Source organism: Rhea americana, unplaced genomic scaffold (assembly GCF_003343005.1).
Source record: "Rhea americana isolate MKP2758 unplaced genomic scaffold, rheAme1 scaffold_379, whole genome shotgun sequence".
Classification (NCBI taxonomy): Eukaryota; Metazoa; Chordata; class Aves; order Rheiformes; family Rheidae; genus Rhea; species Rhea americana.
In genome coordinates this window covers 157,369-229,457 of record NW_028186511.1, presented here as the reverse complement: position 1 = coordinate 229,457, position 72,089 = coordinate 157,369, and the positions used below count along the sequence as shown (strand labels likewise).

The window sequence follows — 72,089 nt, the reverse complement described above, 5'->3', positions numbered from 1 at the left end:
GTGTTTGCAGAATAAGTAATTACTAGCTAGACATACCAGGAGCCCAGATAGGACTTATAGGTGAAAAATCATTTGTGATGTGGTAAAAGGCACATCAGGCTCCCTAACTGCTTATATCTCTGCTTATCTTRAGAAAAGAAAAACCTTTACTAGTTCTGATATTTAAGGAGTGACCTTTTTGTATTGGGACAGAAATCAAAGTGAATAACAATCAAAGGGGATGTCAGCCAGAGTTGGCCAAAATATGCCTCCTTTTTCTACTGGAATATTAAAAAATGAAAACAAACAAATGTCCACCAGTTCTCCAATAAGAGTTTTATCACATTACAACCTCTTTTATTCTTCTTCTCCAAATAYGAGGTAGACAGTAGGTAGACAGTAGAGAGGGTCAGAAGAAGACCACCATAGAAGCATCAATCACTGAACAGTAGCACAGTCTTATAGTCACTACCACAGTTTTGTTCAGATTGCACTTCATAGATCTGTAGGATACACAATACTGAGTATGAACAGTTGGTCAAAGTAAAAACTGTAATGTAGCAGACGGAAGAGGAAATTAGATCAAGTAATATCTGTACAACTATAAAAATGCAGGTTATAGCTTTGTAGGGCTGAGCCAAAAGAATAAGAAGAGGACTCAAAAYAGGAAAAAAAAACAGCGTTATGCTGATCCAAAAAGATTATCATTGAGCAGCATATGAAATAGGGTTTGAACCATGACAAAATCTTAGAGGGCACCTTCAGCAGTGCAGGGCTTGTTAAGAGCATGCTGGAGCAGACTGGCCTACCATGAACAGAAGACTATTATCTCCATGAATCTCTGACAAGTCTTCCTGTAGAAAGTGGGCTTCTCTCTCTTTCACTGAAGTGGTTGATTATGCCTCAGTTTGCTTAGGTGGAAGGAAGTTTTGTTTTGGTGGAGTATCTCTCTTGAACAAAACAGGAATGGACAGATGGTCTAGCTGTCTTGAGGACTTACATCATCATTTAAGAATAGCACAGAATGGCTGAGATTCTCACCATCTTTAATGTAGTTACATCAGTGTAACTTAGCATCAGGCTTAGCATTATTCTACTATTTTAGAGGGCAAGCTAAGCCAATTTAGTCCAAGTGCTATATTCTAAAAGAGATTCAGACATTACTGCCCATGAATTCTACGACTTGACGGCTAAGAGCTCTGGGAGCAGAATTCATGAGGCTGAGATAGGTACTGAAACTGAAAACAGCCAGWGGGTAATATGGGAGAGAGGATGGTGGCCAGACACCTGGCTGTCTGCTAGGCTTGGGCATGGACCTTGCATCAGATGCARAAGTGGGATTTACAGTTTGAACTTCCACAGATACCTGCAAAGTGGTGGCAGCCACTTAGGTGTTATGTAACCTGCTATTCTTACTGAAATGTAAGACCTTCCATTCTACGCCAGTCTGAGGCAGGGGACTTATAGGATTTAAAAGCAAAGTGCTTATTTCAGGGAGGAGTCCTTATCCACCAGGATAAGGATGGGTTGTTCTCTCTCCATCTGTTGAAAGTAGGTCAATGGCAACTAAAATGCAAACTAACGTAAGCAATGAGAACTGGCTTCTWTATTCCAGTGAGACAGACAGAATGATGGAGAGGGAAAGAGCAAAGAGAGAAGAGAGACTGTTAAGATTCAGAGAATTTTGTGTTCTGAAGATTAGTTTATGTCTAGCAATGCCTTTGAAGATATGCATCAATAGATTACTAAACAGTAATATGTGTAAAAAATAAAAACYCTGATTTTTTAGCCTGTAGTTTAACTTAGCTTCTCAGCATAAAAGTATAGTTATTAGTAACTGGAGATCTATCCTAACTGTAATGATAATACTTATAAGATCTCACACAGTACTCTCTGCCACCCACGAGTACCATGGACATTAACTCATCTAACACAGTCTAGTGGAAAAACTATATAAAAYATTCAGTGAGAAGTATGGAGAATTTCTGTAACGTTTATACTTTTGTTGTTTTTCCTCATAAGTACTTCAAATAAGTTTTCACCACTTAAAGGAAAAAGATCTTTAAAGAAATTAAAAGCCTTCAGCAATATTTTTGTCTGGAATGTTTTTTATGAACTGCTCAGGAAATTGCTTATCCACATGTAGAAGAGAGATCATTTTTATTTTAAGACACAGAACATTCATCACAGCTTGAACAATATTTTCCTGCAAGAAAGCAAGAAGCAGCTTTTTTAATCTTATCAGTCAAGATGCAAGGCAGTGCATATCCAAAAGGCAGTTAAAGAGTGGACTAGACTGTGTCCCAAAGGAGTAATTCTGCTTCRTGTATGTAAATTGAAATGACAAGATCTTGCAGTATTAAGAAATATTTTTTGCTGAGTSTTCTTGAAAACTCATTATCAAGGTATTATGTTGAAAGACCAGGAAGTGGTAAACTTTGCAGGACAGTTCATTTGCTTTTCATTTAGGATTAGAATCTACCAGGTACAGAAACAGTGAGGTTGGGATGAAGCTACCATCCTCTCGTGACCTATATAAGACAGAGAAGACATTGCAGATCCTGCAATTTAGAAAATAGAATTACATCATCTTCTGCCCCATAATCTTTGGTGCCCTGAACAATACAGGGAAGTACATGAACCTGTGATCCTACACAGTGCCGTGTGTGCCTGTTCTGCTTCTAAAGCTCTAGGATAAATAGTGCTTCAGACATATGTAGGGCACAGCAGGCAAAAAAGAAAAAAAACAAAAACAGAAACCCAAAAACGGTTCACGCTCTGCTTTGCACATATGCTCAGTAGAGCTGTTCAGCTTTTCAAGAGAACATAACTTAAGAAATGACCTATTATGTCAGTCCGGTTTCCAAGATGTCATCTTGTTTCCAAAAGTGGCAGCTGGAGATACTGTTTAAGAAGAGACCATGAACCTGGACACTACCTGCAAGCATTGCCCTTGCACTCTCCTAGCACCCGCAATCTGGGGATTTTAGAGGGTCCATCCATCTCTGCACATTCCTTTCAGAGTCTGACCGTGGGCCATTTTTTCCATGGATTGGCTAATAGCTTTTTGAATGTGCTGAAATTATCAACATCCAAAAACAATTCCAAAGATTTCAAAAGTTCACTACTCTGTATATAAAAAAAAATACTCTTTGATCTGTTTTAAAATTATTTCCAAACAGTTTCAATGCTCCCTATTTATAATAGTACTGAATTTTGTGAATGATAGCTCAACACTCACTTTATCTACAACCTTCTTACTTTGAAGTTGGCCCTGCTTTGAGTAAGAGGTTAGGATAGATGACCTCCAGAGGTCGTCTTTCATATAGTTGATTTTACTTACAACATCAGTCTCCAGCCCTCTCCTCACTAAACTGAAGTCTTAGAGTTTTTAGTTTCTCCTCAAAGGCAACTGCTCCATCCCCTTAATCATTTTAGGTGCTCTTTTCTGTAATTTCTCTAACTCCACTGTATCTTTCTTGAGATGCAGAAACCAGAATTGCATGCCATTCTCAAGACATGGGTGCACCCAAGTTTTATATAGCAGCAAGATGATGCTGTTTTGTTCTCAGTATCCTTCCTTCTGATGCTCTTCATTTTATTATCATATTTAGCTGCTGCTGCATAGAGAAACAATGATATCTGAGAACCATCACTGATGACTTTAATACCTCTTTTCCTTGGTTGCAAAGGCTACACTCCCTAAAGCTATGTAACATGTCTTTCTATGGTTCCATAAATTTTTAAATCCAGTTTTTAAATCTTGGCTTTGACTAGTGTCCTTGATAAACAGATTTCCTGTTTGACATAGGCAGAGCACTGAGACAGGAGTTTGAGGTATCTAGTAAAGAAAGAAAAAAACACATAAAGCAACACCAGCTCTAGGTCTTCCAAATGATCAATATGAAGTGATAGATTTTCTATGTCACAATAATTGCAATGTTTTGGGACTATAAAACATGCCTTTGTCTGATCAAATGTCATACAATCTCTATGGTGTATTTGTTATTATGGTGATTTTGACTGCTTCTGCATATATACAGTTGCTCTGAATTTGTTTTGTAGAGCAGAATTCGATGTCTTTACTATGCTTGTAGAGTGTAGTAATATATTCCAAATCACTGCATTATTCTTTGAACACATAATATATTTTCAGAGATTGCATAAATATGTTTGCTAATTAGTCCATGAATCAGTTTTAATTAAAAATACCTTCTTAAAAGAAAGATGCATTTAGATCTCCTTTTATCTTGAATGATCTTGATAAACAGATAACATGGGTTCTTCAAACATTCCTGAGTTTAAATAGTTATTTTCAATTAAGATAATCATGACTGTCATATACAGTTGTTGTTACTGGAGAATAATAGACAAAATCAGGTCAGTAGCTCCCATTTGCAGAGGTGTGGTCTGACTCCCAGATACAACCCTTTACATCATTCTGACATCAGACCTAACTCAACCAGCTCATTTGTATTCTCAAGGTCTCTTTTTGAAATTAGTCCTTAATGAAAGTTACATCTGGAGTCAAGAATTCTTCTCAGTAGATTAACTTATTTTAATGAAGTTGCATCTTTTTTTTCTTTTTCTTATTTACCAACAGAAGGTTTCTCTTTCCTGAATGAAAATATGTCTTGCATATTTTCATCTCAAGAGAACTAAAAGAACGTAAAAGAACAGCAAAACACTGGTATGTTTGGAAGAGCAATCTAATACTATTAAGCAAGTGGATAGAAAGGCAAATGCAGCTTCTCCATGGAGAGAGGTGATGGTGAAGGGTTGGACCTCACATGCTGTGGCATGCAGATTCAAAAGTGTGCAGCCGGGTGAGTGCTGATACACATTGCAGAAACAGATTGCTTTTCTAAGCATGAGTCTCACCTGCTGCCAGCTGTTGCTTACTGCTCAAGGTGGTCCTTGTATGACATGTGCCATCATTTTCTAAAAATAATATTCTTTAAAGAAAATAGTGAACATACATCTTATAGCATAATATGTCTTATTGCCAAATTTTAGAAATATCCTCACATAGTTATCTGTCTAGAGATTGTAGATAAAGGCTTTAAAATGAAAATTTCTAAAAAATTACTTTTATCTATGGTTCTGTTGTTCTTTCTGTGGTAATTAGTACCTGATCTCTGATATCCTTGCTCTGAAATCATTTCTACTGAATTCAATGTAATTGCATAAAGGACCTCAGCCAGAAATACATGTAATTTTGAATCAAGCCAAGAATAAAACAGTGGTCAGGATGATGATGTGTTGAATTAGTTTGTTGTGCAGAAGAATAAGATCAATGACTAGTTTTGCTAAGAATGAGTCTGGTAACTTATTAAGTTGAAAGCAGTGTTACCATTAAGTTTTCCAGCAATTTGCAACTAAAATTTAACTGCATGGTTAAGAGAGAAAAAAAATAGTTCTAACTGGCCATGCGTCTTCTACACCTGCTATAGAGTGCTTTTCAAGTTGCCTGCACTGGAACTGATTACCCACTGAGAACAGGATGCATTAATGAAGTGAGAGAACACAATTCATTTTAGGAAAAGATGCAGATTAAGAGAAATGTTTTATTTAAAACAGCAATTAAATCTAATTTCATTTCTCCCTTCTATCTCCATATTAATGATAGATTAATTCTTATACCATCTCATTTTAATTACTAAACTGTTTTACTTACTTTATTTTAAATGTTATAAGAATATCTAAAGATTTTATTTGAAATATTTAGATACTATGACAAGGCAATGTAATCATAATCAGCACTGTCTGTGTTGTTCCTCTAATGAAGTATAATTATGATATAAGGAGCTACTTTCATCAGGCTGCAAGGTCCGCCCAATTTTCTTTACACTGTGAGAAACTCAGGATGACTCCATGGAGGCACGACTATCAGTAACATCAGATTATAACCATAGTATTTTAAATTAACACATCAGAAGACAAAGATATTGTCTAAAAATGTTTGCTCTTTATATTCAATTCTTTACCTCTGTCCTGCTTAGAGTGCTCTCACCTTCCTTCTCTTCCCAATGTTAAAAAAGGTTTATCTTTGCAACAGCCAGTGAGGAAGATAATGGCTAATGTCTGCATTTTTACAATGAGATAATGAAGATAGCACTTATCTAGCATAATTTTAAGTAGCTAAAATGTCTAAACCTRAATCTAAATTAGTCATCTTGGGCTGTCTTTATAGTCAGYGGARAGAAACAGGCGCTGTGAGGCATGGTTTGTCTGTCCCTTTTCAAATGTCTGCTTTAGRATGAGACAAATTGCATAATTGTTACTGGCTTGGATATATATGCCTACATAACAGACATACCTTTGCTGAGATGAATTGCTRTGAAGACGCCTGCAAATTGTTTTAGCTAGTTGAACGAATGGCATTTATATTCAATAAAGAGAAACCCAGGTATTCTGAGAGCAATTAATCACCYCTGGAACTGATTATCTAACCAGAGTTGACTTAACTTACTTAGATATTATGAGTTTTAGCCTTTGAAAAGACAAAAACTCCAGYGCATTGGATTCGGGCAGAGAGATGTATTATCTGGCATAGCCCGTATYACTCACCTTACTCTTAATATGAGTTCTGTAGTTTAAATTTCTGATTCTTTATGACAGAAAACAGTATGGGCTTTGTCATTGATGTAGAAGATAATCCCAGTTCCTAAACTTAAAGAGTGAAAGCAAAATCCAAAGTGTTATTTTTCTWGGGTTTGTTTTATTTTTACTGAAGTCTGGTCAGAACATTCAGACTTGAAACTGCTGTACCAAATAACATATGTTCTCACAGCAGAGAATCTCATAGGTTTAGTCAACAGATATTTATATCACAGTAACGATGCATAAGGATACAAATATTTTGCTCAGAAAGCAGAACTAATAGAGCAAGAGGAAGAGTTCTGGAATTCCTCTCTCCTAAGACTAGTACTTTAAAACCTTCAGTCCCACACTGATCGTTAAGTTTACTATTTCTATAGCTACCTTTTTAAAGTTGTTCATCATCATTTTGAGTATGAAAACTTATGCTTTGCGGTGTGAGGAAGCTTCAGTGCTTTAGCCCAATTTGTGCTCTTGTGGATTTGTCTTATAGTAGTTTAATTTGAAGGTAAATGCTGATATTTTCCTTTAGCAGTTCTTACATATCAACTAATTTCAGAAGCCTTGCTCAGAAAAGCTTTAAACGTTGGCTTAAATACATTTGACTATACTAAGCTGCAGGTTGTGCTATGGTATTATTTGAAGTCCTAGTCATCATTTTCTTGTCCCTCCAGATCCTTTGTGGATAAACTCTGTTCTGGCTGACTCACTGGGATTTCTTTCTGGGGTGCAAGAAGAGCCCACAGTTTAGACATAGCCATTTTGGAGCTGTTCGCATCCTGGCACGATGTTCTTTAAACTTTCATGCCCAGTAAGCATTCAGCCTGCTTCTTCAAGGTTATTATTTTASGACAGAACTCTCAGGAGTTCTGATAATCATTATTTTCCAAGAAAAATTCAAAAGGAATGGAACAGCATCCATGCTAAATGATGTTGTTGATCTCACCTAGAGTGAGATCAGAGCTTGAGTCACTGCACATTTCCTTTCAGCCTCACTAAGCTTTTCTTTGCTCTGCCCACTTGCATCCTGAATGCACCTTATGAGATAATGAACTATTAAGTTTTTTCACAATCAGTTTTGAGAGGGCTTAGACCAAATCAAGCAATGTGATCTGCCAGATGTGCACACTCTGCTAAATTTCCTGACTCATCAGCAGTTGCTAATTGATTGATGGACTGTCAGCACTCATATTTTTCATAACACTTTTAAGGAACAATATAATGTGATTATGTCAGTAATGCTATCTATGGGAACTTACTGATGAATGGTTAGGGTTAATGATTTTTCTCTTTTAAGAAGCAATTTAGCTAGAGTTTACCTGGATAAGCTAGTTGAGCCTGGAATTTGATTAGCATTATTTGRCTATTCTTTACAAGAACATACAGTKCCTATCRAGCCATTCAGATCTCTTGGGTAAAGATGTAACAAAGCATTTCTCTAATATAATTCATTATTTAGCTGAAAAATTAGAATGAAGGAAACAAATTAGTAAAAAGTTATATTCTTTTAAAGTCTTTTCCCTTTTTTACAGAAAAATATTCTAATTAAAATTCATATTATCTACTTAGAGTTTATAAAATAGCATAATTAAAATATGCTAATAAGTGGACTATTTTTAAAGCGCAATGTATTTAAAATGTATGTTATGCAATTAGTGGTTTTAAYGTGCACTATTTACCCAATGATATAACTAGGTACAAAGTACTTCAAATAATTACAATCTTTTATAAGAAACATAAATCTTCTACAAGAAACTCTCAYGTACCATCTCACTACCACCCATAATTAGCATTGCATGGATGGTGTGAGAGCAAGCTACTTSCTCAGCCTTGCACGCAAAGGATGAAGTAAGTACTACTAGTGATACCTAGTAGTACCTAGTAATGAAAGTTTCCACACTATTTATTCTATTTAAGTTTTTTTATAATGTGCTCATCAATATAATATCTAACACTTGATATGCTGATACTCATACTATCCTTCAGGGATCCAACAGCCAATTACAGCTGGTGAAAGTAGCAAAAATTWGAGACTTTAAACACAGAAAGTTTGAGGTTCTATATGTGGGATCAGGCATTAACACTTCAGATAGAAATTGTGCTATGGACCAGAATTGAGCACAGGTACAGTGTAAATGATGGGCTCCTGCATCTTATGTGCTGCAGCAGGCAGCAAGGCAGGGAAATGAGTAGGCAGGATGGAAGTGGGAAGAGAGGAAAGGAGAAGGGCTGACCAACAACTTAGAGTTGTCATTCAGCCTCCGTCTGATTGGCGTTAGGTTTACAGGAAAATGAAAACTGCCAGAGCTCTGCAGTGCAAACATAACCTGGGAAAAATCTGCAGAAAGAGCCCAGAGAAAAGGCAAGAAAGTAGCCAGCTGAGGAGAACTGTATTTATTACCTCCAAAAAGGAGGTAGGTTTTACTTTGTTCTGCATAAACCATGAATTATCTCAGACTTTTTCTTTAACCTAAAGTCTTTTTCACTGAAAATACTTAGGGAGCATAAGGACTTCCTTCCTCCTTAATAAGACAATCAGAAATAGAGTCTTCAAAATGCTGAAAAAAAGCTGGACTGAAAAGATTGCCATTCTTTCTGTGGGCAAGAACATGCATACACTGTATGTGTGAGACTGAGCACATTTGTTACACTTGCATTTCTTTTGTTCCGTTTTCTACAAAAGTTGTATATCAGCAGCTGGATCATTGACAGGAATCATGTATTGTTATTATGGAAAGAAAGTGTGAAACCCATTGGCACAGCACCTCTAACATGGGGGGTCAGTGCTTACGCAAGAGCTCACTCTGTTACATGCCCCCAGCTCTGAACCACAAGCAGATTTTTCTATATGTCTGTTTTTCCACAAGTCCTGGGTGACTTTACTAGCAGCTGTAGCATGAGTACCCACCATACCCTGATACTGTGCTAGAGCAGCCACAGTGCAGTTTCAAGGCATGCAAAAGCAGCACCCACAGCATCTGCAAGTCTTTAGCTGTCGTACACAGGTTGGGGGCTGCAAGAGTGGTTTGTGCATTTTGATGGGATCTCACCAAAGAGATACTTCAACCACTAGATGGTAGAAAGCCTTTCAGAGAAATGTGCTGATTAGAGCTGTCATTGTTTTCTATTTCTGATTATTTTGCCTTTGCTGTAAAGTAGTGACACCTCTATTACCCTTGTTACTTCACATTAAATATCAATCCTTTGTCTTTGGAGTGAAGATACATGTTGAGTTAGATGGCTAATTTACCTGTACTGGAGCTACGATCTGAACCAATGCATCCAAGAATTAATGTTATATACATTACTATAAAATATAAAACTGAATATTAAGATTATAAAATAACCCTCAAGATAATTTTTATCAGGAAATTTGGAAGTAATTAAGATTTCCAAAAGATCAAGGCTCTCTGAAACTGTTTTTTGCATTCGTGCCTATATCCACAGATATAGTTACCGTGACTTTTATTTCTCATAGCAGTTCCTTATCTGCTGTACTGAAAACCGTAACGGGAAGCAATTATAATTCCTGCTGTAAGATTTTTAAAGAAAATTGTGTTTATCATATATCATCAATAAAAAGATTCAGCTCAGTGGAATTTCGTGATTAAACAAATGTTATAGAAAGAGCCAATAGGACAGAAAGGTATTTATGACATTATACGGGCATAAAAACGTCATTGTAATGCAGTGACAAAGCTAGATGTCATGTAGTGGCATATTACCATTCATGAAGACATATCATGAAGACATTATTAAATGTAATTCTCTTTCTTCTGCTATCTATTGTTTAATAGAGATCAAAATAGAAGGAGAAATGATTATTCTTTTCTTACAGACTGATCACCTCAGATCTGAAGATTTGTACCAACTTTTCTTATTTCTTTTTTCTTAGCCAGTAGCAGCAACAGGTGGGGACATGGATTGTGGCTCCTCATATTCAAAGGTGAGCATGTCTGTAGAGATGAAAATGAAGAAAAGATAGATATAGCTGTGGTTAAGCCACAGCACTAGGCTGATTCCCTGGCTCTGCTGGAGCTCRTGTGGATTTGGGGATATTTTTAAGAACCTTTTATAGATCTTAGAGTAAGTGTGATAATACTCAGGATTACCAAACATTTCCTTGCTCCAGACTTTGGAAATTCAGATGCTCAGGTTAAATGCCTAAAATCTGTATATGGGAAACAGAATGAGTGGGGTGCCCAGAATGGGGATACTCAGTTGTGGAAAAGGATACCTAAGCCTAATACCTAATACCTAAGCAGGAAATGAAAAGGGGAGAAGAGCTTCTGAAAGCCCTTCTCTCTCCTGCCTCCTCTCCAGGGGTTAAAACACTAGCCCAAGAGGYATGAAAACTAGGCTGTAAGTCATTCTGAGCTTGAAGGGACTCTAACCCACATCTTTTTATTTAAAAAATCAAAATCGGTGCCCTATATAGGGCCATAAGTGAAAYTATAGGGTAAACTGAACTATGAACCTTCTCTGTCTTTACTGCTGAATCTGAGCCTGTTCTCTAGATGGTAATTGTGATCTTTTAGGTGCAGTGTTTGAAACAGAATGAAGGGCAGGAAAGCTGCACACAGGACAATGGAAAGTTAATTGGCTTCGTAGATAATTTGGAAGAAGTAGCAGAGAGGKTTAGCCATGGGAATATAACAGGATTTGTTGATGTAATCTAGATGGAAGCTGAAGTGCTTGGGGACAAATGATCAAAGAGAACTAAGACTGCATGAGCCCAAAACTCAGCAGAAATTAATGATGTTTTAGCCAAATAATTCATAAACAAGTTCAAAAGGACCAAAATACTAGAAAATAAKTCTACTCATATAAAGAAGTACTCAATGAGGGCAAAGTCTTTTAYTAGAGTGGCAAGACTTGTCTTCAAAACAGATCTGCTTAAAGAACAAGCTCTTGCTAGAAATGAGATACAATAGGTGAATAGAAGAATCAAATAACTTTTGCTGAGCTTTGGATCAGGAATTCTGAGATATAAAAAAATAGGATGGAATTTACATTGCAGGTGCCTTTTCCACAGATGTTATCTAGCTGTAAGGGTGGGCCAATAGCTGCTTTATTTCTTTCCGACTCCTACAAAGGTATTCGAATCCTCATTATGTAGAGGTTAAGAGAAGCAATGATAAAAGATCCAAAATTATGAAAAAAAATCACAATAATGTTTAATTAAACTCAGCCACCTAGACAGAATAACAAAACTTTTCAGAAGTATCAAAACCATATTTACTGGTGCTATTCTCCTTCTCCAGTTCATAGATATTTTCTTTTATGCCTTTTAATAGTTGAAGAGCCATAATWAGATATTTGACATTGTTGTACATATATTGCAAGGTCTGTGATTTTCCCCCAGTGTCACTACTACCAAGTCTGCTGCAGAGGATGCCAGCTGTTTTRTGGACATGACCAAATCAGTTTTACTTTATTCCCCACAAATAACGTAAATGAATAACCATCTTGGACTGAGGTGGACAAATATTTATACAGTGGTTATTATCACTTACAGTAGATAATACTTACAGAAATCTACTGACTTTTCTTAAGTAGGTATTTATTGAAGATGGAAACATTCACATTTTAAATATACATTCTTCATTAATAATAAATRATAATAAACCCCATACCTATTTCCAAAACAATATTTTTCATCTTTGGRTTTTGAAGTACTTTCCACTGAAAGGCAGAACTGTAGTCTGTCTTCCTGTCATAGTCACTGTTCGGAAGTGAAAAACTAAGTTACAGGGAGAGAAACGCCAGCAGGCCTGTGGAGAGCCAGGGCTTGGTCTGAAGGAGAGTTTCTTTCATACTATGGCAAGTATGCTGGCTCCCACAGAGGMAGGTAACTTGGAATGAATAGAGTCTGGACTCCAGTGTACCATCTGGAATTATTGATTCAAATGCAGTGTTATTTAGGTATTTGCATGTTTCAGAAAATCATAAATTATTGTAGAGTCATAGAAGTGTCTAGGTTGGAGGGGATCTCTGGAGATCTGGTCCAGCAGTCTTTTGACAGCACGGCCTTAGATTCAGTTATCCATGGCACTGTCAAGCCAAGYCTTGATCCACCATTTCTTGGGGCAATCTAATCTTTAACTGTTCTCATGATCCAGATTTTATTTCCTATATCCAGGCAGAAATTTCCCTGAAGCAGCTTGTGCTAAGTGCCTCTTATCCTGTCATACAACCTTGCAAGGAGAGTATCTCCATCATCTGTACAAATGTCTTTCATTTGGCAGACAGTGATTAGATTCYCCCCGAGCCTTCTCTAGGCTGAACAAACACTATCCCTTCAGGCTTTCCTCACAGGTCCTGTTCTCCAACTCTCTCATCATTTTGATAGCCTTCCCCTTGACCATCTCCAATTTTTTAGGGTCTCTCTGGAACTGAGGGGAATGCATGTGTGACCTGGCAAATGCAAGAAGAGTGTAATAATCACATCCCTACAGCCGCAAGAGAGATTGCAGGCTGTACTCTTGCTGTGCAGCCCAGGATGTGGTTTGCCTTCCCCGCTGCCAGGGCACGCTGCTGGCTCAGATTCAGCTTGTGCTCTCCAGGACCCCAGGGCCTTCTCAGTTGAGCTGCTCCCCAGTCATCCAGACCCCAGCCTGTCCTGTCCTGCTGCTTGGGTTTGTTCTGTCCTGGGRGTGTAGGACTTTATATTTACCTCTGTTTAGCCTCAGGTAATTCTTGGCCCAATTTCCAGCCTATCATATGCTACATGCAGTGCATAGTATAGCTATATTAGCTTGGCTATTTTAATTGTGGTTTTCACGCTATTAACAGACATTCCTTGTTTGTGTGTCCCTGCACTGTACTCCAGTGCGTATTGTAGATGGACCAAAAAATCTAAGTTCCAGTCTAGGTGTCGGTATCCGTTGTTACTGCAGTGCCATAAAACTGTGTGAGAACCAGCTTTAAATTAACTTGCTGAGTTACCACTCAGTGGAGACTCTCTGAGAAGGAAAATTAATTCTCTCTCCCAAAACTTGCTNTTTTTTTTTTTTTTTTTTTTTTTTTTTTTTTTTTTTAAACAAGCAAATTCTACCTGCTTTTACACAGTCTGTGGATATCATTAATACTGTGATCTATACAACCAACAACAAAAAAAGGTTAGCCAAGGTCTTTCCATGTATTTCRTGCTGTTATCTTTTTGCTAGAATGGTAATCACAGGTGTCTCTTTTTCTACCTCTYTTTCCAGTTTTGTTGTTCACACATTTCTGTTGTACTTCACACTTGTGTATGGCTTGGCAGCCACTCWGCTGTCATTACAGTTGTGTTGTCATGATGTAGTTTTGGCGATTCTGCTCTACATCCCAAGATGCTTTTTAAATTGATTCCCTCTTATTACTGACAATTAATTTGAGCACAAGAGGCACAACCTTCAGAAACATTTGCTCACATTTGCCAAAGCTCTTGCAATTTGTGTGTTTGGCATAGCTCCATTTGTTGTTTTTTCAGATTACTTTTCCTCTGATACCAWTTTTTTTATGTATATAATATAAATAAATACTACTACGTATAAATATACTGCCATGCATACGTGTATATATTTACACATCTATCTTAAGCCAGTGTAAATTGTATTTTTGCTCCCATTTGCGGAGAAACTAATAATTTTTCCTAGGGCAATATATAGTACTATGTTTAAGTGATGAATTCAAGAAACATATATTCAGTTCCTAAATCTATCACAGGCTTTGTGCCCAACCTGTAATGTTGCTCCCTGACTCAGTTTTCTATCTGCAAAGAAGATTACATTATCTCTTTTGCTTGCATAGTTTATATGTATGCTAGTTTTTTTAGAAATGGGATGATCTGCTGATGTATGTGCAATGCATATATCATGATGGGATATCAGGGCTTTGCTTGAATTTGAGGAAATGTCTATATAGTCACCAAAATGAAGAGCAAGAGGGCAGAACAAGGTTTACATGTCCATTGGAAGGATATTTATTTTAATATATGGGTTTTTGAAAGTAAAAATGTTATTAATTTGCCTTCCAACTTTTTCATGCTGGAAGCTTCACAAAAGAAAGTGTGTTTTACATAAACAGCTTATCATTTATAAGGAAATGAAAACACTAGTTTAAGATTAATGAAACACTATCTATTTCTTTATTTTGAAAGCAAATGAATCATTAATTGACAGATCAACGTATGATAGTATTTATCCCCAGTCTTCACTGATGCAGCCTGCCTAAACTACACTAGTAGAGCTGAATGAACAATTTCTTCAAAGGAAAATGGGAAACCTACAGTCTCTGAACTTTAAAATCTGTGGCTTTTTGAGTCTTTACTGWAAAGATGAATGTAATCACCAAGGTTTCTTTGTTGATCTAGTCCCAACTGCTACTTTAAACAACTGTGCAGAACATTTAAACACTAATGTAGTCTTTAAACRCATTTACAATCTATTCTTACCAGTGTCAAAAACCAACATGAAGCCTGACCTTAGTTTTCTCAATTTCTTAAGCAGTTTCTCACCCCAGGCCTTCTTCACTTGTTCCYCTTGTGGGGCTATGTATAACAGGTGTCTTCAGAGCACTGCTGGCAAATAGYCACGCAGCCAGCCAGCTGGAAATAAGATTTTGGAGGTGTCCTGGGTATACATCACATTCAAGTGCAAGGGTGGAAGGCTCTCATTTCACAAGCTGATGCTGCTGCACCAGCATAAGGGCACCTTTCTTCTTATTTGTCATAAGAAGGGTCTAATTCAACTTAGACAACTGTCTCCAGGAGATCACTGGTTGAAAATCCTCATAGAAATAAACTTGTCCTTACCCTCCATCTACACARATTATTCCTGTCTCACAGGAATTAAATCCTAGCACATACGCTACAATTAGTGCATCTCTCTCTTGGCAGCAGATCTTCAGCACAGCTTTAAAAGTGCATTCATTTCATATTTCTTGTAATCTTCAAGTAAGACTGTGAATCAAACCCACCAAGCTACTACATAGCATGTAATGAAATCCTTCAACACGATAATGCAGAGGTTACCTCCAAAGCTAATTTCCAACTGCCTCACTATCCTGATTTTCACATAAGCAGGGAGTCTGAGCCCTATCCATATCCGACTTGAAAGTCCARTGTTTTAAAGCTGTTCCTCAAAGCTGTACTTACTGTCTGCCACAAGCAGAGACAAACATCAAACCCCTGCACTTGAGCTGTCTTCATTTCCTGACCTCAGAGGCTTATGTTACTGTCTAAAAATATTTCCCTAGTTGCCACACTGAAAGCCTTCTCAATTCTTATTCTCATACAAAGTCTTTTGACAGAACTTACAGCACAGTTCATCTGAGGATGAATCAGTGGGAATCACGTTGATGTTCAGCTATTATCTGATCCCTAGCTCACATCATCACCTGGAAGGCAGCTGTATCACAGTTAGAGGTGGGATTAACTGGGCTGGGATAACTTCCCACTCATTACCTGCTCTCTTCGGAAAGCTCTAACCAGCAGCTGTGCCTTATGATACAGAGCAATTGCAAACTTCTTACAATCTTTTCTTCTCTCCTCCCATAAAAGCAAAGTAGACTCACCTTTAATCCTGAGGAATTCAGCATCTTCCATGATTCTCAGCATTTATTCTTAGCAAAGATATACATGCAAAGTAATAGATTACTTCTCCTAACTGACATTTTAAAAAATTGTTTTAAGCATATATGAGGCATAATAACATATATACATATGTGTAAAGAAGGGTCAAACCTTTTATGAGATTTTTGTAAAACATTGTTTTGATTCTTTATTATCATTTGGGATATATTTTGTTTATATGTTTCAAAACTTGTGCCAAGAACATGGCTTAGAAACCACCTGCTTTTCTCAAGTAGTCTGGTCTCCGGCCATCTGGCCAGCTGGCCACGTAACAAGATTAAAGGCATCTGGGTTTGAGATAGGAAACARGAGTGAATCCTCATGACTGATTCTCTTTGTTGGCACAAGAGACACAAATGCAACAACTTTCAAGTGCTAAAATAAAGACAAACAAATATGAGGTACTCATGAGTTAGACAGGCAAACATATGATGAATCATGGGTGGGTTGTAACTCCTGATTTATTCATTAATGGCATATAGGTATTAAACTGTACCTTCTCCCATTTGCGTTACATGATGAGAGGTGGTTTGTCAACTGACAATTCAATTTAAGGAGAAAAACGTCCTCATGAGAAATTAATAATGAGGTTGCCATCTTTGTACATTAGTTCTAATGTATTCCACAAAATTACCAGACTTATGGATACTAAAAGTACTAGTATTGGTAGCCCAGTAGTTCTTCTGCAGCTTGATCCCACAATTCCCTGCTAAAAATGTTAAATGGTTCCTCACAACACAATAAAATAGAGCTATTCTGGACTGTGCCCAAGTTCACAGATGTCAGTGGCAGTGATAAGAGTGTAGTAGCACTCTTGTGATCAACACAGCACTCCAAGCAGACATGCCTCTACTCAACTTTCTGTACAGAGCTGAAAGAACTGATTTTAGGAGTCAGAAGATTGAAAGTATGAGGTCAGAGCAGTGGAAAGGATGGAGAGAAAAGGAACAGGATATGAAAAGATCTAATAAATTGAAGCTATTTTTAAAGAAGATTAAAGGCACAAAGTATCATCTAGCAACATTTGTTGAATATCTAGAAAACTTAAAGAAGCAGAGCTTTTTATTTTTGTTCTGCTCTTTTTATATATATATATATATTTTTTAGTATGCCTTGAGATTTTATCTGTGAGATCCAACTTGAAGCTAATTTTGTGCTGAGCATGTGGAAACATCAGCATTAGCTTAACTTCAGCAATAGGTCTGCTATAATGACACAAGCAAAGTACAAATTCTTTTGATTTTCAAATGGATAAATACATTGCTGTGCAGGAAATAAGCTCGTTAGCTTTGCCTGTCAAAATTGTCATAAAGACTTCATACTTTAGCCCACATAATGTATTTACACCTTTTATCATGTTAATGAATGATATTAATAGGAGGTATTAGTCTGTTTATTTTTCTATGTTTAGGAGAAAAGACTCCCCCGTCACTCACCACCATCAAAATCCCTAACTCACTCTTCAAATAGGTGCATATGCTTAATTCTGTAGAAAAACAAGAATATGATTCTATACTTTCCCGCCAAAATCTAGATTTTCATGCAGTATGTTGAGGGTAAAATTGAGCAAGACAAACGCTGAAAATAATATGAAGAAATGTCAGCATGATAAAATGTATTAAGCAGCTGGTATACTGTACCACAGCTGCTTATAAAAGTGGGATTCCTGTCCCCTGGGTAACTGATATTTAAAAGAAAAACATTTTTTGACTATGAACAAATACCTTATTTTTAGACTTTTTTAAAAATGGAACAGAAATTCTGGAAAGTCTGTTTAAAAAATATTTTTTTTCATTACTGAAAGATGGATATATAACATGTATATAAGATAATCTTATTCCAAGAGTGTTTATTTGCACASAAGGAGTTATAATGTTAACCTTGGGTGACTTTTTCAGTTGCTGAAGCTCACACGATAGACGTGTAACAGTGAGACAGACAAAAATCTATCCAAGATAACCAACTTTAACCAGATATTTAATTTCTATAAAGCTAAAGTTAGAATAATTGATTCATTTCTAAAGCGTTTCAACATTATCAAATGAAATGCAAATGTGGAAATACATCCATTGAAAACATCAGAAAATTAATTATAGACCTAGCAAATCTTTTATTTATGTCAAATATATTTTTCAATGGAAAATTGTTCTACTAAATTTTAACTAATGTTACTCTCTTCTAACATGTATAACCACTGTACATTTTGTGTTAATATAAAGGGAGACTTCCAGCTAATACTGTGTAGAAGCAGTTTTCTTCCTTATTCCCTGATTATGAAGTTGGCTACTTAGGGAGGTTTCTATCTAACCAATCATTCCTTTATGGTGAAAGTTTGTTAATTGTTGGCCATATAAAATTATATTTTTAATGTATGGACATTTTCTCTATAAAGGCAGCAAGTAAAGAAAAAATCAATGCAAGCATTTTGAAGCACTCAGCCAGCTACTTCAAAGTGAAATCAAATCATTTGCAAATAGTGAAATCAAAGTTATTTGTAAGTGCTACCCTAGTCCCTGAATACAGCCATCAGGTTTGGGTCATTTTAAAATAAATCTCTTATTTAAAAAGTGTCCATCTCCTTTTTTGTGGGGTGGAAGGTCTCCGACAACAACAGAAATTTATTGAGTGGTACAATGGCCTTGAGTGTACAGAAAGCACWATACAATAATGTATAAAAAATGTGGAAATAGAGAACATTTCTCTTAACTTTCAGTAATTCCATTCTGAGTCTTTTCTTGTAACGTGTGAAAACTGACAGCTAATAGTACTCTGGACTTCAGCAGCTATCACAGACCTCAAGAGATCATCCTGTCCGACCTCCAACACGAAAAAGTTCTGAGGCTATTCTCACACCAGGTGTTTATCAAAGCTCTACTTAAAAATTGACCATGATAATATTCTCTAACCTGCCTCATTAATCTGTTCCAAACCTTAATTATGCTAGTGATAAATTATGAATGAAATTCAGACCTTCCTGCTGAGGAAACRGGAAAGACATTTTTTCATGGTAAAAAGCTAGAACTATTTAAGTACTGAGGTGGTTTGGGTATTGGATATGTACAGAAAAATCTGTTCCTCCATTGAGACTGATGATATGCCTGGGTCCATAAGATTTATATAGCAAAATATAGTGCAGCTGCAATAACCTGGTATTTGTTTGTTCAAAAAGCTGACGAGTGAGAGACCTACTGGTAATAGACAGCATAGAAAAAAAATGTAGGTTTTATGCGTTTATTTCAACAGCTAATAAATGCAAACTGAACTTCACAGATTTATTAAAATTGAACTGAAATGTTTCCTATTTTGGAAATCTTTTCTGTGGAACTTCATCTCCATTGAACTGTCCAGGAAATGTTTTTATTAAAAATCAAATTTGGAAAAAATTCAATCAGCCCTAACCATCTATTGTCTTACTGCAAAGTCTATGTGCCACTTGCTATTATCTGTATTTAAACATAATGGTTCAAATCATTTTAACTCCTTAAACCGTCAGCAATTCTGTGTCTAAACTTCTGTGAGGAATGGATAATGCTGCAGGCAGAGCACTCTGCACCCCCCGCTTCACTGTAATGCACCCTCTGCTTCACTCGGTTTTGTTCCCCTGGCCGGAGAGGCAGATGACAGGAACAGTTCACCCTCCCAGTGATGAGGGTGGATTTTACTCGTTCATTAGAGGTCACCCTTTTAGCACTGTTGCTTACACCACACTGCCAATCCCAAGATCTTGCATTTGTGAGTCACGACTCTAAACAATTATATCTGGCTTTTAAAAAATAATATTTTAAAATGATATTTATGTCTGCTTGTTTCTGAGCTGAAGTCATTTATTTGCTGTACTTGCACAAGTCTACATTGGTAACCCTCAGAGACACAATACACAGATTCAGTTTTGGAGATGCAAATCTAGATCTCCTGATAGGAGTCCAGGACTTAGATCTGTGAGAAATATAATACATATTATGACATGTAAAAAGGAATCTTGTGAATGGTAATACTGTGTACAGTGTGTTTTCTAGGGTTTTCCAATCTGCTTTGCTTATACAATATTCTGATCTAACACATCTCAGCTTGTTTCCTGATAGTCACCCTACATTTTCCCTTTCATCCTAATTATAGCCCCATATATCACCCGAAGTAAATTCTCCCAGTCAGTAACAATTTAGGTTTTACACATCTCTCCCTTTTAACTTCAAATTCCACCCAGCTCTATGCCTGAAGTGACTCAGATATCAAAGTCAGCCACAGGTTCCACATTTTGAACGGAAAATAAATTAGCAATATCAGACCTGAAGGCAGCTTTGATTATCTTTGCCGGCACTGATGCTTTGCGGTTTTACTCCTTCGTTCACCCACACTGTGCCCACTCAGCACCAAGGATGTATTAGAGGAAACAGAGGGTATAGCATCTGGACATGTCAAGTAATTAAAATTGGACTGTCTAGGTAGTTTGTGTGTATATGTGATGCAGCTTTTACAGAGAAAATCCAGTCCCAGTCTTTCTGAGTATTGGAGCTCTGTGAGTCTGTTGATTAGAAATGGGGACATGAAAGAGCCTCAGGGAAACAGTTCACGATTATTCTTCTTTGGGATTTTTTACCACTGTCCATTTAAGTATCTTGCATATTAAAAAAATCTAGCAGTAACAAAGACTTCAGGGAGCATCTGGCAATATCTGGCAGTTCCCTTTTTGGAGGAAAATTTTTGCTGGAGGGGTTGGGTTTTTTTGCTAGAGCTTTCTTAAAAGTGGCTTTTGTTTGTTACAATAGAAATTCATTTTTGAGGAGAAAGCTTATGTAGAACTTCCTATGGCTACAGACTCACCAGATTTCTTGGAAGTTTAGCTGAATCCCCTGAAATAGGAAGTTGTTTAGCTAAAGGAGTAATCTATGTATATGTGTGTATATGGAAAGGGAAAARACCACACAACACAACTCCAACCATTAGGCCTCCACTCATTGCTTGCCTTCGAAGTAAGAAACTTGGAAACGAGATCTCAATTTCCAGGAGGAGATAAGACAGCTACTTCTCCTTCTCTTTAATCAATGGTTATGTTTTCATCCCTGTATTCCTTTACATATCTACCTGAGTAACAACTACGGTATCTCTGTCTCCATCCTGGCACAATTCTTAATCCAAATTTAGTTGCTCAAGAGCATTTGGGAAATTCCTGAAAAGCTGCAAAAATTCTTTGGCTTGCCTATCGCAAGTTGTTCTCCAACAGGACTTTCCTGCCTGCTAAGGAAAGGCCATGCTGAATTCCACATGCATAGCTCATGCATTATTGTGGCTGTTCAAGTAGCGAGCAGAGATTTATCTGAACGTGACTGGTGGATGACCACATTGCAAGCACAGAACAATGTACTGAAATTACTTGGAAAAAATCCAAGCCACTTCTTTGCCTAGTTATCTGCCACTGTGACTGCTCACTTCTTTGTACTTTTCTTCCTTTATCAGAAGTAGGTTTTCTGCACTGCAGCCTACACTGTGCACAGCTGTAGTGTACAGTTGTTCAGAGAAAGAAGCTGCTAGTTTTCTTCTAAACTTGTTACATAAGACAAAACAAGAAATGTGGAAAATCATTTTCCCCTAACACTAAAAAAAGGAACTATACCCAAATCAAGGAAAACAGTAAAATCTTCCCTGCTTTTCTTTAGATCTACCTAGAATCTATTAGTTCTACAATATCTTGAATTCTTACTGTGTTTCTAGAGCTATAGCATGTTTTGATGGAGTTTTTTGGGAAAATCCCCTTTTAACATTAGATATAAATCTATCTCTGCCCCCCGGCTTAATACTATTTAATTTATACTTTTAAAAATGTCTCTTTAATTAAATTAGTTATACAAGAAACACCAGAGAAATTCTCGTTATGCCGCCCAGGATGGAGATCACACAGAAGAGTGAATTGTTTAATTCTGGAGTAAAGTCTAGAGTGTATATCTGATTTTGAGACAGAGACCAAGGATTAAGGAAAAGAAGAGAAAGAACTTACTTCAGTCACAAACTTTTCTATATAATAGKCTTCAGACTACCTCACCAAAGCACTTAATTTATGACTAAATCTTATATGCTTGGYAAAACAATCTTTCTGAAGTGCCTCACTTTCTTAGGTGGTCAGGGAAAGTCTCTTCAGAGCCCACTAAATTTAGGTGTGAGGATATACCTCCAGAGGTTTTAAAATTTGAAATTTAAATTTGAAGGAGGACCCAGGCAACTATAGGCCAGTCAACCTCATCTCCATCCTTGGAAAGGGGGTGGAACAGCTCATTCTGGATGTCATCTCCAGACATACRGAGGAAAAGAAGGTGATCAGGAGTAGCCAGCATGGATTCAGCAAGGGGAAATCCTGCTTAACCAACCTGATAGCCTTCTCTGATGGAATGACTGGCTGGGTAGATGAGSGGAGAGCAGCGGACATTGTGTACCTTGACTTCAGCAAGGCTTTTGATACTGTCTCCCATAACATCCTCCTAGATAAGCTCAGGAAGTGTGGGTTAGACAAGTGGACAGCGAGGTGGATTGAGAACTGGCTGAAAGGCAGAGCTCRGAGGGTCGTCATCAGTGGTGTGGAGTCCAGCTGGAGGCCTGTGGCTAGTGGCWTCCCCCAGGGGCTCAGCACTGGTTCCCGTCCTGTTCAACTTCTTCATCAATGACCCGGATGAGGGGACAGAGTGCCTCCTCAGCAAGTTTGCGGATGATCCCAAGCTGGGAGGAGTGSCTGACACAGCTGAGGGCTGTGCTGCCATTCAGAGAGACCTGTACAGGCTGGAGAGCTGGGCAGAGAGGAACCTCCTGAGGGTCAACAAGGGCGAGTGCAGAGTGCTGCACCTAAAGGGAAATAACCGTAGTCACCAGTACAAGCTGTGGTCTGACCTGATGGAGAGCAGCTCTGCAGAGAAGGACCTGGGAGTGCTGGTGGATGACAGGTTGACAATGAGCCAGCAATGTGCCCTTGTGGCCARGAAGGCCAATGGTCTCCTGGCGTGTATTAGGAAGAGTGTTGCCAGCAGGTCGAGGGAGGTGATCCTGCCCCTCTCCTCAGCCCTGGGGAGGCCTCATCTCGAGTCCTGTGTCCAGTCCTGGGCTCCCCAGGATGAGAGAGACAGGGAGCTACTAGAGAGAGTCCAGCGTAGGGCTACAAAGATGATCAGAGGGCTGGAGCATCTGCCCTAGAAGGAACGGCTGCGAGAGCTGGGCCTCTTCTGCCTGGGGAAGAGAAGACTGAGGGCGGATCTTATCAATGTATACTAGTGCCTGAAGGGAGGGTGTCAAGGGGACAGGGACAAACTCTTTTCAGTTGTCCCRTGTGACAGGACAAGAGGCAATGGGCAGAAATTGAAGCACAGGMAGTTCCTCCTGACCGTGAGGGGGAATTTCTTCCCTGTGAGAGTGACGGAGCACTGGCACAGGTTGCCCAGAGAGGTTGTGGAGTCTCCTTGTCTGGAGATCTTCAAGGCCCRCCTGGATGCAACCCTSTCTACCATGCTCTAGGTGACCCTGCTGAGCGGGGAGGTTGGCCTAGATGATCTCCAGAGGTCCCTTCCAACCTTACCGATTCTATGAGTCTATGAAACAACTTCTTTTCACTGTTTACCAGGAGATCTTGGATATTTTGTTTAGGAAGATATCTAAGAAATCTCTGACACTGAAATGTTATATGTGTACCTAACTTGGACAGAGGGAATTCTGTTCCCTGTATTTCTCTGGTGGACTTTCAAGAGTCTTTTTCATTCTAGGAATGGACCTGCCATATTGAACATCCACCTTTGGGTAAAAAGAACAAAACAAAAGGCAAATTATTTCCCCAAAGGGATGATGAATTTTATTTCAGGACATCACGGAAGAAAAACGTGGAAAAAAATAGATATTTCTGTTTCAGAATTATAAAAAACATCCATATTATTTGCTACAAATACCCTCTATACCTGTAAAAGGGAAATGACTAAAGACCTTAGACCTTTTTAAACTGAAGGACACTTTTAGCCTATAATATAAAAGAAACCTTTCCAAAAGACAGCCAAAATAATGAAGATTAACAATCCTAAATTCAAATTAAACACTACAATTTCCTTCTATTTATCATGATTAATCTCTGTCTTCTTTCCAGGAACACAGAAATCACCCAATCTGGTGCTAACAGGGAAAGCTGCTGGCATTTTAAATGTCAGTAGCATTTCAATAACTCATTAATACTGTTGTAGAGAACAGTGAAATCCAGACTGCTAGTGGTGCTTTTGCAAACTCCATTTACTACGGTTAAAGAAGCCCCATTGCTATAATGCTGCAGAAACAGTGCTGAGCTGTAATATTACTTCCTTTTATTCAGCTTTATAGATTGTTCCTGCTTTATTTATCTAATGTTATTTATGTTTTTAATGGTTGTTTTTTTTAGTACAGGTGACAGGAGCAGATTGAGCTGTCTGGCTATTGCTGATACTAGTTCTTTGCTCTAAGAGATACTTATACCTCTCTTTTTATGATCACACTGGTTATGGGACACATCTCCTTCAGTGGTTTGACTGGTTTGAAATACTAGCTGCTGTCAACCATAATTGAATAAGCACCTCTGTGGCTGATGCCCTTTTGTGTATTCATGGGCTGAATATTCAATTTGCTAATGCATATAGAGCAGAGTTGTAATTGCTTTTGCCCTTGTGATAGGAAATCCTCTGCAAATAGCTTTAAGGTCAGTGACAGCTTTTTTTTCATTTTGTCTATTTCCTCAGATATCTTTTCAGGCCTTGAAGGGAGAAATAGGAACTGCAAGTAACCACAAAATCAACCAAATAAAATGTGTCCAAACAAAAGAAAACTCATTTTGCTCTCTAAAAGGTCTAAACACTTAGGGAAATAGCTTAAATGACAGCTGACTGAATATTTCTTGTATGATTGTAAGATTTCATTTTCAAGTATCAATATAATTTACATGAAATTTTATGTATTTATTTAATTTGCTAATATGTAAAACCACATTTCTAAAAGCTAAGCACCATAATAACTGATGATTTGTTGTTAATACTTTTTSTAGCAGCATTTTCAACTCTGTCCCTTACAGAAAACAGATGCATGGAGGTGGAAATTAGGAGAAACAAGTATTAGGGTTATATATAATATATAATATTATGTATATGGCAAACGGTTTTAACAGAACAGAGTTTTCATGGAATTCTTGTCTGTGTATGTATACGACCCTTTTTCTTCTGGATTATCTTAGTTCTGGAATGTGTCTGCACTTATTTCAGGAAAAAGTCATTGTTTATTAATTCATCGTAAATTCATATTTCTTAATTTAGATTTATCTGAAGAATATTCTTTCCTTAGGAAACTGATATGCAAGTAAAACTTAAAAATCAATAGAAGATGGTTTGACTGAAATTTCAAATCCTTTTATTGACTATATGTAGTAGATGATTGTTTCCTCATAGTTGTTCCCAGAGAGATTCTTTCACATCATGTCTATAAGAAGATATCAATTCATGTATACTGAATGTAAAAYACCGTTAAATATTATGCTTCAAAAACATAACAGAGAATATATCCTCTATTTTTTATTCATTATGTATAAATAAACAGCTGTTTTTATATATGCAGGACTTTCCTGAAAAAAGCTGAGAAAAAAAAGATGAGAGGAATGCTGGCTATCAAGATGTACCCTTTCAAGGCTGCAACTTACTGGTTAGGGCAGTATTTGAATCTCTTTGCTTTACAGGGATCTGAACACAAGTCTCTCCTGTACTTCTTAGATGTCTAATGTCTGCATTCAAATATTATACAAAGAGAAGAAAACTATGGACTTGTTCAAAAAATAATCTGGCTACAACTGCATCTTCGAAAATCCTGATATGTCATACGCACCACATTTACTTAACATGTCACAATCACAGTGCTACTTTTTTATCTCAGTTGGGTTTAGTAGACCTAGAGATGAACAAGAAAGAAACCAAGAATGCTGAAGGGACATTTCAAGTTAGATTAAACAGTACCTGCTGAATTTATACTTCCTCTAAATTATACAGCCACTGAGCCAGTATTTTCTGGATCACAGTTGCAAACACAATATCCAAGTTTTGCCCAATTCCTCTTTTTGCTACTGAAGTCCCTTTTTTACACAGAATCACAGAATGGCTGAGTTTGGAAGGGACCTCTGGAGATCATCTGGTCCAACTCCCCTGCTCAAGCAAGGTCACCCAGAACATGTGAGCCAGGGTTGCATCCAGGCAAGCTTTGAATATCTCCAGAGTAGGAGACTCCACAACCTCTCTGGGCAACCTGTTCTGAATTATATCCAAGCATTAGCAGGAAATGCCAAACTTCTAAATTTAGAGGGCATTAAGCCGTAAGCTGTATGGTCATCAGAGAGAAAATGGTCTTTAGAGGGCAAATCAGAGTGCCTAAATTTGACAGTAGTTACATTTCTAACTYGAGAGCTCTAATGGCTGTTTGGAATCACATACTTTATACTACCGACTGTTGAGGGAACCAAGGCACCAGAGCTAGGTGCTCCCAGACAGCTGGCATGAGTATTCTCTTTTTATACGGAATGACAATACAGTTTATATTCATTGCACTGTTTATTCCAACGTGTGCAATAATAAGATCTTCTGTGTACCTTTTTCTGTTGTCTTACTTTGAAAGTAAAGCTTGTATTAAACACAAACAATTACATATGAGCATGTATGGTTTGCAAGTTTTATCTTGAAACATTCATCTCTGAAATTAATGTTTAGGTTGATGCTTTAAAATATAGAAGTCAAGATAGCTTCTCTGTTGGCAAGTTTGTTTTGATGGTTTAGCCATTATTGTAGGTGGTAACAGAAAGCAAATTTTTCCTTACATATGTCTCCAACACATGCATGCAAACYAGAAAATGAACAAAGTTGAAAAAGGTTATCCTGTCACTATTTATTACATGGTACAATAGTAAAACAGCTTTCCACAATATAGATATGATGTATGTCATCAATATGACTGTGGTAAAGGATCAGATAAATAATAACTTTTTTTTTTACTACTGAATAGGGAATTTATTAGAAAAATGTATTACCTCTACAAATATTACTTCTCTTTCATTTACTGCAAATTAATGTGTTTTTCTGCCTGGATTTTTGCTATAGAATTAGAAAAAAAGCCSCACATATTTATTCCTATCTTGCCCTTTTCTCTATGTATACAACATTTCACAGAAATAAGTGAATCTAAATAAGTGATAAATAGAATTCCTCCAGATATAATTAGATTCTGGCCTTGAGGAAAGCTCATCCCAGCTCATTCTCTTCGGCTCCACCTGCACATAGTATATTTCAGGTTGAAGTTAGCTTGCTTTGCTTGTCTTCTGAGACAACCAGAGAMCACGGGCCTTCAACAATGTTACACTGAGCTGCAGCTAGCAACCCCTCGCCTCAGCAAGATGCGTTATGTGGAGCCTTGCACCACATTAATTCAGCCACAGCCTTTGGTCGGTCAGCAGGAGGGAGCTGCTGCCCGTGAGCCATAAGACAATATTGTACCTCACTCCGCAATGTACGAGCTGAAGGAGTGTCTTTGCCCCGTGATTAGTTTAGGGAACTTCATGCCCAGTGTACTTTTGGCTTTTTTTCACAGAGTGAGAAGATCTATTTTCCTCAACAGGTCAAGTGAGACAAMAAAATGATGTCTTAATTATTTGCTAGTGAAATTAATTATGCGTGATGCCRACATCTTGACATTTAAGCTACAGAAACTTATATCTAGGGCATTCACTGGAGAAATAAGTCTAAGATAATTCAAATAATTATTTTGCCTTGCTGTTGCTTATTCTTTTATAAACACTAAATAGCCATTTAAGAAAGCTCCAGGTTCACAGTCCTCTCCAGATAATGGAAGGAACAAAAAATCATTTGAATAAGAGCTGTCATACTCAGTTAAGTTGGACACAGCTAAAATGTAGTGCAATACAACAGCAAAATAATTGTAAACTATGTCAGCTAGCTATCTAAAAGAGACCTTTTACACAGAACTTCTGGAGAGATGACAGAGATGACAAGCCTTCCTCTTGTAAACTTATAAACAGACTACTTAGCTTTCCAAGCATATTTCTGACTAGACCCGAAAGTGACACCTTGCACAGTTGGAACAAGCACCCCTACCAGTCAGCTGGGACAYGCAGGGATCTACGGAATTTTAATTATCCACAGAAAATGGTCTCCAGAGGGCCAGGTAAAATCAAAGCCTTCACAGTCACAAGAGGCTAGAAATACCTGTGCTGCTTGCCCACAGCTTTAAACCTGTAGCTGAYTGAGGAGAAAAGATCATGCCAGGAATAGGAGAACTATCCAAGAAAGGTGGAGGTGTGAGATAAGCAGTGTCCTATAAAGGGATATAAAGTATCACAGATACTTTCATTCAGCTCCAGACATGGAACTGAAAACCCAYCCTTTGGCTCCCAGATGTTCCCTGGCACTGGGGGAGGACAACTGTATTTTGATAGCTACTGTGAACTGCGTAAGACATCTTTCCTGTTATTGCTACCTTAGCTATATACGACACCACCACATGGTATCCTCAAGGTACTCTGCAGGAGTAAATAAAGGTCTTCTTCCTTGAAGAAATGACAGCATTAGCCGAAAGTTGCACTTAACTTCTCATTTTCTGACAATTCACCTCTATTATTCTGGTTCAGTGTGCTCTAGCTTGTGCCCTCTGCCAGACCTGCCTCAGGGGGTGGTTTCACCTGGCCCAYGGCATCTTCTAGTTTATCTTTGCATGGAGAATGGAGGGAAAGGAGAGCACAAGGCAGAAGTGATAGGCCTCATAGTGGTCCAGTGTTTCCTGAAAGGGTTACTTTTAGTAGGGAGATTAGCTCCAACAAGGTAAGAACCTACCTGTGAGCTCCAAAGGCAACTCAGCTAGCTTGTGGCAGCTTTAAGTCTRGCTGTTGCCCAAAGCTTGCATGTGACTCTCAGCACTGGGAAGGTTATTTGTGCCRTGGTTTGTTTGTAAAATGTCCTTGGAGATGAAGGCTGCTGTACAAATGGCAAGTAATAAAATACCATGATAGTGTAATTAATTATTATTACCTCAGATAACTAAGATTTGGCTTCTTAATCTCTCTTGCCACAGTTTGTTATAGAACAGGAAAATACAGGGAAAGAGAAAGTAGAAAACAACAGCAATGACAGGGCAGTGTTGATGGCAATATAATATTTCTAAAAAGAAGCAGAAATCAATGCAGCACCAAAATGGATGCGCTGTTCAAAGAYGAGAAGTGGCCAAGACGGCAGGATGACTTTGGGATTACACTAGGTGAGTAAACATGTAACTCAATCCAGCACTTTCTGTCCARTTCTTGAGAGGCTTCACTTGCTTATTCTGAATATTTTCTTCTGTAAAATTGGTATTTCTACTTTGTTTTCCAAAAGAGAGTGGTGACTACTTTATTTATTACGTCAAAGCAAAAGATCTAATAACACTTTGATTGATTTGTTCAGCTGCTATCTTTGGCCTCTGATTGTGACTGAATTGTGAGAGTAGGGTACATGAGGCTTGCTGCTCCACTTCAAAGGTTAGGACTTGAAGAAACCACTCGTCTTGTTGAAATGTTTGTTCCCTGGCAACTTACTTCATGCTAATGGCTTCAGCATCACTGCTTGATGCCTTATACTGGTGAAAATTTACAGCTTCTAAGAAGATTGTTATTAAAAGGAAGCAAAGTTATTTATTTGGCTGGACCTCTGGAATGAGGACTATGTTATGGCTTGTTAATTTTCATTCTTTGCTCACATAAAACAAAACACAAAGTGATTTTGAGATGTAGGCCTCATCCATTGCTACTAAATCTAAAGGTAAAAATTTTACTGGCTTCATTGGAAAAGATTTAGAATTGTTCTAAATTTAGCCCTTTCTATGGTTCGATATTTGAAGGAAAAGTTCTCATTTATAGTCTGAGAGTGAAGATGAATTTACCTGAAACTGAGAGGAGGGTCTCTCTGAATGCTATAAAATGTTAAGATATGGTTAGCACTGTACCTTTGAGTATCCAGTTAACTGGATAGAAAAAATGGAGGGAGAAAACAATCATAACTTGTTGCAGTTTTCACTCCACTTGGCTAGAGAAAGCCCATAAACATGCACAAGTCTGTACCTGGACAGGCTAGAAGTGCATTTCATTAACAAAGACTTAATATCCACCACTATTTAGGCACTTCCTGTAAGGGGAGCTGAATACCAAGCTTCTAACATCAGAAGGCTAATTGATGTGAGAGCAACTTAATAAATTGGTTTATCTGTGTCTCAACTTCCCATCAAGGTTTTGGTGGGAAACCTGTTTTTTGTTGCTCTCAGTGCTCAGATCTTTTCTTTTTGAAACATTGCTGTGATATTCCAACGGGGGTTACAGTCTAGAGCACTGACCTCTTCAGGAGTTCAAGCTGAACTACATGGCTTAGGTGCACCACGACCAAGCCTGCAGGTTTGTGGAAGCTGTGTGTTGCAGCAACTTCATAGCACCAGCCCAGCCAGAATACATGGTAGGAGATAAAACAGGAATGGGACTGGGGACTTGAACTAAACTACACTGCTCTAACAACATTGGAGGGGAACTCATTCAGTTTTCCACTCTTACTTCATTTTTAAAATCAAAATAATATTTATTTTCCCTTAAAGGTTAGTTGRAAAAGATCTGTAATCTGATGGAAAATTTTCAATAATCTCTGCTCAGACTCCCATAGAATCAGGCCTTAATTATTTCCAGTGTTATCTTTGCTCAGTCCCTACTGAGTAATCAGATTTAATAAATAATTGATGTATTTTTAGGTGCATAATAGCAGGTTMCCTATAACATGTCCTTGTGATTCAACATTTCTGTGAATTATGTAAGTGAGGGTAATATAGATGACCTCAGAACTCCAYCTCATAACTCCATATTTCTAACCCTTCATAAACTATTTCCTTTTTCTAAAAAATCCTCTACCCTTGCTTTTTGGGAGCATTCTTTACACAATTTGACCTGACTACCTCTAATTCTGCCTTATCTCTGATGCTGAGTTGGTATTACTTATCTGAAAATATGAATAAAGTGAGGACTGGTTTTCTACTCTTGGTATTTTTAAAATAGTATAGAGTAACTAGTATAGGCTGTACACAGGGTAACAAAACAGCAGTTTTATCTGCCAGCTGAGCAAAACTGACAGTCTCATCAGAAAATAAAAATAGAAYGAACACAAAAGAGCATCTTTCTTTCTTTTATGGCTTCTTATGTGAAAAATATTAGCAACCATGTTATGTTAATAAAATATCAAAGGAGGAACAGGATATGAGGAGAGAAATGCAGATTTAGAGAAGACGGAAAGATAGCTGCATGATGTTCAAAGAAAGCTAACAAATCAATGAACTTGTGGGATAAAGGAAAGGTAGCTTCGAATGTCAGGAGCTTCACTGACCTGTTTGAATGATCGGTTGCAGCATATAGACCATATAACAAGAGAATATAAAACAATATGCCAGTGCAAGAAAGATGTAGCACTGCACACCTCTATTACTGGGGTCATCTAGAAACATGACCTTTTTGCATGTGGTGTTGGCCCTCATGTTGAAAATGTTCGGTTAACATATATGTTTTGATTAATATCAGTTTCTGAAAATGTTGTTTTAACACAACAAAAACAGTGACAGAAACTAGAACGAATCATTGTTAAGTGTCTGAAGAATCTGAGAGAGCRTGATATGGAAGTAAAAACCATTTTTTTTGTTAATGTGAGGAGGACAAGCACCCATTTCATGTGCAGTTCAGAAGGGATGAATATATAAAGTTCTTGGTGTATCTAACTGAAAAGAGGATTGCTTTTTTTTTTTTTTTTTTCCCCCACACCCCAAACTTATGCAGACTATCACTGTGGGAAGTTTAAAAATCTGTCCTTCTTTGGGGCCCCACTGGAAAAATTTCAAGAATTTCTCTTTTGGGGGGGATCAATTAGCAGCACTGCAAATTAGCAGCAGTTCACTGGAGTAAAGGTGGAGTGTGAGCTTGTGCAGGTGTGACACAGCTTTAGGAAAGCTTGGGGGTATGCAATGTACCCTGCTGCTGCATGTGCGCTGTCTTCATCTCTCTCCAGGAATCTATTTGTGCATCTAGAATCACCAGCACAATCACAATCACAAATCACAAAGCTATTCTGAGAGGTTGTCTAATTCCCTACAGAAAATTTTCTGGAGTCACATTAGAGAGCATATGCCTAGTCTGCCAGTTAATTTGAAGAAGAAAATCAGTGAAAAGGCAATCTGCAGGGAAAACTAACAGAGCTAATAAACAAACAAACAAAAWTTTTTTTTGGTTAAGGATTAATTTACTTGGGTAACACTCATGGGACACGCTTTTTGTGATCAGACAAGCTAGTCTGGCTGCAGATGAAGCGTTAGAGTTTTCTGCCTCCTCCACCCTCCTTCCCCTATGACTGATCATCGCCATTTCAAATCTGCTAGTAGATGATGTCCTGTGGAAAAGATCTGCACTAGAAACACAAAACTTTAAGCTTAATTGCATTCTACGGCTGGCATCAAGTGAAGCAGTGTTATCCTGGGTGGCTGCGACAGGAGGCGGCGGGGAGAACTCCTGGTGGTGGGTGAGAAGTGTCCATGSACTGGGCAATCAGCCAGGCCTGCATGGCTAATAGCAGCCCACATCTATTAAGAGAGCCAGTGGGGTCTGACTTTGYTGAAGCCAGCTAAGAGGCAGTAATGCTTAACAAATGGAGCAAACTGAACCTGGGGAAATTCCTATTTACAGACAGTGATTAAAAGCTAGTCAGCTATTTTATTTTATCACCTTACACTGAGTAATCTCCTAGGGTACAGGAGCATGTAGATACCCTACCCAGCTCCGCTCCTGGATGAAATTTCTCAAATAAACAAATTTTGAAGAAAATTGTCTTCACAGCAGAGTAAACTTTTCTACTTGGAATGCTCTGCTAGTTTGAAGTTTCTCCAGTGCCCCTGAAGGTAGCATTGGACAATTCAGCCTCATTCTTCATGCCATATGAAGGAGCCACAACTTTTATATGCAAAAAGACAGAAAATACATTATTTTCCTTCAAAAAAATTAACCTAAGAGACAAAGATGTCTTTACTCGTCTTGGCCCTCCAATACATAATCGGAGATCAAATGTCTAAAACAGCCAGTAGCTTTCCTCTTTCCCCATAGCAGTTTTTAAGCTGTCACCGATTTTCTTCCTTCATATAAGTGCTTATGATATTCTTTGGACTCCTGCCTGAGATGGAGGTGCTGGAAAGTAATAGGCTAGAGAGTTTTGATGTCTGTAGGGACCGTGGTGTTATTACTTACAGAGCTACATAAGCTGGCAAGTGAATGAGGACTGCCTTGCAGCTCTGTTAAARCTTTAAATACAGCCATGAGCATAAATTGCACCTGTCCAAGAACACTCGTGGGAAGTACGATTCAGATGATATATGACATTACATGCGATACTATTTTTCCATGAATTCCTTCTTGCTTTCAAGGGATAATGTTATACTTGCAATAGCAGAAAAAAACTGTGAGATGACAATTCTCTTCAAACATTTACTAAATTGTGCTTGTYCTATCTATTCCTGCTTCTGTGCTGGGGATTTGTTCCTGGTAAGTTCTATCATGGATCACAGCAGAGGTCCAGGTAACTCATTTGGAGGCATAAGCAGCATACTTGCTTTCCTACTCAGGAAAAGCAGGACATTTCTTAGGGATCAGGAGATCTTATCAGGACAAGGTAAGGTTTACTCAGGAGTGGAAAGCAGCCAAAACTGATCTGAAATACATGAAGTATTTTGGTTTCTTTCTTTCTCTCTGAACCTCAGACAGACAGGGTTAMTCTGAGAGCGAGCAGTCATATGCGTTGGAATAAAGAAAAATATTTTAAAAATGTTGGCTTTCCTTTTTTATTCTGCTAAAAAAAATGGTCTTGCTACTTCTTCATTGCTCTTCTCTATCCTTTCCCCCTCCACCTATTTCTGCTTGTGCTTTCCTTCTCCATTTAGAAGAGAAAACTTATTTAGAATGTGACAGCAAGTTATATATTGTGTTCAGATCTCTGCTTCTTCAGATTCGTTGGCTTTCACGGTCAGAAAGCTTTTATTTATAAGTAGGCTTTTTTTGCAATATGTCAATTTGTCTCTTCTTGGTCAGAACACACAGTCATCAGGTCTAGGCTTGTGATAAAAGGATTGAAGCATTAGAAGGTGTAATTTTTTAGAGCTTTTGTCTCCTAATCTGATCTATGGATTAGGAAGTTTTACAGTTATGCAGTTGAAATCTTGGTGAGTGAGGATAAAAAGGAGGAAAGCCAGACAATGTAAGTATTTAAAGCATCAATCTCCCACTGAATTTAGTAGATGTTATCCACATGAAACCCCCGGATATTTAGGCCTGTGACTACTGCTGAGATTTCTGCACAATGTTTTTGAAGAAATGTGTCTGTTTCTACAGATATGGGACTTGGGTTAAGCAGGGTCAAAGCTGGTTCAGAAGTGAAAGTGAGTAACTTTATCAGATGAAGGGAAGAGTTTTGTACTTAATTCCTTGTGTTCAGTTTGAGAAGAATTTGATCTTTTTCTAACTCTTTAGTGTCTCCATGTGTCTTTTTTGAATGTTGACTAATTTCAAGCRAAAGTCATTAAGATATGAAAATAATACCAAAGATTTAATCCTGCTTCAGGCACATAGTTTGATAACCCAGCRGTGACTGGACCCCCACAGGGATTGGAAATCTGTGAAGGGAAAGGACACAGCACCTCACCAAATTTGGAACCACTAGAAAACTTAACACAAAGGATAAAAGTCAAATTAAGCTATATTTATTTTTTTTTATGAATACGTTGAAGACTGAGGCATGAAAAGCCTCATGTTAGGAGAAGGTCAAAACAAAAATGAGCATTTAATACAGGAATAGGCATGCTGCTATGGCATAATGAGAAAGTGGAGGCTTTGTAAAGGGCTGTATGGAGAGAGTTTATACTTACTTGTAGTAAATATGAAGAGGAGTATTTTATGCAAAGATCACCTAGTAACTAAAAGTTTTCTTTAGTAGTATATGTAATAGCCACACACCATCTGAGCTGGTGCTGATGTTGCAGCTGAGATGATACTCTGAGCTTTCAAAACTGCAAGGCATGTAAAGAAGCATTGAAAGCCCAGAACTGCAAACAGATGAAGATTTATCGAGAAGTCATTCACCTTTAAATATGACACTGCAGATTATGAGAGTGYCTTGGAAGAAATATAGCTGATGGAGCAAAAGGGCAGTACACGAGAGCTGCAGTCCACATGGTGACTGAAAACACGTGGAGAGGAGWTGTTCATACACTGAATAAATGTTGTCCAGATGCTCTAAGAGTGCACGGGTCTGTTTCTTAGGCTTTATGCTCACAGCGACTGTTTGTGAAGATATTTGGATTATAAGCTCCACAATATTGGAGGTGAAAATTGCTATGTTTGCAAATATCAAATTAAGTTTTAAGAAAATGAATCTTAACTCTCCAGGTTAGCTAAGTGATCTGGTAGCCAGAGTTAGAAGAAGCCTTAAACCTACTGAAAATCAATGCTCATTTTGTAATTTAAGCATTAATAAAATTAATCCGTGCAAAATTCAAATTGCAGGCAACAGTTGGCCAGGTCTAGGTGAAGATGGAAGATGGCAATTTGTCTGCTGATGCAGTAAAGAAGAATGGTGAGAGGAAGAAATGTCCATTTGGATGAAAACGAGGGTGTGGATTCATGCTGACCCATTGGTTTTCTCATAGCAGCACATTCATGTTGTGCTAACTATAACAGAGGAGCTGTACACCTGCCAGTCCATAAGCCAGCACTTCTGCTTCTCAGGATATGCATCAGGTCACTTTCTCTTACCTGAAGCTTGTGTCCCTTTCCCCCGTCCTTTCTGATTTCCTTTCTTCTGTGGTGAGACTGGAGATCTGGGACCTCTGTCTTTAGAAAAGGCAACTCATACTTGTGTATTCATCTGGATATTATTGGCCTGCATTCTTATTTTCATGAGGCCTATTGCCAGAGTGAGATAAGGGAACCTTATGTCCTGCCTCTAATTAAGGATTTAGCCAACAATTGTGCTATTAAAATTAATTCAAACTGAAGCCTTTTTAATAAAGAAAGAAATGGAGATCAGAAGAGGTCATGGCTCATATGAGACTATATCTACTGATTATTTTTTAATCAGAATGAAAAGAAGGGCTAAAGAAGAACCTTGTGAAAGGGATGAAGAGCAGAGCATGACAGGCTGTCTTCTTTTATTCTCATATAGCTCCATGTTTGATACTAAGGCAAACGACCACTTTCTGTGATATGTTTCTTGCAGTTGTTGCATGAGGGAGAAAAGATGGTGACCAAAGTCTCAGATGAGAAGAGCACAATTCCTTAAATTAGTATTTCTGAAGAGATCACTGGTTTCTCTGATAACGGGAGTTTTCTGTCTCAGACATGTAAGAACATCTGAAACATTGCAGAACTAACATCTCATTTCTTTGCTACTACTGTTCAACAGCAAAAAGGTCTCAAACCTTTAGCATTATTGCTAGCATTATTGCTGCAATTCAGTGATGAACTGACCACTGTTGGATTCTAGCTATAACTTTAAGCAGAATGTTATGCATGTTTTTGATTGATGTTCATTCTGCATGCAAGGGAATCATCTGGCAGACAGCAAAATTAAGCCAAATTACCCAGTGACCCAATGTCCTGTCACTGATACACAACTAATTATATGAGCACTGATCCACATAACATCCGTTATGTGAATTTGAATGCCCATCTGTTCACTCCAGATTAATTGTGACACTGATATCTCCACATTATGAAACTATTATTTAAAAAAACCTCCACAAAAAGCAAAAAAAAAAAAAAAGCCCCAAACTTTCCAATTCCCCCCAATCCAAAGAAAACAAAACCCCAAACCCAAGCAAAACAGAAACCCATCATTCCTCCAGAAAGCACAGGTGCTTAAGTTAAATTATTCTCTTCACAGCCAGATATAGCACATTAGGTCCCAAAGGAATAGGTCATAGTGTAATAAGTGCCTGAAAGTTAGAAAGAAGATATTATTCTTTACCTAACCTTTTGATCCTAAATAAAGTTTAAAGAAATACTGAAGGTTTGATTCATTTCATTTAATATTAGATGTGAGCAATCTGTATCTGAGCTAATAACCCATTCAGGAACTGATTCCTCTGACATATTTTGGATGTCTATGTCAAGATAAAACAGATTCTCTCCAGAAATATTTATTTCATTCTAATTTTAAAGGTTTCTAAAGGAGCTTAGAAATTGAAATTTGAGCAAGATATTACACTACAGGTTCCTACATTTCATGAGATCAATTGCACCCTGAGCTAATTCACAGAGAAATCAATTCATTTTGTATGGGTCATCTCTTTTAACTGCTGCTTCTTTTTGCTGCCACCTAATTCTTCTTGGATTTTCTGGTTTTATTCTCTTGTCACAGTTCCTCACACATCTATGTAATGACAATTTTTGTTAGTATTCTCCCTCTATTTGTGAAAAGACAATAAACAATAGAATTCATAGCTTGCTTTATTGTTTATGTTAGTGCAAACGATTGCACTTCCAAGATTTGTCCCAAGACCATTCTTTAATGAACTCTACTAGAAATCTTTTCTCAGATCTTACAGATGTATGCTTTAATACAGCCTTAATTTTCTGATAATTTACAAGTATATCCATCAATTTTTAAGCCAAACACTTTTAAAATAGTACCATTAATTTGCATATATATGTAAATATATATATATATATGTGTGTGTCTTCAATCATCTTTAATCTAACAAATTGAGCAACTTACTTTGATCCACAGAGCTTTAGCTGAAGGCCCGCATGAACTCTATTAGTTATATGGGAGTGGTTGCACCTTTTCACTTTCCATTGCTAAATTACATTAACAGGCAGTTAAAACGGATAAATGAAACCAGTGGAGTTAAAGGACACACCCTTATTTTTGACAACAGTAAAAAAAAGAATCTATGTTGTCTGCTTCATAAGAAGAGTCCATAGAATTCATTTATTATCTGTATTATTGGAAGTGACCCACAATGATCCTATTACTTGAATATGTAATATAAAATGTTTGTTCTTCAGACTATAATGTGCAATTGGTTATTTCTATGCACAATGTATTTTCTACAGAGAATAATGGACAAAATTTAATTCTTTCCGTGTATTGGAAGAAAAATTTGATAACACTTGGAGTAAAAAGTGAAAGCTGAACATGTATTTATGACATTGTGCTTACAAAGAAGCTTAAATTTTCATTACATTTTCATACTCCAGTAATTTATGGGTGCACAGCTGAATATTGAGAATGGAATTTAATTTACTTGATTTAAGAATTTTACCAATTTTTCATCATCTTGGGTAGAATTATCCTATTTAATTCTAAATTTTTCAAACGTAGATGTTCTCATCTGGCTTAGTCATTCTGGACTTCTTTATTGGCACTGGAGAGAAATAGAAAGTTCTATAGTTCTACAATGCATCTCATCCTGACTCAGACATTGAGAACAGATGACATGAATCGTTCCCTCTAGGTATTTATTTATGCGCTGGTTATGATGGGGATCCCAATCCAACCAGTCTGTTACCTAATTCCTTTTATAGTCATCTGAAAGAAATAATTGTGTTTGAGAGTGTTTCAAGACCTATAGAGGGAGAATTTATCCACATATATGTGTATATCTGGTGTAAGTGTGAAGAAACTCAGAAATATACTTTATAYAGAAGACTGACTACAAAGAAGCAGTCAATAGGGTATAGAGGTCTTATGGGACCAAAGAGGGACATTGCTGCCTAGTCTTAAAATAAAGCGTAGTCTTGGATGCAATGCAGCATTCAGTAGATAATTTATATTTAGCCCAAATACAAAACGAACATCTTGGAAAAGCTTAATGTAAGAGTTCCATTTATGACTGTGTTGAAGTGCCAGGCACTATGAATGTGATTCATCTCATCTACCTTTTAAAAAAGCATTTACAATGTTTAAAGCTGAGTCATCATATAGGTTCTCTTTTTAATCAGCAGAGAGAGGAAGGCACTTCTATGCACGTCTAAGCACTTCTGCAATTCATATCTATTTAAATACCTATCTTAGGATGAGCCCTATGGAGCCTTACTTTTTATCTCATATGCAGGGGCTCACATTGCTGACATGTACATTTAATTAAGAGAATCACTCCCAGTTCATCCACAGAAAAATTTGTCTTGACCTCCAAAGAATGTACAGTTTTGTTTTTGATCAAAAACCTGAATCTTGTCAGAGGACAAATCAAGTGTGCTAAGGAAAATACAGTAGAGTTTCACTGACTCCAGAGCTAAGATGAAGAGTTGCCCCAACATATATTAGGACCCTACACACGTCATTGCTCCTCACACAGCTCTGAAGATATCATGGTGAAGTCAGATTGATAGCTCTACCCACAAAATAATTCCATTTACTGGATCAAATATATCTGATATTATTTTGAAAATACCTGGAAATATTAGTACGTAGCTCGTTTTCAGCCTAAATAAAGGGAAGAGTTCTCAGTTTGAGTTTCATACTTTGTGCAAACAGTATGATACATAATTTTGCATGTCATGTTGCCCCTGTTTTTCCTTTAAACATCTATATTCTTTAAGAACTAATAGAAAATGTATGCCCAAAGTTAAATTATGTCACAGAGAAGAAGCTGTATGCTAATTTATTGCAAAATCAGGCACTAGAAAGACTGATTATGCCACATTTTTCCAAAATATCTGGTTTATTAGAAAATGCAAAGTGAGTGCTTAAAATTGTTACTGCAAAATTAAACCATAGATGTATGTTTCCTTCTAGCTGTACCTTAGAGCATCTAGATTTGTGTGATTTATGTTGTGTCTAAGCTGCATTTTTCTCTGAATAATTTAAGGATATTTTTGCAGAGAAATATCCAATATTTACACCTAATGGGTATATTTGATTCAGTAAGGGTGTTTCTTAACAGCCATTGACATTAGTTGTCTACCACCTCTAATTACAAACAATAACTTGAATCAGTTATTGATTCAAGAGATTAAATCAGGAGAATACAGTAACCATTTTGCACAGTATTTTCTGTAAAACCATCAGGAAAACAATGAAACTGATTTTTTTCATGTCTAAGACGCCATTAAAGGTAGACAACATATTTACTGATGACAGACTGTCTAACAGCGTTATGTTCTTTCTTAATGAACTTCTGTGGTCCTGATTTAATGTTGTAGAAAGTCATAGAACTTAATTTCTTACAGAAACAAAATTTCATGTTTAATAGTGCTTCCTTTTCAATGTCTTTGAAAGATTATTCAATTTACATATAGATAGAGCTCAGCACTTCAGCAAGAAATCTTATTGTGGGAACACAAATTAAAGCAATAATTTTAGGAAATTAGATAGGATGTACACAAGCCAAGTAGTTTACATTTTCATGTGTTAAATTGAAAGTTTAAGAGCTGTTTTGTAAATGAATTAAAAATTATAAGAAATACTAAAAAGTATTTACGCAACATTGTTCTAAAATCGCTCCTTATTGGTACTTCTCAGGAAAGCAGGGAAACATCATTATCAAAATGTAGTTTAAGTCACAGTATGACTTTGTCTTAAAATATATGTTATGATGTATATACATAAATGATTACTGATTAGAAGATTTTTATTCAAAGTAAAGCTGATGAGGAAAATTTTCATTTCAGTAAACTTTTTAGTTAAATTGCTAATAAAATCCAGATGAATTGGAATTCAAGTCATATCTTTGTGGAAACACAAAGAAGAAACAACATGTACTGCAACAAATAAAAATCTCTGTGAAAGTGAAAAGCAGTATAAAAAACTGTAATACATTCTTATAATTATTTCTTAGCTTTTCCAATAAAACTAGTTAAATGTTATTATGATCATTATCTCAGCCAACCTGAAAAGTAATCATTACACTTTTGTATAACGGCCTGCAGTCATCTTGTGTTAAGAACAGATTATTTTTATTATTCTGTGCAGTGTGCTAGTTAAATACAAAACTGAAATTGTTGTACAATGTGGTATAAAGATGAGAAGAAGAATGTTACCTTTCACAGTAAAATGTCTGTATGGTTTCACCAACAGGTCCACCAATTGCTCACATGATATTTGCTGCGTTAAATGTTATCTGAATAGCGTAATTTTAGACGTATAACTGGTCATTGTGGTGCTGCTAATGCCAAGGTCACGGGTTCAATCCCCATATGGGCTACTCTGAGGGCTGGACTAGATGATCTTCAGAGGTCCCTTCCAACCTTACCATCCTATGATTCTATGATTTAGCCAGTAATATAAGCATTATGTTCACTGATTAGCTGAAATAATTTTCATAAACTGTTTTCAACTCCAAAAATAACAATTGCATTTTGGCAATTAAATTGATTACCAAAATCAATTAAATAAATGACTAAAGAAATAAAAAGAAAAAGAAAAAAGAAAAAACATATTTTGCCTCAGATGACCCTTTTTTATATAGTAATAATTGGAACCGAACTAATTTTAGGATTTCTTAGTTTTAAAATGTTTTTCATCAAATTTTAAATGAATATTTATCATAATGCGTCTGTTGCAAGAAACGATGTGTTCATCTTTTTATAGGGGCGTGAATAGCTTAGCAAAATCTGAAAAATTCCATTATTACTTCTGACTGAATTACTAATATTAGTCTCCTGTGTTTGTAGGAGTTTATGAATAATCAGGTTGATATAAGGCTAAAATACAGTATAGAATAAAATCACATAATGTCAGCCTGAAGCACCAATCAAATGAAAGAGAATGACAACAATAGAATAAATATATTAAAAAATATCTCTACTTATTTGGAAAAAAATCAATCTGAGGGAATATTTCACAAACTTTACATATCTTGGGTAAGATAAAATTGCCTAAACATTGTTGTTCAGTGTTTTTTTAAATGCTGTGGATGAATTTGGCCTGACCTCTCGCAGTCTCTCTAGAGGGGCACAGATCTGCTGCAGGCAGTGTCCTATCTGCCAGTACTGCCATGGATATTCAGGATGTCCCAAAAGGCAGCGGGACCCAATGTGTGGACGGCTGAAGTCTAATTTAAGATCATCTGAATTACTGTCTAATCTTCACTGAATTTATTTTCTATATTGTTGCAGACTCTAAGGGGAGCAAGGTTGTTACTGCCCTCCTTACACTACACATTTAGACAATTTGCTTTCAAGCAGAATACTGTATGTCTTACATCATGTGTTATATGCAGGTGCCTAAACTTAGATGTTTAATACTGACTGAGATAACTATGGCAGAGGAGACGTATTCACACAGCTGGCAGAGGTCTCTCTATGGGAGGTCTCCACTCCTCTGGAGCAGCAGTTGGAGGCCTGGCAAGATATACTAGGACACCTCAAATGGCACTAGAGGACAGTGTTCAGGAAACTGAATGCTTCCTCCAAACTGCAGATTGTTCACCTCAAAAACAATCTTTTTGATTTTTTGTATGATCTAAGCTTAATGAAATGACACATCTGCAGACCAAGAGGTATCATCTGTGTTCACTAGCATTCTGCCAAAAAAATGGAAACCTGTGCTCCTTAAATATATTACACTATGCAACCTAGCACAGTATATCAACCAGTAAGATCCTTCTGCTAAGGACAAATTGTATAATATGTTTGATTTGAATCTACTATGTGATGGTGACTTGGATCATCTATTTGAGTTGTATAGTTTACAAGGTTATTAAGCTGCAAGTGCAATCACTCTTTATTTGAAATACATTTTGGGTTGACAAGGGAAAAAATGCTTTTCACAGGAGAAAAAAAAAAAGATAGTGCTTACTATTGCTGATCCAAGCTTCTCCACTCAGAGATATTTCAGGCAGATAAATTCAGTGTTACCAGCTCCATATACATAACAATAGAATTTGAGAAAGAGGGAAAGAACTAACAACTGGGAACAACATTTTTGAGACTACCTAGAAAAGCTGGTTGTGCTGGAGGAGATTCCCCAAGGATGTTGAAAGCACTGACTAATATGACTGTGGTCTCTGCCTGTCATCTGTAAAAAATCATTGATACTGGGGGAAGGTCCTTGAGGACTGTAAAATGGGAAAATAGTGCTTTTGACGCCATCTTCCACCATATTCTCATTTAGAAGCTGAGGAAGCGGCTGGATTGAGAGAGAGGTTTAATACTGCACATATAACCGGGCTCGAAGGATATTAATTAATTTATCACTTGACACCTGATTGGAAACTGCCAACAATAAGAACATCCCAGAAGTCTATACTGAGGCTGTTACTGTTTCGTAGCTTTATAAATGACCTGGATGATGAAACAGGGTGCCCTTCAGCAAATTACAGGTGGTAGGTGGCGTGCCAACTAGTAGAGTTCTTTGAGAAGCTTGAGAACTGAGCTGACAGAAAGCTCATAAAGTTCAAGTGGGAAAAATATTAAAATTTTCACCTATGGAGGAATATCTCTATAAATTAATACATGTCAGGAACTGACTGGCTGAATAGCATCCCGCTGAAGAGGACCTGGAGGGTACAGTGAGGCTGAGTATGAGACAATATTTTGCTTTTACTGCAAATAAGTTAGACTACATACTGGGATATATTAGGAGGAGTAATCCTCCTAATTAATTAATTAAGTTAGTGAGTTAATTAAGAGAAGTTATTACCTACCACAAAATGCTGATAAGGTTGCACCTGTCCACTTTCTCATCACTCCAGCTCAGGAGGAACTTTGAGAAAGTGATGATCCACAAGAGACGTAGCCTACTGGAACGTGACCTGCGAGGCAAGGCTGGGGGAGCTGCATACGTCTAGTCAGGTGAAGCTGAGGCTAAGAGGAGGTCTGTTAGAAGCCAGAGCTACTTGAAGAGTAGTTACAAAGCTGTCAGAGCTGAAATTATTGGTAGCAGCAGATGGTATAATGGCAACTGCAAATATTCATTGAATCTAGCAGGCCTAAAACACCTAAACTTAGCTGTTGGAATGTGCAACTTAATTCCTTCATTGCAAAACCTATTAGTTGTCATTCTCTAACTGTTTCAGTTTCCTTCTCGCTCGGCTGAGATCAGTCTCTTGAGAGAAATTAGTCTGAGAGCAGCTAAGTTTAAACTGGAAGTATGATATGCATTTTAACAATGAGAGTAATTTTACAATGACAGTAAATAAACAATAATGCAGGGTCCCAAAGGATGTAGACATAATTTAGAAGCTTTATAATTTAATACCGGTCTATAAAGAAAAGCTCTGGTTTAACTAGAGGCATTAGGTCTGATACAGCGATTACATTTGAAGTCTATGATTTTTGCTCTTGTCATGTTAAGTGATTGTCTTCATTCCAGCTGGCCCTAAATGTGTAACTGATTATCTGCACACGTACAAATCTGTTTGGGTGTGCATACATATGCATAGTACAATTCTGTAGATTTTTACACAGACGTCCTTTTCCAGCACTGCTGTTATGCAAAATAATCTTAGTGTGAGCATAAGTCTCTGAACCTCGGCAGCAGGCAACATTTTTAGGCTATAGTGTTTCAAAATTTTTGACAATGTTCCAGCCTAAGGTTCAATATACTGTGTAAAAGTTTCATAATCTTCTGAACAACAAGTAGTCAGGAAAGGTACAGTAAAAAAAAAAAAAAATCTGAAACTCTGGAATAAAATTTTATTTAGGAAAGGGTGAAAGTATTGTTAAGTAAAGGAAAACAAAACAAAACAGAAACAAAAAAGCTCTAGAAAATGGCAATGCAAGTTCTATGACAGACTATTCAAAAACACCTACTTCCCTTGTGGCCAGCCTTCCACATGCTTTCAAGCATAATAATGAATAGCTATGAGAGATTTACTTTCTTTAGCTTCAAAAAGGAAGTGGGAGGAAAATGCTGTCAAAGTAAATGGTGAATAACAGTATCAAAAATCTGTATAAATTGGAAAAAGCACATTGATTAGTTCCTTAAATGTGCTATTCAGCATAAACAGCCTAGCTATGGAAAAATGTCATGATGTCTGTCAGGGTCATGAACAAAGCAACTGCCCAGGAAAAAATCCCAGATGTCCTTCCCCAAAGGATTCTTTGAATCTAACTAAAATGACACATGGATGCAGGAGCATTTCTTGGGGCATTCATGAAATGCTGGTGTAGATAAGGGCATTTAAGTGAAAGGGCATTCTGAGAGCACAAATGCATTAGTCAGCCAACAGCAGAAAGTTGATCTCCCGCCTCTGTGGAACAAGAATTTATGAAAATGACTAAATATGACATAAATAGTTGGAATTACTGATAATCTACAAAATTATACTATGCATTTGTATGCATATCAAACAGATTTGTACATGTGCACATAATCAGCATGGAGCAAAAATACTGCTGATAAAAAAGCATTTATGTTGTATGAATACTTTGAGACTATAATAGAGAGTGGAAGAGTTAATGTTTTAAACACTTATTTGCAAAGCATTAGTATTTAACTATGTAATTTGTTTTCTGAAATATAGTTGAAAAGAGATATAAGTTTTAGAGAAGATTTTAACTTCAGATGGTGAACTTCATGTGATAAGTTTTACTTAAATATGCAAAAAATAAAAAAATGCTCCTATAGCACTGTATTTTAGAAAGATGCAGACTACTAATATGTTCTGTCAGTGCTGTTCATTCTGGGCAAGCATTGTCCTTCTAGGATACCTATTGTGCTTTCAGTGTAACACATCTAAGAATCATATAAAGATGCTGTCCAACTTTTTCTCTTATTCAATATCTCTATGTTCAAACATCTTTCTAAGTGAGAGTCACTGTAATTTTAGATGGAAAGTTGAAACTGCAATTAGAAGAAACATTTTATTTCCTGTTCGCTCCATGCCAAAGAAAGCATCATACTTTTTTTTCTCCCTTGAAAAGAACCCAAGGCACTACACAAAGTGAATTGGTTGACTAGCAGAAAGCTTTCATACTGATACTTCCTGTATGACTTCGCCGCAGTCGCCAAGAGCTAGGCCTCTTCTTGTGTTCAAATGCAGTAGTAATATAATTCTTACATTTTATGAAGGTGGGAATTTTCACTGACATAAAGGGGGATGGAAGGAATTTGTTGGTGTGAAAATGAAATTTTAAACTCCATTGTATATTGTAATTTGTAAAGCCAGTTGACAGGAGATCATTTCACAAATAAAGTAAATCCACAATTATGGACTTTATTTTGTGTAACTTTAATTCTTAATAATTTGAATTAATCAAAACTTCATTCTCTTAGTAAGTGTCACAGAGCTACATGAACTGGCCATGGAGTGAGAGCTTACAAAGGCTTGCCTCATTCTTTTACCTTCTTGCTATTAATAAAACTGCAAACTCTTAAGAATAAGAAACATTCTTCTACTACACTTCCATGAAAGCCTGATGCAATGGGGTGTTTCAAAGTACGACTACAAAGCAAAATCCATTCAATTAACTAATTAGTTCAAATTAACAGGAACTCTTTATAATGTATTAAGTAGAAGAGAGGATCCAAATGTACATCTACTTCTCACTTTCACACCAGAAAGTACTAGAAAGATTTCAAATACTAGAAAATAGATTTATAGAGCATTTCAGACTTGCCCAATCAGCTACATTTCTTGCACTGACCTCCCCAACAAAATCTATTAATTGTAGTTAATATCAGACCTAATAAAAGGTAAGTAAAGTCAGCTTTACTATGGGAGTGGTGGTTACAGTCTGCAGCAGGTGGCAACTAAGTTAGGGCATACAGCTCACGAAAGGTGCCTTGTATTACTAATTTACTGACTATTCAGACAGGAATCTGCCTTGGCTCCCTTTATGATTAACATGAGCTCCTGATTAGCATACAATGTGATTTCATTTTTCTCCTTTCTAGCTCTTGAAAATCATACGAAAAATCATGACGATGTCTAACCCATCATTGTGCTAAGACTGATGTAAGCCCTGCTGATCAATATTGTCTCCCTGTTCTTCTTCAAATGCTTGTTTTCTTCTGCTCTCGAGATTACCTTTGGGGAAGAAGACAGCTTTTTTTCTGTGTTTGCAGAATTCCTTTCAGAATGCAAGCCTGTTACACGGTCATGGCTCTTAGTTATAGTAATAATGCAAATTATAACCATGAAAAGAAGCAGATTTTCCTTTTCCTCAGTGAATCAACTCCAGATGCAGAAGAATCTATATTCATCAATCTATATTGACATAGTTCATTGTGTAAATGAAGATAATTGAGAGAATCAGCATAGGAATTATGATAGTTGCCCTTAATCAATGTAAATAAGTCTGTAAGGAGATCCAAGGTGCATCCACATTAATATTTTTATTTGGGTCAGGAATGTGATTCTAAAGTGAATTTATTGATCTTCCTCACTTATTGTGCATATGTCAGTATCATAGAGTGGTCTCAAAGGATACGAACTGTATTTCTTTCAGAAATGTGTTACAAGAGTGCCCTTGGTGTGTTCTAACTTCTAATGAACATGTAGTTCACAGGATTGGAGTACCTTTAGTCTGTAGTAAGACCTCCAAAACACATAAAATGTGAATGTTGTATCCTCACAACTATTTCACTCTACAGATTTGCAGCCATTGAACTATGATATTTTTTAGGTTATTTTTTTAGTAGGCGCAATTCCAAATAGAAGATTTTGATAAACATCAGAGTGACTTCTGTGGACACAAAAGATTAGCGGAGAAGCTTCTAATCTTGCTGAGTAATTTAAAACAGAAATATTTTCAATGAAGCTAACCTTTTCATCTTTTCTTTGTCCTCATTCCTAATCTGAAGCTGACATATGAATAGTATAAAGTTATAATCCCACAAATAGGTTGCAGGTGCTGCCATCAGTTTTGGGAAGTGTGATGTGTTAGCCCACTAGAAGTGATCAGAGTGATCAAGAAATGGGCAGAAGGATACAATAGCTCTTTCCAACACATGCACAACCTACTACAGACACTCTAATAGAGCAGCGCCATGACATGGATGGGCATTGGTGGCCTGGTGGGAGTCTGATGGCCTGAGGATGATGGCTAGCATCAGAGAGTTGAGTATTCAATGCAAGAAAAGTGCTGTAATAGGGATGTTTGTCAAGAAGGGTCCTCTGGGTAATCGGGGATTGAGTGATTGTTCTATCTGCTTGTTGTGCACTGTGGAATTAGGGAGAAAATCTGTTCCTTTTTGTCTGTCTCACTAATGTGTTTTCTTATTTATCTTTAAAACTGCAGAGGTAAAGCCAGATGCACTATTGACTTAAAAATTTGGAAAGAGAGTAGGATAAGTGGGCAAACTGAGGTGAGAGTTTTCATCATCGCTTTTTTACAGACTGACTAGATAAAAAAAGAGCCTGTTGCAGTATCTTTGCACAAATGAACCTTTGAATAACTGAATCTTTGCATAAAGGAAATTTTTCATAAATGCTGTAGTGCTTAAGTTTCCCAAACTTTCTAATGGTGCAGATGTCCACTAGCCTAGGGAAGGACACTAACTCTATTGTATTCCAGCAGCATATGGGAAGCTGTCTCAAAGTAGTTGCCTCTCGTGTAGTTTATGCAACGAAGAAATGCTGTCACGCTCAGTGAAGTCTGAAATGAAATATTTCTACAAAAAATCAGGAAAGGATCCAAAAACCTACTAACTTTTGACTCCTGGCTTCTGATAGTGTACTTTCAAGGTCTCTGGGTGAACCCAATCTTTCCAGTCCACAGATCCTACATAATTCTTGTGTTCCTGTTAAACTGATGTAGGGATAAAGTCTAGGTGGAATGCCTCCAAACCCAGACATTTTGTTTGTGCAGCCTGTTGCAGGTAGGATTTGTGGCTAAATGTTGCTTTTGTTTGAAAGTACCAAAGAGTTAAAGCTGGTATTTTAAATGTCACTTTCATGGGAAGATGCTAGATAAATGCTAATCTGCCCCTGAAGCATTCTCTAATGATTTTCATAAGAACTCTTCAAAGAGTAAAAACAAAAATATCATGATACAATACAGAAGTTATGGTGCAGACGCTCTTCAGCCAGCATGACAGTAAACCTCTGGGCATGAACCTATAAAAAACAAAGGAATCTTGTTTTTTTCTACCATCTATGGAAGAATAAAAGGAAGGACAGCTACTGAGAGTTTGATTTCTGCATAGAAATCTTCCAAGTGGTGTTTTAAGGAGTTGACAACTTGTATGATAAGGTGGTGGATCTGAAGTGAGAGAGAAAGGGATGCCTACCTAGGCAGAAATGATTATTTATTCCCTCTCATGGAGGACTTCATAGAAACAGATTGTCAGGAGATTTTGTCTTAACAGAGGTCCTCATGTGGCTCTTCACTGAAGCTACAGATGACATGGATTTCAGATGAGGCCTACTTCATCATAGAGCCCCATAAAAAATAACTCAATTATATAGATGTTCTATGGATTCTGTAAAAGCCGATTTTTAGAATACAACAGGCAAATTTTTTTGTAACGGGAGATCCATTCCCATTCAACTCTACCATAGGAATATGGCCCGTATTGCTCACTGACAATTTTATGTTCAACTAAACAGTAATGTGGAGCGCCTGTCCTGCTTCCCCTATGTGATAACAGTGGCCAGCTCATCAACCTGGAAAAGTTGATTTGGTCAGCCGTACTCGGAAGTAAAAGGAAGGTTTGAGAGGCTCCTTGCATGCTATAACAGTCTCAACACTCCCACTCCTTTCAATGGTTGTTGCACTTGATAGAATCTCCAGTGTGCTTTTGCAGTTATAATTAAATGCAAGATGAATGCGAGGGGTAGTGGCAGGTGGCTGAGGAGTTTAAGGACTGCACCACGGCAAAGAAGTGGCTGTGGCTCATTAACAATCAGTGAGCAAATATTTTCATTTGTTACAGAGTCCAGAACAACCCTTCTGGTCACATTTACATCCCCTATCTGTTATTTTGCATCTTTCAGCAATCCTACATTACAAGTGCAACAATTTAGCACACCAAGAAGCTGTGTGCCCCACAGGAGATCCTGAAGGGGAACAGAAACTGCAATGCTCCTCAGTGCCAGGAACTGTGACCCTTGAGCTGAGTCTGGCACTCGGTATAGTCCCACTAGAAGACACACAAACCTTTGCTAAAACCTTGTGCAACAGACATGTGATGTGATGTGATCATATAACCTAACATGAACACCCTGTCATCATGTAAACCACTGTATGTCATTTAGCACTGGAACTYTGGGAGGCTGCCCAGAGAGGTTGTGGAGTCTCCTTCTCTAGAGATCTTCAAAGCCTACCTGGGTGCAACCCTGTCTAACATGCTCTAGGTGACCCTGTTTGAGCAGAAGGTTGGACTAGATGATCTCTAGAGGTCCCTTCCAACCTCAACCATTCCTTGATTCTGTGTGATTCTGTGATTTCAAAAATTGTATTAGAAAATCTGGGATAAAAGAATGATAAATAAGACCAATAATAAAATGACACTTACTAACTTACTCTTCACAATGATATCCTTGGATATGCAGAGAGGACTTCTGCCAGAAATAACATTGGATGTTATTCTCTCAGTCATTGTAAAGTAATTTATGAGGTAAAAGTCAAAGTCATTGTTTAAGTGTGTGTGTGGGGGGGGCAATATTTCCCTGTCTAGACTGTTCAGGTTTCAAGATGGAGTTTTGGACTGATACAGTTTGTGATTTTTCACAGATACCTTGAGCATTGAACTAAGTAACTGTGACAGCTGAGATCACCTGAATTCTGTGAGAAGAGCAGTAAATCATGGTTGAAGGAACACCCATAGATGATAAGATTTACTGAACTGCCTAGGAACTCCAATAAGCTCCATCAATCTCTATCTGCTTTCAAAGGAACTGGATTTATTGGGGAAACTGTGCTGTGATGTTACCTTCATTTTGTAGCAGATATACCTTGTTGCTTCTCCCTATGCCTAGGTGAGCCTTGATCCTGCCTGATCTCAAGCCAAAGTATTGATTTTGCATATAAGAGCTATAACAATACAGCAACATTTTATTATCCACCTAAGAAAACGTGCCTCCATTAGTCATCTACAGGACTGCACCAGCAATTCACTAGTGCCATCTCGACACCATTGGTAGACAAATAAAATTTAGAAGCACTCTGAGGTAAGGAGAGTTGAAGGCCAGGCAGACAGAGGTAGCATCATCTTGCTATCATTAGCCTTCTGAAAGTTAGGTGCTTAGCTTAAGCTGATTGTTAACATTTTCTCAACAGCCAAAGAAGAAGAAAAACAGATTTCTTCAAAAGACAACTGAGTCTAATGCAATCTAGAATGAATTGTATCATATGGTAGGACACTATTTTCAGAGACTCGTGGTGACAGAATGAAGACTAGATGCCCAACTTTTGGAAAAGTAAAGACATACTTAGTATAACTTCAGAAGTCGGGGGAGCACAACCCTTCCCTGTTTAGTACAATCTATCTCACTAATAATATATCTTTAAGTAAGTGTCTTAATTTGTCTGAAAGTATACTGGTACTTTCTTAAATTAATTCGATATTTTAAAAATTTTCCATTTCTGTCACTGTTTTGTCTCTAAAACTTTCACCTTTTGTGTTTTGGAAGAACTGTAAGAATTTTCATGATAGTCAAGAAACTTTTCTGTACTGAAGTGAAATGAAAGATAAAATTCTCAAAAGGATTCTGTAGAGGAAAGATATTTTGAGTTCATAGAACGGTGAGGTTGGAAGGGACCTCTGGAGATCATCTAGTCCAACCCTCAGCATAGCCCCATATGGGGATTGAACCCGTGATCTTGGCATTAGCAGCACCACACTCTACCCAGATGAGAGTTGGTCAGTCAAAACATTTCATTTGGAATATTTGAACAGTTCCATTTTGATTTTTGTTTTTTTTCTTCAGTTACCTTTTTACATTAAATTTTATTTTGAAAAGCGATTTAAGAACCAGTATTTTTCACTTTGAAATGCAGGCTGTTTTGAGGTTTTAAAGCTTTTAAAACATTTTATTTCAGTATTTTTCAGACTAAGCTATTCATAAAAAAMCAGCTCTTTCTCACAGTTTTGTGTTGAGGAATTGGTCTTTTCCGATTAAAAAAATATATTAATAAAAATCTTTCCATAGACGCTCTGATCCATAAATCAATTCATCAAAATATTTCTAGAAGGATAAAACATTGTTCCTATAAATATGTAAAAAATTAATTAATATTTTGCTTTTTAAAATAATTTATGTATTTTAATGTTTATTATATTTCAAAATATTCTACAATCAGCAAGACATTTCATCATCATCACAAGTAAAAAAAATGCTATTTCCAATTACCTTCACAGAGAAGGTAAAAAAAAAAGATAAAAAGAAAAAAAAAAGAAATTAAAAAAAATGCCTAGGATATTTCTGCTAAGTATACAAATATCTATTCTCAGTTTATTTATGGATAAATGTAGATTCTATCAAATTAATAAAAGCACTCAAAAATTATAAAGTGTAAAGGAAACTTTCACAAAAACATGTATTTAATGATTCTTAAAGAAGATTTCAGTTTTTCAAGAGTAACAATTAAACATGAGGCAAACAGACAAGTCGTAAGCTGAAAAATACTTTAGATAATGCCTTTATTTCAAAGAATCAATGGAGTTTATAACCATAAGCAAGTAGAGTAATTTCACTGAAGATTTCCAGGCAGTCTTGCCTAGGGAGAGCTAGGCACATGGTCAGGTGAACAGGATAAGACAACAGGAAAAAATATTTTATGCTAAAACTAACACACCTCACAGAATATAACACAAAGTTGCTTTATTATCATTACTATATTCTGGATATAATTCTGTGGCTTTAACCACTGAGTATTCATTTGCATGTGAGGAAACTTCAGTAATATGTTGCAAGTGCTGTTCGGGAGTCAGGTAAGAATGGGAGGTAGATATGAAACATGAGAACTCCAAAAGCCGTGCCCAGAYATTGTGTGCCTGGGACTCTAACAATCGTAAGCAGTAATGGATAAATGCTAAGAGATTGTAAGAAATGAGAAGTTACCTAAGGATCTGTTTCTCATGACCTGAAATATGGGACTCATCTCACCTAACTCTAGACCTGTGCAGTGTTAATTACTTACATCTTAAGTAATACCTAGGTTCCCTTCAGGGTCAATGATAAGAAAATGCATATTTATGACATAATTCACCTTCTCCATTTCAAACATCTACTTCAAGATGAGATGAATCATTCCTTCAAAGAGTTTTTTTTTTCTTCTCTAGTGATTCTTTGAAGAACTCAGAGTGAGAATCTTGGGTACAAAAGTTTGCATTGTATCAGATGAATCCCATCCAAAGCAAATGGTCATCATAAATTTTTGAAAGTATCTATATCCGTATAACTTGGTTCTTGCACATACAAATGATAACTTTTCTAGTTAGACAGCAAAGGTAGTAGGTGACACCAGAGAATGACTCATAGCACTGGAAGTTTTATGACTAAAGTCTATATACATGAATACTCCATGAAATGTAAAAGTTTCTCTTCCTGGGTGCTCTGACTTGCATCATGAGCGAAGGAGATAAGCCAATGGAATCCATCTCTGCTCTGCGAACTTTTCTCAGGCTTGGATCTATGTGCAGCAGGTGAAGTTTTCATACAAATAGGTAATTATTTCAGTTTTCTTTTTCTGCCTACTTTTTTTGCACAGATGGGCAAAATTAGACCAAGTTCCATCCTATGCTAATCTCTATGAATTTATTTATTTATTTGAGTCATTATAGGTCTTTGATCTATGACAGCAGGGATTTCCTTGTGTGTAAATGTTACTAAATCAGTATTACCAGTATTCTTCATTTATATCTCCACTGATAGTGTGAAAATGAGAAAAGAGAAATCAAGATAGAAAAAATCAGACTGAAGACCTCAAAAAGGTATATGGCTAACTCAGAAAAAAACAAATGGTTTATGTGTAACAACAGAAAAAGGACAAGAAGAAAGAAAAAAAGACATAAGGGAAAACATTTCACTCAGTACTTTGCAGAATCCATAATATTCTTATTAAGAGCCAGGAGCAGAACAAAACATGCCACCTAATACTTGCATAATAAATTAAACAAACACACAAAAAACTTGCCTTTGGGTCACTGTCCAATTACAGATGACTGTAATTAAGGATGACCTGTTTCCTTTAGCTACTAAGTCCCACAGTTTCTTCCTTCTTTTTCTATAAATAGATATACATACGTATTACATACCTTGTGTCTTACGATTTGTGAAGTGGAGCACAGCAGAAAGCAGAGAACAGTCTCATAGAATGCACTGAGGTATTAATAAGAATAATAAAAATAATGTATGCAAATCAGACCTGGTAAGGCTAATTTTTCTCCTACAGGGGGAAGCAGAGAACTTCTGTTACTCCTCCATTTTGGGGTTTGCCCACATTCAGCTTCGCTTCACTTTGGGAGCTCCCTTGTCATCCCTTTCTTCTTTCTTCGTCTCTCTGGCTATTGACTATCTATACTGCCTATTTTTATAATTAACTCTTCAAGGCATGTGTCTGAAAATTTGCCTGAAGATGTTTAACAAATAATGGCTCCTAGAAACAAGACAGATAATTTGTTCATAGGAAAATAGATCTTGAAGGGACTTCAGGACATGTCCACAGTATGATTGGATTCAGTAATAGACCATGCAAATAATAGCAACAAAAAAGTTATTGGCAACTGTCTTCTTATATGTATCCCTCTCTGTCAGAACTGCTGTAACATATAAAACTTCTGTTTATAAACATTTGCCTATGCATATGTATTTGTGTATAATTGCATTATATATGCTATGTGCACAGTCATACTGTGTGCCTGCTCTTTGATGCAGTATCTAATGAATTTATTTCTTTTCCATAAAGTAGTCATATATAAAAATCAAATAATTCTGAGGGGRAAAAAAACACCACACAAACTAATTAACCTTCTTGGTTGCTATTGTCAGCAAAAATCCAGCAGAAGCCTAAATAGTGGACATATAGTTTTTACTTTTTATGTAATTRCGATGCCTTCCATCACTATCTATGTTGACACCTACTTTTACCCTCCCTTTCCTTTACAAAGGAATTCTAATGACTGAGTAATTTCTCCATTCTCCCGAGTGAAGCTTAAACTCTGTTTTACTTCTCCAACCATGATAATTCTTTCAGTAAATATTTCATTTCAAGATTCTCTTCTAAGCCTTCTTTTTTGACCTTAAAAAACATCAGCTTTCACAAGCATTTCGACTCTATGCTGCAGTCCCTGGGTCTGTAGCTCCTTAGTGCTGTCCTTTACTTCATTTCTTGGAGAGTAAACAAAATACTGCATTGCAGCAAATCAAATTTAAAGAGACACAATAGGGCAGAGGTCTGGATAAGAAAGGTTCAGTTTTGTTCGCCTCCCAGCAAAATATTAAAAGAAACAAGAGACACAGGGAAGCAGGCTATTTTCTCTTTATTCTGTTTTTAGTTACCAAAACTTTTAAACAGAGCCTCTTCAACACGATATTATGCTGGATCAATATACATTGTCAGAGGAATAGCAAAAAGCTGCCATTTGATTTTTCTACAGTAAATACAGACCGTATGAAAATCAGAGATGTACATTTAAAAGGCATGTCTTACAACTACTTCTACAGCTTTTTCTTAGGAAAATTTAAAAGGATTTAACAGTTAAAAATTAAACACTATTCTACACTTCAGAAAAGAGTGATGGAAGTTAGATGGGTAGTAGCTATCATTATGAGGTCTCCGGAGGAATATACAGATGTTGTTTTAAATTGAACTTTTTGTTGTATTTCGTACAGTTCTGAGGCAGCTAGCAACACATGTATTACTGAGGGGAGTGAGAAGAGACAAAAAAAGTAAAATGAGAATCGTCTCTGTCTCCGGTTTCCAATGGTTGYGGTCCAGGGGACAAGGGCACAGTGTGGAAAGAGCCAGTGTTCCTCTTGTATGATTAGCTCTGGTTTTCTRCCCCATCTCTTTAGCAATAGCAAGCAGAAAAAAATGCTCGAGATTGAAGGATTTTCCACTGATACCACTATCTGCTTGTATAGCCAGATGGAGAATATCTCCCCCTAAGACCTGCCCCTGTTACTGGGTCACACAAGGCATAGGGTTTCAATCTGTCCAACTCCATCTTTTCAGAAGCTAACACAAGGACCAAAAGAGGCATCTCAAGCCTTTGATGCACTATCACAGAGCTTGGAACAGCTCAGCTATCGGAGTCTCCTGTGACTGTCTCAATAGCAGTAAGATTTCCTTCATCACCCAGCCTTTTCTGCTTCTGTTAACCTCAGCACCATGCTACACTGTGGTATCGCAAAGCTTCTGCTCTGCAAGGAGCACTTACCAACCCCGGCCTTCTCAGCTCCATCCTTAAAATATCCAMTCAGATACTGCCCTTACCGTCTCTAGCTTGTCTGGAAGCAATTTATACTTTTATTTCTCAGGCCTCAAGTTTAATACCTTGCAGAGTGCTCAGAGGATGTTCGTTATGAATTCACTCATCCGTCCTTCCAAAAGCATGTAGCTTGTCCCAAATCCTGCCTCCTTACGTGTTCTCCCCCATTCATATATACAAGATGTATCCTCAGAGATAATATCCATATGCAGGTGTTGTGCTCAGACCTCATTACAGATATATTATTGAAAAATGAGATGAATCCAAAATACTGGTTTGGGTCTGACCCCTCAGTCAGTACAAGGCAACATAATGTGCAGAAAGGCAGATGGACAGATCTTATATGTTGCTTGCTTGGTGAATACTCAAAGTCTTTTTCTAGTAATGCAGAAGCTGAAGAGAAGCTTATTAAAAGAAARTTCTACATACTGCACTTGACATGGAAATAGAATTTACCTTGATGCCATTCTGTTTACATGCCATAGACCTTGATTTCCATACAGCCTAATCCATAAAAAAAGGCATGTTTAGACATAACTATCTTAAAGGTGGAAACTTTAAAATGATGTGAGTGCTTTTAAGGCTGTTTTTCTCTTATGGAGCCCAGACCTGGAAAGAGCTAAACTCTCACTTGCCACTTAAGTTTAGAGAAGATGGAAGTTGCCTAATTTATTATCTCTGTGCATGACACTTTTGTTTCTTGAGAAGCATGCTGCTTTTTGCACAGATGGCGAAGGATTTAATCTGAACAGATAGCAGGAATCCTGATCTGTAAGCATAGCCTACACACTGTGGTGGTAGTTTTCATAGTGTTACGGCAGGAACTGGCTAAGTCCTCTTTGGAGCTAGTGGAATGAAAATTAGACTTTCAAGGTAGCCTGAATGTAAAAGTAATTAAACTCATTTATGCGACAGGAGTTTATGCAAGGAATTTACTGCAGAAAAAACTGCCCAAAATACAAACTAGTGTAGGAGTTAAGCCAAGTGCTCTCTCTAGAGTTTGAATACGAATGTTTGAGGTTGTTGTTGTCATTGATGTTGTTGCTGCTGTTTTTGCTTTCAGATCATAACACTTCCAAAGCATATTTGCCATAAATTGAGGGATAGGAAGTACTGACTATCCAATATTTCACCACTGTAACTTGGCTGAGCCTTCTTACCTACTGGRGTGAAGATGGAGCCATTACTCTCCTTTGGATTAGAAAACGTCAAATTATTTTCCTGAAATCTTATACAAAGCTTCAGCAATAGTGCAGAGATATATATGAACTAATATTTTCAATAACAAAATGAAACACTAATTGCAAAGAAATGTATGAATGAGACACTTCCAGAAAAATGGACAAAATTTATAATTGCCTATTCTTAAACTATGAATGCAAACAGGCAATTCAGAGTCTGAGACCACTCAGATTCAAATTGTATTTAGAAGTATCTTCAGGTTTTCTGTTAGCCTGGGATTAGCTTTCTTGGTCTTGATTGCTTTTCACAGCTTTAACTGAGCTTTTGGTATTGAAAAATGCTTATTACAACTTTTTGACCTAATTTTTATTACAGATTCAAAAGTTTTTAATAAGCTTTTTACATTGAGAATGACCCCTCCCCCATATTTTTAATAGGAAATTAATAATTGTTTTAATTCTAAGAGGTAACTGCCGCAGGATTTGTAGTGATAGGTCTCTTTCTAYAGTTATTTCTCCCTTCTTCCTCTTCCTCTTTCCCTTACCAGTTGTAGGTATTTGTGCAGAGAGGAAAAGAAAGTGTGTCACAGAAGTATCAGCTCAGAAAATGATGATTAAGATGCTGTCTTGATTCTAAGACAACCTGGATCTAATTCCCTGTTCTGCAACAAATTCAGTGTACTGTGACTTTGAGCAAGCCATATAAGGCTATATTTGCAAAATAGTTTTGGGTGTCAATGACTGGTGCTTAAATCCAAAATACTGATCCTCAGATCCTACTGCTATCTAACTTGGATTTCTTGGCTCCTATTAATTCTATCAACAATRTTCCTGAAGTGCCTACTTTTCCACTATTCTCAAAGCTGATCTACGCTGTGCTGGATGATGAAATGAATAACTTGCAGCCAGATGGTGAGCAAGAGACCAATTCTGTAGTCGGCAACTGTTGTTACAGGACTCAGCCAAGGACAGAGACTTTGATTCTATTCTCCACCAGTCATGTTTAGTATTTACACAGATTAGAACAGTTTCAACAACAGAATGAGGGAGTGACTCTTTCTCACCAATGAGATTTTATAGTCTGAGGGTAAGAAGAGTTGGATGAGAGATAAGGGTTCTTCTCAGGATGAAGAGATTTAGATTGTTTCCACAAGCCCGGCTGGTGTGTTAGAAACTTGCCTATTGTATGAAATGAGACAGTGTTTTTTGTCCTACCTGCAAAGGGGACAAACTGATCTCTGGCAGTTCCAGTTTCTCTGCCTTGACTAGAAATGGGCTAGAAACTTAGGTTTTTGGTTAGATAAAATCAGGTAACTTGATCATGTTCTCTGAAAGAGTATGTTTTGTGATCTCCATGCTCAGGTGCCTATGTCTTCTCAATCTAGAATACAGGACACTGTATTCTGGATTGTGTCCACTTTTAACAAGAGCATCAATGAGTCTGGTACAAATTTATGTCTTCTTGCAGACCTTTTTTGTAATATATTCTGTCTTGTTATGCTACTGTGACAGTATAATCAAGTCTTTGCACACACAGCGTAGAGACTCAGACCTTCCGAATTAAGGTTGTGGATTTCACAAGATGAAAGTTTGGTGCTACAATGCAAAATGCGTACACATGCTCCCTGATTGTTCATCTGTGGAATGTGACTAGCTACATACATCCAAARGATGCTCTGACTTGTGGGCTGAAATATATTGATGACCAGTGTCTACTCATGTAAGGGCATTGTGAGTCACATAGATATCTTTATATAGATAGAAATACTATTGAATCAGTAGACTGAGTTTTATTATTTTGCAGAATGATTCATATATTCTTAGAGAGCTACTTATCACAGTTTATCACTCTTTCATGCATAAAATATGTTTTAAAATATAAAGGATGTTTCTTGACTTGGAAAGCAGAAAGATATCTTGAAGCAAAATTAACTAAGGTAACATGGTTCAGAAGGTCCACTTAGAATGCAGTGATGACAGAGGAAGTTTTATTTTAATCTAAAAATGGTTCTGAAATGAAGAGTATGAGGCTGAAATATCTTATAAAAGTGAATTCAATTTTATAGTGTTTTAAAGTTCTGATCTGCCTTGAAATTAGTGTTGAGCAGGGTATTCAACAAATTGATTGACATTTATGTTTAAATGAAAAGTTTTATTTTGAAAAACATTGGATATGTATAAACATGTTGATTCTAACCTGAGATGAATTTTAAACCTTAATTTGTATTTATTAAGATGAAAAAATGATAGAGGAACAGAATATTWGTTTGATCTTGACAAAACTTACTCAAGGGTCTTAAGGATTTCAGGGATGAGGATGGGATTTCTGTGGACTCCATTTTTGATTCCCATGATAAGAAATGTTGAGGTTCAGGTTTATACATAGGCAAGGCCAAATCATACTGTCAGTGTTACTACTTTGATAATAAACATTAGCATCTCAGTCTAGAGTGTTCATGATAGAATAGATTACCTTCACAAAATCCTTATCAGTCTCAGTTACACATTTCTCCATTTCTAACTGTCCCTCTTCCAATAGAGTAGCAGATTTCATGGTCCTTGTTGTTGTGCTTTCTAGTGCAGGAAATTAAAAATGTGGAAGATTGGATATTCCAAGCAGTTTGGCATGGAAACCATAAAATCACACTTTGAACAGTTTCTTTTTGCAGGAATCCTAGCTAATATGTCTATATCCCATAGAAATCAAAGAAAAACAGACAGAGGGGAATTGGAGAACTGTATCAAACCAGTCCTAACATGTTTGATTCTCTAAAAGACAAGAGCAGTTCTATCCTATTCCAATGAAGACGGTTTATGAGTATCCTCTTTCCAGTAAATTTGACACATTTGAATGTTCTTTCCTCTTTTCTCCTTTCCTCTCTATGTGGCTTTCTCACTTGTCTTTGCTGTAACAGTTTCAAGGTCTCATCTCACTTTTCTTTCTTTCTCCTGGATATGCCTGTGTCCAATAGTTTTTCCCCCATTATGCACTCATGCTATTAATTATTCCATTCTATCCCTCCAAACTCAGTATCATGACACTCATTAAGTACAACGCTGTCTTGTGCTGGATCTTGGACAGACCCATGTGAAATCCTTCCTGCTACCTTCTACCATTTTGGCAATGAACAAATGATATTGCCTTGTCAAGTAGGATTTTCAAGCCAGCTGCATGCTGACCTTACAGCTGTTTCATCCAGACTCTAGTGCTTTTGTCTCTTATGCAACTGTCGTGTCAGAGACCATTAGATGCCTTATTAAAGTCATGATATGTGACATTTACTGCTTTTCTTCTACCAAAAGGCCTGTTACCCTGTCATAGAAAGAAATTAGATGAGTTTGATGTGATTTGTTCCTGACAATTCCATGTTAGCTGTTAGCCAGACCTTACAAATAGATTAATTATTCTGCAGAGATATTTTACTTCATGAGTTAACTTTAATCAACGAGATCAAGAAAAAGAAGGCAGCCATCTACCTCTTGCAGTGGCTACGCCATTCAGAAATTGTGTAACAAAAAGGTAGAATTGCTGTGTGGCCTAAAACTTAATGTCTGTTTTCACTCTCAGAAAAATATTTTTAATGGTTACAGGAACAATGCAAGCTGGGGCATTCCTTGTATTATTATCTACTTGATGACTTCACTCTGACTATTTCAGAAAAGTAGACAGCACAGTGACAAAAATGATTCTTGGAGATGACTGGAAAAGATGTGAGTTGTCATTAGCTAAGAATTTTGCATCTGATCTAGTCTAAACTATTATTCTTTTATTTCTCTTCTTATTCTGCTGCTTATTCTAGATTCTTTGAGGGTAGAGTCTTATTTAGTACATATCTGACAACTACCTTTCCAGTGTGTATGCTGCCCAATTATTGCCTTTAAAAAGTGTCTGTAATGTAAATGAACGATAATCTCTCTCCCTGTAGCTAGATACTGCTTCCCTCTGTACCAGAAAATTGTCAGTATTAAGCACTCAAGACATATAGACTACATCTTTCAAAACTAATAAAGGAACATATAATTTGATGAATACATATATATATCTGCTTTTTTGGGGGTGTTTATAGTTCTCCAACTATAAGGATTTAAACTTMCTTAGATTTATTTATTTTCCATTTAAGACAAGGCTGAATGATTTTTTCTCAGGTTCTGGAGGCTTTATGGAATGTGCACATATTACATTTGCAATAAAACAATGAAAGACATTGATACATTGATCTTTTCTCTGATATAGAGACCAAAGATACACTGGACTTCATCATATAAAATAACAAAAGAGTTCATAAGACTTATAAGATAATTATTCTGGGCGAGGGAGGCATAAATGAACTCAGAAACTACCAAGATGTAATGACAGAAATGTAATGGTTTTGGCCATTCAAGTAGAGAAGAGAAGAAATACTCTTCAAAATATGTCCTAATAAACATATCTCAGCTTGTAAACCTCCTAAAATAAAGAAACAAAAGAACAAAAACCAAACCTCTGATGTTGGAAGTATTTTACTGAAAAAATGTTGTTTACCTTTTCTGTGTCATTAAATCCTTTTTGATGAGCCTTGAAAGCCTTCTGAAGGCTCTGGTGGGAGTCAGAGCTGCAGCTGTCTGGTATAAACAGCACTGTCCCTTCCTAGGAACCCAAAGGCTTTAGAAAGAAAGAAATATTGCAAATCTTTTTCCAGACTGGAACCAATGAGGTTCTGGAAACAACTCTATACTGTGCTATGTGTTGACTGTTTTTCACTGAGGCATCCACATATTTCAGAGAATGAACAAACCCCTTTTGTTTCCATTCCTGAAAAAAACACATTATCTTATACTGAATCTCCATGAGTTTTGACATGTTTTCCTCTCCTTCTACAGAAACAAGGTTTTAGGTTTTCACATGAGCTGCAGCATGGCTATATTTGAAAATCCTCATAAAGTGCTCATTAGTGTTTTGTTGAAAAAGATGAAAATGTCATTATTCTTATTATTCTTATTCTTAAAAACTTTATCCTGAAAAAAACATAATGTGTTCTRAAAAAAGAATCATTATCTACAACTGTGCAACAAACGATCTTTAGCAGAGATATGACTGTGCATTCCCTATACACTAATTTGTAAAAGATGTCACAATTATGTTTGAGGAAATATTCTTAGCTCAGACAAACACTGAAGGGGAAAGCATAAGGGTAAACACTCAAAGTTAAGAGTTTGTGCATTTACTAGATCTGTGTTTAGTGCAACAKAAAATGGATTCAGAGGAGTCCTTTTGTAAAGCCTTGTGAACACCTTTCCGATGTTATTTACCACTTATGGGAGTAAAGACAACTTTATAGTTTTAACCAAGAGATCTGGAAATACTATACATCAAATTTTATGAGCTTGAACTTGTAATTGCAGAAGCAACAAAYGAGGGATGAGACTAAGCAGAGAAAACTGGTGGAACACCAGTAGTGCCCTATTCTTTCCCATTCTTCAGTGCCACAGCAGACAGCAAACCTCACTGAAYACTTACCTTTAGATGAATCCTGTTTAGAACTGAATTGGTTAGATTAAATACTTGATGCAAAATTGTGCTTTCCCTATATAATTTAGATGCATTGTGTACATGTAATCTTTGTGAACTCACTCTACCTAATTTCTAAAGAAACATAGTTTTTTTTTTCCTGTAAATCTACTACGTCGATAAAGTTCAGCAAACCTTTCCATAACTGAGCAAATTTAAGACAGATATAACTCAGTGATTTCTGGAGGCACAATAGCTAAACATGTAATGCATTACAGAAGTCATTTCTTAAAAAATTTTCAGAAAATTCAGGAGGTAGGAAAGACCATAAAGCTCTTTGCTGCTCAGGCAAACTGAGACACACGTTTTACTCAGTCTTTCTATCCCCCTTGAACTGGGGCAGTGAGTTTCAACTAAGGATTTGTCATCAGTGATCAACAGGCTTACTACTGTACAATGTCKATATTTATAAAAGAGCTTTGAATAAAGTTTCTTAGTTTATTTTATATTTGAAAAAAACYTGAGGAGCTGAACTGCTCTAGAAAATGTAGGCAATAAATAAATAAATATTCATACACTAAATAAGATAGTGATATCCTACAGCTCCACTGGTCACTCTTTTATGAAATACTAATAGAATACTAGGTTTAGATTAAGTTAAATAACTTACTTACTTACACAATTGTATAATTATAATGATCAATACTATATATTATTTTCTACTCCTATGCTGAGAATCTCACATTGTACAATCCTTATATGTGTAACAAACTTGAGATGTATATTACAAGACACATAAAATATATCCTATTTTAAAACTTAATATGAAATGCAACTGCAAAATTGTTATGAGAAAGGAACTAAATTATATATACAAAGTTGGGAGGACTGGGGGGGGACGCTAAAGCTAGGCTACCTTAAGATAGCCTGTCATAAATTTTTGTTACTAAAAATTGCTTTTAACTATTCTGAAACAAGTAATTGCAATATCTTTGGAGTTGAGAAAGATTATTATATGCAAAAGAAAAAAGATATTCTCTTCAATCCTTAAAATGCTTGAATTTCCATTTATTGTAAGTATATAGAATGGCTTGGGGACATCCAAATCCAAAATCCAACCTCTATTAGCTAGGAAGGGAAAGGGACAGAACCAGAAACATGCTGARTTCTGCTACAGATATGAAAAAGCAAACCGGGGCTGGCAATAGAGTTGAAGTAATAAAACACAGGAAACAATAAGGGTCACTGAGCAGGGAATGCTGAACAGCAGTGATTGCCCAGAGAAAGTTTGCCCAGAGACAATCATCTTGATGAATGAAAAAATGGGGAGAAAAAATGTGCCAGAACCTCACCTGGCRAGTCTAGGAGAATTGCACTTTGCAGAAGTTGTTGTGAAAAGGGCACCATGCCACAAGAAGATTTAGGGAGGAATATTGTAAATCATCTTCAGCAGACCCATGTTCATTACTCTCCACAAGAGCTGTCAGCTTCTGCTGCTAATAGCCCATGGGATAAAAATGGACTAAATATTGTCCCAGTGGGACTACTTTTATTCCACTGGGAGCAAGGGGTCTCAGACCTGGGGACAGAGAGAAGAAAGCAGGCTTTATGTACACAACTTGTATGTCTGAATGTTCAAGTTTGGAGACTGACAATGTTTTGAGGTCAATTTAGGTAGYATTGGTAGAAGCTGGGTGGAAGTCTTGAAGGGAAAGAAAGGCTTTGTGATAAGTTCTGGAGGAGCCAAGAGCTACAGATGAGCAGRAGAACCCTAACAAAGGACTCTCCTGAAAATGAGGGTTACAGAAGGCAATCTTCTGCCTCTAGGATCACTGTGAAACCTGACAGGTTTCAAGTCCCTCAAAGACATGCCATCAAAGCAAATTTGGAAAGTGTGTTTAATCTCTCTTAGCCCACAGCATACCCATCTTGATAAAGGTTCCCATCATACTGGGATCTGGGGGAAAAAAAGAAAGAAAAAAGGTGTATTCAAGCTTTGAGAGGACCAGCGATGGAAATTATGCAACTCCATGGGGCATTTCTCTTGAGTGTAGTAGCTTAAATCATCCAGAGCAGCAATAGAGAAGGGAATATTTCTWCTACTCTGTTTCCATAATCCATTTTTATCCCGTCAAGTTAAAAACTCTCTCATTCATTTTATGACAACTAGGTGATTAGTAGCAAACAGGATGAAAGGAATTCACAGATGATAGTATGTAAACTTCTGTGAAGCATGCAAATGCAAGCAAAGACCAAGGATTTTTTCATGATACATTTTTTTCCCAATAAAACTTCTCCCTTAGAAGAGTCAAGTTTTGTTCCGTTACCTTATTCCATATATTAGAATTGAGAAAGTAAAAGAAAATGGAAAATCTGAAAAAAAATATTTCAAGYTTTTGGTTGCAAAATCAGATTCAATACTTCTTTATGACAGAATTATTTCTTCCTGTATATCTATGAGATATCTAACATGACGATTTCCTTAAAGTATTAAAAATAAAATGAATCTTCCTATCTTGGGAAGCTTATCAAGTTGGTTATAGTTCCTCTGCACCAAAAGAGCTATTCCTCTTCTGCATTTGTGGTACAAAAGCAGGATAAAGTTTCTGAGCCTGTTTGCATTACTACAATGTACCTAAGCTGCATAACAGCAAATGTGCGTTGGAAATCCCTCTCTGGAAGATTACTTAAGCTACAGCCTTATGCCCCATTAAGCACCCGAACTCAAGTACTTTTTTTTTTTTTTTTTTTTAATCTGTTTGTTTGTGTGTTTTAAGACTAAAACAGGACTATAGGTGGCCTTAGCTCTTTTATTAGCTCCTTCCAAATTAGGGCTGATAGGATTCCTTATAAAACTGGTCTTGTCACTTTCTGCTTTTTTCACACTCATCTTAGTAAGAAGAGAAGCTATTGTGATGATCTCAGAGATCCTTTAAGTGGGATGAAAAAGAAGAGAAGAGAAAGATAATGAAATTATAAATATTGTGCATATGTGCATATAATGTATATATTCATATTTCAATATAAAAGGAATAGAGGTCCCTTTCATTTGGTGACATTATATTTCAGTTATTTTATGTTGAAGAGAGATCTTTTTTCTTTCTTAGTTGGTGGCTGGGGGAGGATAATAATGCTGCAGTTATTTATTTCTGTCTTTGCTATGACAGGAAAACAATCTTTCAGCATGCTGTATGCACATCTCTTCTACTAAGTGAAGGCATTTCCTCTAATTTCCAGAGGAGCTCAAAGATGATTTATTTTCTACATAGTTAGAATTCATTAGGTAAGCGGAAGGGTAGCAGGTTGTAGTATTTGATGCAAAATAGTGTATGTGCAATCCACATCTATCTRCAGTTTAGGTTTATAAATTATAACTGCAATTAAGCTTACAGGAGAAGAAATTGACTCTGTTCTTTGCATCTAATAATCCTGGGTAGGAAAGCAAATAGGATGCCCTGGGAGTTGGACCCTTGAGCTGATAACACATTTTCACAGGGATCCTGGAAGAATTCTGTCTAAATGCCTTTTTGGGGCCATCAATACAAGCTTTAACCAAAAATGTTCAGTATTGCCTTTTTTTTTTCTTCAGCTTCTATCCTCCATGCTGGAGCTGCCTTTATTACTTTGATCTGAGAGGACAGACAGAGAAGGTGCAACAGTGGGTATTCTTTATGCTGCTACTGCCTTCTTAGGAGACATCATGATACTAGTAACTTTTCTCTAGATTATAATTGCGAAGTCTAGTTTCAGTGAAGGTGCTTCCTCACGATCAGCTACTTCAGGGAGATCTGAGACCTTGAAAACAGCAAGATCAGAGCTATGGCAAGCAGTAAATGTGATTGACTACGTGAAGAGACCACTTTTTTTGCTTACAAGTGTGTTATAGGGCCTCTCAAATAGCTCTYTGTTTGTAGTCATCCTGTGGGAAAGACAGTGGAGAGTCTACATAGTGTTTGACTCCTTCTGTGAACAATAAAAGTTATGTACTCAACTTGTGATGAAATGTAACCTGTGGGTGTACCTGCAAGACAGCTTTTAGAGGCAAGCCATGACAGGTATCAGTGAGGGCAGTCTGTTGCTTTGGCTGTGGGTGGTGGGGGAGTCAAGAAGAAAATATGATTTGTTATTTGTGATTTGAAATTGCCCAGAGGGCATCACTGCAGTTTTTTAAAACTCCTGCCTGCACAAATGGGTGAAAGCAGCCTGGTATAGCAATGCTCTCTCAGAAGAGATTGTCTCTAACAGCTGCTGCAAGCTCCATGCTGCAGCAGGCACTGCCATGCATGTTCTTGATGACCAGGCACTGTTCTTGATGTATATGTTCCCCTATGAAGAGTTGACTTCAGCAGCTGATAAGGAAGAGAGGGGAAGCACAGATTTTGAGAGCATATATTCAGCAATATTTGGGACTCTCTCTTATGTTTTAGATGATATACATTGGCCGCACATGCCRCTGACAGGATGCTTATATGGGACTGGAACAATGTCTAAAAATATCTTCCAAACTCTGCTCTTCAAGATCTGGACAAAGTAATATCAGATTATCCAGTAGCAGGGACTTTTTTCAGTGCTTTTTCAATCTATCAAAGAAGTGCTCAGCTCTTGCAAATTATTGCTATTTCACTTGATTTCTTCTAGGTCAGCTTATTTATATGTATGAATTCTCTTGCTTAGCCTCTTGATAACTACATCTGTCTCTGGTGATGAAACTGGTTTGCAGACCTGGTTTGCTCAAGACAAGCTGAGCGATTGGAGAAGAGCTTGTTTTTGGAAACGTTTTCTGTTGATGAGTACTGTAGCTCTACTACGTTTACACTCATTTAGAAATACACAATATGTGGGACCTCATCTTTCCACATATTTTTAGAGTTAGTCTTCTGGCAGAGTGACACTGAGAGAAAACCATTTCTTGAATTCTAGACTCTGCAGAAATGCAGTCCAAAGTTATGTCTTTCTAAAGTGCTAAACCTTGAGAAACTTTGTGTAAAATCTTGATAAATTGCTGTTAATAATTCTCAGACAAATTTCAGAGAGATAGCACCATACAATTCTGAGTAAAACAAATATATGCTGCATGCCAAGACACCACAGGAAATTTTCTGACACACCTTATGCAGATTTTCTCACATTGTTGCTGCTAATATATAATGTAAGCATCATATTTCAGCGTAAGTACCCTAATTTTAGTAAACACTTATGAAGGCTTTCCCCTTGATTTTCTTGTTGAGATGATCTCTCAGTGTCTCTACAACACCTAATTCATATCTTCTGACCTGTCTAGAACATGAGTTCAGTTCTTTTCTCCGTGATTTCCATGACTTCTGTCAGTGAACAGCCAACAGTTCTCTGCACGTACCAACAGTTTGGTCTTTGACAGTGGACTCATTTCAGGAAATGGAAAAATGCAAATTTTGCAGCCAAACTCAAACTGATTCCCTGTCTATGGAGCAAGTATTTGCTTAGCCCCTGGATTTTGCAGTAATCTTCAGTTATGCAATAAGCTTTTACTGGAATGAAGAATTACTTCAAAGCGTCATTTTTTCCAGTGCCAGAGGTACCTCTTGGGCTAATAATAAATACACAAAACAGACATTTTTTCATGTAGCTTAAAAATAACCCTTTTCTATTTCTTCCAAGTAAAAAAAAGAAAAATAAATATATATAAGAACGTCGTAACCGAAGAAAGCTAGCTTTATCATGCAACAGGAGCTTGAAAGGTAGTCAGCTGCCCTGGCGATGAGGGCCATGTAAGAATGTAAATAGAACAACATAGAGACTGTAGAGATTGCTCTAAAGCCCTGGAAAAGAAGGTCATTAGCTTCAGAGGACTTGAATCCTATTCAAATTGCAAGATGTTGAACCAGTGGTGGGGGCACATTTCAGTAGAAATTTTCATTACCTTTTCCAGCTACTCAGGCAAATTAGTGAAGAGATTTGAAATTTAAAAACTGTTTCACCAAAAGAGATAGTGATTAGTCATGTCAAAATTAATAGAATGTRTAGTTTTATAAATATCTTTTTATTGTATCTTAAGGAACCAAAGGACATACATCTTAAGGAACCATACAAAGAAAATTCTGTGATCTCCAGAAAAAAACACTTTGCCAGTCCAGAAACCTCTTTGAAAATGATAAACCTAGCAATCTTTTCCACTACAAAATCTGACAAATATTAGGTTACATGGTAAAAAGCTTGCTTGCACACACACACACACACACACACACAAAGGAGTGCCGCAGAGCAACGGCAGGTGGGGTAACCAAAGACTCTGCCCTGCCTACTCCTAGGCCCATTGCTGGAGAGCAATCAATCTGTTAAATGCTTATCCCCATGCTCCTCCCATGAAGGAGCACAGAGGCACATCTTCAGGCAGAGGAACTCCAAAAAGYCCACTCAGAGAAACGGACCCTTGCCTGGTCCATCTTAGCACTGTCCCAGGGGAAATAAGACTTCACGGTCCATGAGTGAAACCAGTCCAGATGAGTCCATGAAGGTGGCTCTCCTGAGCACCCTCTTTGACTGAGGGATGTCACTGCYCAGGGATATGGGAGACATGGTGGGATGCAGGGCAAGAGCATTTCAGGACTGTGTGGGATCTATTATGGGATGTGTAGAGGAAGAACTAAACATGGAGAACCTCAGGTGTGTCCTGGGAATGCATTAGAATTCCTAGGATGCACCTGGGAAGAGAATCCTGGGCTGCATTAGGAAGAGTGTTGCCAGTAGGTCRAGGGAGGTGATCCTGCCCCTCTCCTCAGCCCTGGGGAGGCCTCATCTCAAGTCCTGCATCCAGTTCTGGGCTCCCCAGGACGAGAGAGACACGGAGCTACTGGAGGGAGTCCAGCATAGGGCTACGAGGATGATCAGAGGGCTGGAGCATCTGCCCCATGAGGAACGCCTGCRAGAGCTGGTCCTGTTTAGGCTGGGGAAGAGAAGACTGAGGGGGGGATCTTATCAATGTGTATAAGTACCTGAAGGGAAGATGTCAAGGGGACGGGGACAAACTCTTTTCAGTTGTCTAGTGTTGTGTAGGACAAGAGGCAATGGGCAGAAACTGAAGCACAGGAAGTTCTGCCTGAACGTGAGGGGGAATTTCTTCCCTGTGAGAGTGACGGAGCACTGGCACAGGTTGCCCAGAGAGGTTGTGGAGTCTCCTTCTCTGGAGATCTTCAAGGCCTGCTTGGATGCAACCCTGTCTACCATGCTCTAGGTGACCCTGCTGAGCAGGGAGGTTGGMCTAGATGATCTTCAGAGGTCCCTTCCAACTTCAACCATTCTGTGCTACTAGAACATGGATGCCCATATTTCCTGGCACAAGACYAAATACAATTAATTTTATTTATAAAGTACAGTGACTGTAGACTACTGCTTTCTGTTATATATGTATTTCTGCATGTATATATAATACTTCCTTTTAGCATTTAAAAATAATCTCAAAATAAATGTGGAATTAGCCATAACATTTTTGCAAAAACATATTTTTATAATGTCTCTGTCAAGAAAATTAATGTAAACCAGTAGAGTAAGAAACTTGTAAGAAATTATAATTTAGCATAGACGTTATCAAGGTGTTAAGGTACATAGGAATATGTCATATAAACAGTTCTGAAGAACATTGGTATATTTTTAAACCAGAAGCGTTTGTCTGATTACAATGGCCTAACTCACCTCAGCCTACTTACAGTTCGTGTTCCCCATCTGTAGTAGAGTTTTACATTAAAATTTATGAAGRGAAACAAATACTGGTTTATATCTAGTACATTTTCATGACAAAGTCTGTCTTCCAACTGTTTCTTTTTCAAACCAGTACAAGTAGTTCATTAWCGAATTTTAAAAAGTTTTGTAATGAGTTAACACATGACAGTAAACCATAACCCACAGTGAGTTAACTTAAGAATTACACTGTTGATTTTATGGACAGAAAGAATCACTGAAGCTGTCTTCTTTAATAAAGTTAAAGTTTGTGCCTGGAAAAGGAATCCTGTTTACTGTTCCCTGATAGCTTTTGATGGAGAATATATTGTGCAATGTGAATTTGGGAAAATTACAAAAATATCTCAAACCATAGCATTAATCTTTCTACAGGTGCCTCATGAGCACAGAAAAATAACCTGTCTTCACCATTGCTTACAATATAAGTAGACATTGAAGGAAAAAAGAAGAAAACACAGAGAAGTTAGTTACGAAGTATATGATAAAATCTAGGGTAGACTCTAAGTACCTTCCCTCCTCAATTTCAACCTCCCATTAACAGGACCATGGTACTAGACCATACAAAAACCTACAGAATAATTCCAAGTCTCTCTAAAAATGAGGAATGGAGGTAAAGGCATTCTAACTGTGCCAGTTTTAACAGGACTGTGCTTTCAGACTAACTTGTGTCTCAGATCTCAGAAAAATGGGGATCACGTGGCTCATGAGAGCCAAGAGCCTTTAAGGGACAGTTTAGGTTCAATTCAAAAGMAAATTTTTTAAAAAAGTGTTGATATTGCTGACACTGAGCTGGCAATTAAGGCAAATGTCAGAGTGTGTGAGGATTGCTTCTATTCTTGAATTCATTTAGAATCCATCACTTTTATTCATGCATATGAGATGAATCTTGTTTGCACCAGTGTCTCAGCTGGGGATCGCTGACATGTTGACAGGTATTCAACACATTATTTATGCAAATAAAWTTGTGTTGGGTCAGGATTTTAGAAGCACATTTCATTTGTCATCTCATATACCTTGGATTTAGTGAAAAACTTCCAGGGGTTCCAGGGAGACCAAAGCTGTTTTATGGAGCATACTCAAYGAGGTCTGTGCCTTTCCTCACCAGCTACTAAAGGGTTACATACACTATT

At 37.2% G+C, this 72,089-nt stretch overlaps 1 long non-coding RNA gene across 3 annotated transcripts; it reads left to right on the top strand.

Annotated features, from left to right (window-relative positions):
- The first annotated feature begins 29,122 nt into the window (after positions 1-29,122).
- Positions 29,123-52,211, top strand: LOC146591287 (uncharacterized). 3 transcript variants are annotated; one of them, XR_014896834.1, is made up of 5 exons: positions 29,123-29,204; positions 29,291-29,473; positions 35,814-36,649; positions 50,877-51,313; positions 51,423-52,211. It is a non-coding gene; the product is annotated as an uncharacterized LOC146591287 (long non-coding RNA). The 3 variants fall into 3 exon arrangements; XR_014896832.1 differs by having other exon boundaries at positions 50,877-52,210; XR_014896833.1 differs by lacking the exon at positions 35,814-36,649 and having other exon boundaries at positions 50,877-52,205.
- Positions 52,212-72,089: the final 19,878 nt, after the last annotated feature.